General features: G+C 38.8%; 1 protein-coding gene across 3 annotated transcripts; it reads left to right on the top strand.

Moving 5' to 3' along the window:
• Positions 1 to 41,852: 41,852 nt before the first annotated feature.
• Positions 41,853 to 66,813, top strand: EDNRB (endothelin receptor type B). 3 transcript variants are annotated; one of them, XM_059995665.2, is made up of 8 exons: positions 41,853 to 41,981; positions 42,777 to 43,312; positions 57,787 to 57,899; positions 58,035 to 58,239; positions 59,817 to 59,966; positions 60,369 to 60,502; positions 61,330 to 61,438; positions 64,225 to 66,813. In XM_059995665.2, exons 2-8 carry the CDS (start codon positions 42,827 to 42,829, stop codon positions 64,357 to 64,359), a joined length of 1,332 nt encoding a protein of 443 aa, XP_059851648.1. In that variant the 5' UTR covers positions 41,853 to 41,981; positions 42,777 to 42,826; the 3' UTR covers positions 64,360 to 66,813. The 3 variants fall into 3 exon arrangements, with proteins under 3 accessions (XP_059851648.1, XP_059851650.1, XP_059851649.1); XM_059995667.1 differs by lacking the exon at positions 41,853 to 41,981 and adding an exon at positions 42,112 to 42,131; XM_059995666.1 differs by lacking the exon at positions 41,853 to 41,981 and adding an exon at positions 42,254 to 42,388.
• Positions 66,814 to 72,089: the final 5,276 nt, after the last annotated feature.

The raw sequence follows: 72,089 nt of genomic DNA, 5'->3' as shown, positions 1-72,089 counted from the left end.
TTGAACATAAACCTTCACATTTATATGAAGCTCTTCCTTCACAGCTCTCACCTGAGGATGGCTCATTGCTCAAAACCATTGTAGAGCTTCTTCAGATCTGGCTTAGTCTCACTGGTATAAAGCAAATGTTCTCAGTGTTAGTTGCAGCTTGGAATAAAAGGGAGATTTATAAACTACTGATGCCCAAATTCCCTGGTGGTCCAGTGGTTAGGACTATGAGCTCTCACTGCCAAAGGCCTGGGTTCGATCCCTGGTTGGAAACTAAGATCCCACAAGCTGCATGCCCAGGCCAATAAAAAGAAAAAGTAATTTAAAAAAATAATAAAAGATAAAAATTACTGATGCCAGAATCCCAACATGAAGATTCTGATTTAACTGGGCTAAAGCAATGGTTCTTACACTGGGCCATGCATAAAAGTCACCTGAGGATATTTTTAAAGATACATACAACTGTTCCCTAACTCCAGGCAACTGAATATGAATCTCTGGAAATAAGATCTACACAACTGTAGTTTTCAGAACTTCCCAGGCAATTCTGATATACAATAAGAGGTCGAGATTCATTGCTCTGCATTCACACTTCATCATTTGTTCAAAATATTAACAGCCTAAACCCTCCAGAAGGTAGGCATAGAAGGGACTTACCTCAACATAAAAAAGGCCATATATGACAAACCCACAGCCAACATAGTTCTCAATGGTGATAAACTGAAACCATTTCCACTAAGATCAGGAACAAGACAAGGTTGTCCACTCTCACCACTATTATTCAACATAGTTTTGGAAGTTTTAGCCAAAGCAATCAGAGAAGAAAAAGAAATAAAAGGAATCCAAATTGGAAAAGAAGTAGTAAAGCTGTCACTGTTTGCAGATGACTTGATACTATACATAGAGAACCCTAAAGATGCTACCTGAAAACTACTAGAGCTAATCAATGAATTTGGTAAAGTACCAGGATACAAAATTAGTGCAGAGAAATCTCTGGCATTCCTATACACTAATGATGAAAAATCTGAAAGAGAAATCAAGGAAACACTCCCATTTACCATTGCAACAAAAAGAGTAAAATACCTAGGAATAAACCTATCTAAGGAGACAAAAGACCTGTTTGCATAAAACTATAAGACACTGATGAAAGAAATTAAAGATGATACAAACAGATGGTGAGATATACCATGTTGTTGGATTGGAAGAATCAACATTGTGAAAATGGCTCTACTACCCAAAGCAATCTACAGATTCAATGCAATCCCTATCAAACTACTAATGGCATTTTTCACAGAACTAGAACAAAAAATTTCACAATTTGTATGGAGACACAAAAGACCCCAAATAGGCAAAGTAACCTTGGGAAAGAAAAGCGGAGCTGGAGGAATCAGGCACCCTGACCTCAGGCTATACTACAAAGCTACAGTACTCAAGACGTATGGTACTGGCACAAAAACAGAAATATAGATCAATGGAAGAGGATAGAAAGCCCAGAGATAAACCCATGCACATATGGTCACCTCATCTTTGATAAAGGAGGCAAGAATATACAATGGAGAAAAGACAGCCTCTTCAATAAGTGGTGCTGGGAAAACTGAACAGCTACATGTAAAAGAATGAAATTAGAATACTTCCCAACACCATACACAAAAATAAACCCAAAATGGATTAAAGACCTAAATGTAAGGCCAGACACTATCAAACTCTTAGAGGAAAACATAGGCAGAACATTCTATGACATAAATCACAGCAAGATCCTTTGTGACCCACCTCCTAGAGAAATGGAAATAAAAACAAAAATAAACAGCTGGGACCTAATGAAACTTAAAAGCTTTTGCACAGCTTTTAAAGGAAACCATAAACAAGACAAAAAGACAACCCTCAGAATGGGAGAAAATATTTGCAAACGAAGCAACTGACAAAGGATTAATCTCCAAAATATACAAGCAGCTCACGCAGCTCAATATCAGAAAAGCAAACAGCCCAATCCAAAAATGGGCAGAAGAGCTAAACAGACATTTCTCCATAGAAAATATACAGATTGCCAACAAACACATGAAAGAATGCTCAACATCACTAATCATTAGAGAAATGCAAATCAAAACTACAATGAGGTATCACCTCACACCAGTCAGAATGGCTGAAAAAATCTGTAAATAATAAATGCTGGAGAGGGTGTGGAGAAAAGGGAACCCCTCGGCACTGTTGGTGGGATTGTAAATTGATACAGCCACTATGGAGAACAGTATGGAGGTTCCTTAAAAAACTAAAAATAGAATTACCATATAACCCAACAATCCCATTACTGGGCATATATCCTGAGAAAACCATAATTCAAAAAGAGTCCCTAGGGCTTCCCTGGTGGCGCAGTGGTTGAGAGTCTGCCTGCCGATGCAGGGGACACGGGTTCGTGCTCCGGTCCAGGAAGATCCCACATGCCGTGGAGCAGCTAGGCCTGTGAGCCATGGCCGCTGAGCCTGCGTGTCTGGAGCCTGTGCTCCGCAACAGGAGAGGCCACAACAGTGAGAGGCCTGCGTACCGCCAAAAAAAAAAAAAAAAAAAAAAAAAAAAGTCCCTAGAGGAGTGGGATAGGGAGGGTGGGAGGGAGGGAGACCCAAGAGGGAAGAGATATGGGAACATATGTATATGTATAACTGATTCACTTTGTTATAAAGCAGAAACTAACACACCATTGTAAAGCAATTATACTCCAATAAAGATGTTAAAAAAAAAAAGTCATGTACCACCATGTTCATTGCAGCTCTATTTACAATAGCCAGGGCATGGAAGGAACCTAAGTGTCCATAGACAGATGAATGGATAAAGAAGATGTGGCACATATAGACAATAAAAAGAAATGAAATTGAACTGTTTGTAGTGAGGTGGATGGACCTAGAGTCTGTCATACAGAACGAAGTCAGAAAGAGAAAAACAAATACCGTATGCTAACACATATATATGGAAACTAAAAAAAGAAAAAAAAATGGTTATGAAGAACCTAAGGGCAGGACAGGAATAAAGACACAGACATAGAGAATGGACTTGATGACATGGAGAGTGGGACAGGTAAACTGTGACAAAGTGAGAGAGTGGCATGGACATATATACACTACCAAACGTAAAATAGATAGCTGGTGGGAAGCAGCCACATAGCACAGGGAGATCAGTTCAGTGCTTTGTGACCACCTAGAGGGGTGGGATAGGGAGGGTGGGAGGGAGACACAAGAGGGAGAAGATATGGGGATATATGTATATGTATAGCTGATTCACTTTGTTATAAAGCAGAAACTAACACACCATTGTAAAACAATTATACTCCGATAAAGATGTTAAAAATAAAAGATCCACATATAAGTTGACCCATGCAGTTCAAAAAAAACCAAGACAAAAACAAAAAGACACATGCACCCCAATGTTCATTGCAGCACTATTTACAATAGCCAGGTCATGGAAGCAACCTAAATGCCCATTGACAGACGAATTGATAAAGAAGATGTGGTGCATATATACAATGGAATATTACTCAGCCATAAAAAGGAACGAAATTGGGTCATTTGTAGAGGCGTGGATGGATCTAGAGACTGTCATACAGAGTGAAGTAAGTCAGAAAGTGAAAAACAAATATTGTATATTAGCGCACATATGTGGAACCTAGAAAAATGGTACAGATGAACTGGTTTGCAGGGCAGAAATAGAGACAGAGTTGTAGAGAACAAACTAATGGACACCGAGGGGGGAAAGTGGCGGGGGTGGTGGTGGTGGTGGGATAAATTGGGAGATTGGGATTGACATGTATACACTAATATGTATAAAATAGATAACTAATAAGAACCTGCTGTATAAAAAAATAAATAAAATAAAATTCAAAACAAACAAACAGTAATGTCAGTAGTTACATTGCCTTTTGCTTAAACTCAGCCACTACTTGAATTCCACTACTTTTTCGTTGTCATTTCAACAGTCAATTGAATAGATGTTTACTGAGAGCCTGCACTTACAAGGCAATTTCACTAGTTATAGATGGAAGTTTCTTACCTGTACTTAAGTATTCTTAAGTGTTTTGGATCCCAAAAAGGAGAAACTTAAGCCATTTTCTTGAATTATTCAAAGTTTTTCTGACTTAGCTAGATCTGACTTAGCAGGTTTATTAGTTTCTTCATTTCCAATCTTTATTTAAAATGTACCTATGCACCATGAATAAAATTAACTTATTTTATAGCATTAGTTCCAAAAAATAATAAAAATGCAACTGGATTTTGAAGTAAGCTGAATAAAATTTATCATGACCATTGTTGAATATTAGTATGACAAATGATATATAAATAAGGGGAAATAACTGGGGCTATAGATAGGGGCAGGGTTGGTTTCCTGTTGATTATTGGGTGATGGGTGCATTTGGGGCTTATTGTAATATTTTATCTATTTTTGTATAGGTGTGAAATTCTCCACAATATGAAGTTTAAAAAATACTACACATTGGAAAGGGTTACCATATATTTTTTACTTAATGCCAATTTAAAAGAAAGTCAGAAACAATTTTTTTTTTTTGAATTGATTCTTAAATTTGTCCTCTCCTCTTCATTTTCCTTGTCCCAGCTGCCCTAGTTCAGACATTCATTACATGGTCCCTGGATTCCTGCAATCAACTCCTACCTAATACCTCTTACCTCGACATCTCCCCAAATTCATCCCTCTTACCATCGTCATGCTATTCTTTATGCCATTCCAACATCCATAAACTATTCAATGCCATTCTGTATGTAAATTCCTCTGTCCTATTTTTAAATGTTTCCTACCCTTTGGCTCAAAATCTTTATTTCACTTCTGTCTAATCTGCTAGATTCTAGAAAATTCAGTCTCTTCATTCATCTAAAGATGCCATGTTCATTCTTGTTGTATACGGACAATACTTCTCTTCTCCATGTAGTCCGATTCTACAAATCTTTTTAAGATTGATTCATTTCCCTAAATAATTGTTTTATTTTGGGACCTTGAAATAAATAGATTTTGAAAGATACATAACTTTCATAATCTGAAAAAATACACATGTATCTTAAAATACATCTGATCTTTAAAAATACACATATAATATACATGTTTTTCATCTTAATAAGCCTATGGTGTTTACTTAATTGGACCAACTTGATAGTGTCAATTACAAAGGCAGTGATCGTTTGAATATTCACAATGAAAGTATCTAATAGAATTCTTTGCTTCCTCCAATCTAGTTTTTGGCTTTAAATCTAAACCAAATTTGATAAATTCTATCATTTTAAGGTATTACTTAGAGGTAATGTTTTACCTTTCGGTTGGTTCAAAGTATTGCTAAAGATAAACAGCCAAATGATAAAGATGATGAAAAATATACGATGGATGTTCTTTGTTTTTCTTACAGTTTGGAATCCAGTTTGAGATGCCTTTGCCTGCTGTGGACTAAGGCTGCCTGGAAACTGGTGAGCCAGCTGACTCCCTAAGCATTTCCTCTGGGGCCATTGTCCCCCATACAATGATTTCCATAAAGCCCTGTTTGGGTTAACCTCAAAGGAATGCTGTTTGCCTGGGGCCAAGACCTCTACAGAACATCCTTGAAAATCAGCAGTGCAGCAGGGGGTACAATATCAATCTACAGAGCAATACAAGGGCCTCTTGATAGGATAAAAGCATCTTAGGTCCAAGGCATCATGAGATTAGGGGTAAAATTGGATTTCTACTTTTAAAAAATGCAATCATATTATCTAATAGAGGGTCTCTGTTCTCATTTAAAAATTTTACTTTGCCCAGAATATTTCTACTCTAAAACACTGAATATTATAGTACTTTAATTTCTATCAGGTTAAATTAGATTTTTGCAGATGGACCTTACCACTCTTTTTGGTTTTCTTGAGGTCTCAGCTACTCAAATAAACAAATATCTAGCAAAATTTGTGGACAGCCTTCCCATTGATGTGTGAGTAGTCCGCTTTGAAAACCTCTATGTAGTCCTGGAGTGACTTCTACATGTAATTTAATGACCCCACCTTTCTTAGCCCCCCATTTGTTTGTAAACTCTTCCTTTAGCATCCTTGACACTACTCTCCTTGTTCTCCTACCTCTTCAACTTCACAATCCTTTCTCAGTCCACCTATTCATGTTGATTTTTTAAAAAATATAGTCTCGACACATGCACAACAAACTGTCTCTCTGCTCACTTTTAATTACTTTTCTACATCTTCCAGTCACCAGCACCTCATTTTCTCCCAACAAGCTCTCTCCTGGTTTCAATCCCTGCAGTGTTCTGTCTGGTCACGTCTGAGATATGCTCTCAGCCTCAACTCCTTTCTCAAAAAAACAACTCTTTCTTGACTGCTGGTGAAAATGCAAAATGATACAGCCTCTTCAAAGACAGTTTGGCATGAAAATCAACAGGTCAGATCTTGTCAACTTCCTTTCTCACTACCTATAAACGTATTGGCATCTGTTCCCACTCCACCCCCTTATTCCTTCCATCTACATGAAAGAGGGGCCCTTCCTTCTGTCCAAGGTCAGCCTCTCTATCGTACTTTAGGTCCCATCCTCTTTGTCTCCAGTGGCCCTACCCCATCACTCATACTTATTCTTCTAGTATGCCCTTAGTCTCTCCCTCTCTCAACTGGTTTCCCCTCTTAGCATAAACATGTTCAGATTGTTTCCCATCTTAAAGGAAAAAATCTCGTCCTTGACCCCATCACTCTTCCACTGATTGGCAAGCTATAAGCATCATTTGGCTGTAGTGGTCAGGACATTCTAATTGCAAGTGAAAGAAAACTCAAACTGAACTGGCTTAGACATAAAGGGGAATTTACTTACTCCCATAACACAAGAAAGTGGTGAAACACCAAAGTCTGAGAAGAGCAGAGATTGGCCAAGACTCAGGAATAATCAGAGACTCATTTGTTGCCTGGATTCTCTACCTTGGCCCTACATCTCTCTGCATTTGGCTTCATTTTCTCTTAATACAGTTGCACTTTCTTCACATTTTAGGACCTCGGGTCCCTGAATTTTACCATACACAGCTTCTATCGTCAGGGAGCGTCTAACCTCTATTGTCTGAATCTCACATTAAAATCCCTAGAAAAGGCACCAGTTGACTTAGTTGGGCCCCAGGACTCAACATGGACAAATCACCGTGGCAAGGGTAATGTCCAGGCAGTCAAGAGCCTGCCTCTAGGTCAATCAGCTGAGGTCAGGGAAGAGGTCATATGCTACTGTGGCAGCCCTATGGTAGCCATGTGAAAGGTGGCAATTCCAAGTAGGATAAGAGAAATGCCAGCAGACAGTATCACAGATATCCACCAGAGGAACCTGCCCTGAAATATAACCTTCCTTCCCACTCAACTGAAACACTTCTGATGAAACAACATTACCTCTATATTACTAGTTACAATGGAAAACTTCTCTTCCCTTAACATATAGCAGCTATCATTTACCATTTATTGCTGTTGACGGCCCCTCCCCCTTCCTCAAAGTCACTCATCCCTGATTTACGTGAAACCCTCTGGTCTCAGGAACCTCAGCTCTGGCAATTCCTCCACTCTGTATATTATAGACTTCCTTTCCTCTGCTTGTTCCTCTTTCCCCAATAGTCCCTGGGACATATAAGCCCTTTGGTTTATTGTAATAGCTTCATATGGTTTGCTCTGGTTGGATACTTATCTCCCTTAATTTATCTTAATCACTACTAATAGGGTGAATACTATAGAAATTGGGTCCAAATCTATGTACTCAGAGAGTGGTTCTCTATAGTTTTTCACATAGTACTCAAATTTCTGAGTTCAGCACACTTCATGGTCTGGACCCCGCTCACTGTCTCTTTCCCCCTTTTATTCCTGCCCTTTTTATCGTCACTGACTGCAGTTTTTACACCTCTCTCTTCTCTGGGAAAAGAACTTCTCTGCTTCTGCTTCTTTTTTAAAGATTTTCTTCTAACTCCCAGTTTTCCTTCAGAATTTAGTTCAACAGGAATGGGTTATTCAACATACGATTTTTTGGGGGAAGACTATATTTGAGGCTGAAAATTAAGTTACATCTTTACCTTTTAAAAATCACTACAATCAATCCCAGATGCACCTAGAAATATTTTAAAATTTTGAAAACAAAGGCAAATGAGAAAATTAAGAGTTTGCTAGTGAATAGTTACATTTATAAATGTAAAGATATATAAAGATTAATTATGTATAAAATTGATTTTTAAAATTTAAAAAGACTATTTAAAGATTTAATCGAGTAATAGTTTAGATTTTTGTTAGTTCAAACAAAAATATTAAAAGGCAAATGACAAACTAGAGAAATATATAAAACAGATCTTCTCTCATTATTCACAATATATAAATAGATTTTGAAAATTAAAGCACTATGACCTAGGAGAAAAAAACTTTCAAAAGATATAAATGAACATAGATATTTTTATTTTGAAAATGAAAATAAACAGACCAAAAATTTTGTTCTGTACTCATTTTTCCATAATTATATTTTACTGATAAAAATATAAATGTAAACTATGCATAAAATGGTTCTGACTGCAGTATTAAAAAATGGTGAAAAATTGGAAAAAAACAATGCCCAAGAAGAAGGACTAAGTCTTCTCAAAAAGGTTTCCGTCACATGCTGGAGTAGGTTCTAACTTCTCAGCGTGGCTGAAAAAGTACTTCCACTTGCATTAACTTTATCTCACCAACTATTTAGCTGTGGTTTTCTTTGTAGTAAAATGTACAGATGTGACTGCTACAAGTCCTAAGTTTAAATGAAAAAAACAGAGTATCAATATCCTTATAGTGAAGATATCAAGTTAATGTAGACAGGGCACAACAGCTACTCTAAACCTTCATTTCAATCTGCATCATTAGACAGTCTTGATAAGCTCCCACTTTAGTGAGAAAATAGAAGCCATCAGGTGTGAACTCCATCAGATTAGCTCATTATTTATCATCCATTTGATAAGCTCCTTAAAAACCACTATATGAAGGCATGGAGAATTGCAGAAGCAGGTTTTGAGCACCTTACCATGTACAAAGAACTGCCCTGTGCAATGATCCCCAAGATCCAAGAAGAACATGGACTTCAGGAGCTATCTGGGTGTGCAAAGCCAAGTTCAATCCTATTTTTAGAGCAGAGACTTGAAGCCAAATTTCTTTGACTCCCAAAACCCAAGTATGTTATTCCCACAACACCGTTGACTCTAGCTTTAAAAATTCTATTTGAAACCAAAAGAAATCTAGTTCAATCAAAGGCAAATGTCTCTTCTGCTTTTCTCAAAGATTTTTGTCTAGCACATCAGAGACTTTTGGGAGAATCAGACTAGTTGATCACTGAAAGCAAAATTGAATGTGTCTTGCAAGACACTATTAAGTAGTCTTGTTGAGGTTTAGATATTTTTGGACAAAAGCATTTATGTATTCTCTCACAACCAGTACCCGTTCCTTTCTAATGGCTATTAAGAAAGTTAAAATTCACCAGATGTATTTGACAGAGATATGTTTAAAAAGTTTTCTGGAGCTGAAAATGAATTTAATTGACCTTAAAATTTTTGAGGTGGTCATCCAATAGGAAATACAATAACTAAATTAAATTAAATCCATCCCTATTCTTAGATGAATGCAAAGACTGTATAAAATCTATGAAGTTATCATCAGTGTTATTATTACTATACATGTGGTTATTATAATAAAAGCCTCAAATAAATCCCCAGTTTAAATACACATTCTTTACACACATTACACATATTTGTTACACTCAGAGTTGTAAGCAATGTTGAAACTTTAATAAAATGTTTTTTTTTTAATTTAGAAAAGCTTATTTAGTTATGTTAAGGCTTTTGAAGAATGGTCTTAGATTGTATTCTCCATCCTGTAACCACATAGGACTTGTTTAAACATTTGCTCAAGTAAATGCTCGCTTTAAAGAACCATTTCTCACCCTTGCAAATGTGGAGCTAAATCATTTGTATAAACTTGAAACTGCCTAGTGTGATTTTTATGGAAATAACAATGGCAGTTCAACAATGGAGCGGAGGGTGGAGGTGCCGGCGGTTATAAATACATCACTAATAACGTCAGTGTGTTTCCCTTGTCTTCCCCACAGCTATCTCTGGGGAAATAAAAACTCTGCTCCATGCTCACTTGAATTCCTGTCATTGTACTCTACACATCAGTGTCTCTGGTCTCAGGCTTATGACCTGTGGCTGAGGTTATCACTTTGTGTGTCACACACAGCCCCTGACATAGAATTGAAATCAGTGGAGAAGGGATTTTTTTTTTTTCTTCTTCTATAGGAGAGGCAAATGATTCATGAGCTCAGCAATAAATCAGAGTGAACCAAAACAACTGAACAGTAGGACAAATCTTAGCTGGAAAAACTGGAGGTTTCCAGAGGAAACGATATTAAATATAAACCCTTTCCTATGTGTTGATAACTATATTTGCTTCAAGTTCCTAAACCATTGAAAGTGATGACACATCTAGCTTTACACCATGCCAAGTGGATCATTTCCTTCCTTCTCCCCTCTGCACCACACCCTCTCTCTGCCTAACATTTAAGAAAAAAGCTGAGGACAGCAAACTCTTCAAGATGATACCCTTGAACTTTAGTCTGACTTATCCTGGGAGATTTTTGCCCTTTTCTTTAGATAACACCTGTTCTACAGAGAAGCAGGTGTGCAATTTCTCTGCAGGGCTTCTGAGTTTGGTTTCTCTAATGTTTCTACATGGATATGATAGCTCAGATACTTGTGGCTTTTAAGAGAGTCTTATTTTGTAATTATTAGTGCTTCAGACCTGAGTCAGGATTTGTGGCACGGTAAATCTCAGGAGATGACTAATGGTATAAATCGTGGTAAAGCATGACTCTCTTTCTCAGATCGTTTCAACAGCTGTGTCATATCTGAGTCTGTTTCTGGTGCCTGCTTTGTCTCCTCAGATAGTGTTTTTTCTTGGCTTTTTGCATGACTCGTAGTAGTTTGTTAAAAGCTGGACATAATGTACCAGATAATAAGAACTGAGTGAAAAAGGTCTTTAATGTGAGGTTTTCAATTGAGCTGCTTTAGAAGTTGGGCTGTGTTTAATACTTGCTGTAGCTGTGGGTTCCAGAGATTTCAAATTCCTGTAGCATCCTTGATTTTTGTCTCCTCTATTGACTTGGTATTTCCTAAGTACTCTTCTTTAGAGAGTCTGAGCTTTGCAGCTTTCAGCTATAACCCACTGTTGGCATATGGGAGCCCAGTTTATGTGGCTTCTGTTCCAGGGAAGCAAGTATTGGCTGCTTCCTCTCTGGATTTGCCTGTCTCTCCAGATTTTGGTGTGATAGTTTGCCCTGTGATTTCAGTTCTCTGATGGGTCCAAGAAAAGGTGTTGGTTTTCAATTTGTTAGGCTTTTTCTTGTTTTAAGGAAGGCTTCTAAGCTCTTTACAATTGTTCGAGCTGAAAACAGGAGTCCACATTTCTGTCTTAGGAATCAGCAAGTAGGTGTATTTGTTTAATTTGTTTAATCAAAAAGAGCCCAAATGATTGTCCCAAGATCTTCCTGGGGTTTTTCCATTTTTCTTTTGTTTTTAGCAAGATCACAAGGATCTATATATATTTTTAAAGCTAAAAATTAAGTCAGTTATACAAAACACAAAATGCACACACACATCAATAAAGCCATCAATCCCTGAGATCCAAGATATCAACACAAGACAGTACTACCACAGCCCCCAGCAGGCTTCTAAGACAAAGAGCATTGAGTTCGCAGTAACCCTAAGGTATTCACTCAGTCATTCAATAGCTGCAACTTCTCCAAGATCTCACACTTGGAAATTTTCCTACCAAATCTCAACCTTCAGTTTACCAACTCCACTTATTTACCCAAGGCAGCTATAGCAAAAGTGGTTTATTCCTGGCTTTTTAAATCCAATCCCACAGCCTAGTAGTTCGGCCAAATTCATCCTAGCTTCTGGGATTGGCTCCCACCCAACTTGCAAGCACCAATCCTCTAAGATCTAGCTTAAGTGGATGACTTGCTGTTCACTAAAATATGGTTTGGCACCTTTATTCATACTGCTTCCACTGCCTGGGAATACTACTCCTTCCACTCTACCTTTTGAAATTCCGTTCATCTTTTAATTAATGAAAGCAACTTCATTAATCTATCAACTGTATGTGAGTTTCTGTCTTTGAAGAACACAGCCCTTTATTTATACCTCTATTATGCACTTACCATACTCTCTGCCTTTTATCTAAATTTAGGTTCACCTTCTTTATCTCCTCTGGTAAGTGAGCTCTAATTTCTTTTAAAATGTAATTTATATGTGGTGCCTTGTACATTGTAAAAAATTGTCCATCTAATGCATGAAGGGAGGAGATTAAGTTTGTGCCGGGAGCAGTGAGTTCTTAAAGCCCACTGAATGATATAATCTCAGAGTTGATGGGAATCTCACATGTCCGAGGCAGCGTGTTAGATGGATGCATTCAGAGAATGGATCCTACTGATAACCAGGCCCCTACTTTAGATTGACTCAACATCCAGGGCCAAGAATTCTTAACACTTTTTGAATAACACTCCCTTTGGAGCATCACAGCTTATGCTGCGGCTCATTAGACATCTTTCTGCCCACTCATACAACCTGGTAAATATTCCAAAAGTTTACTCCCATAAGATTGGTATTTTAGCCTCCAAAAGATCTGGGAGTTTGAAATTTTACAGATGTCACTTTGCAGTCTGTCTTCCTGACTGTTTAAGTGTGAAATGAGACAGATCGGTCCATGAGCTTCACTACTTAGATTCTAAGTGGTCATTTAGCCAGAGTTTGACCATCTCCAATGTTAGAGCTTCACTTTCTCAGGTTTTCTGAAATTTCCTGTCTCTCTCCCAAACTTGTTTCGATGTAAAAGAAAAGGACTGTATTACGGAAATTTAACAAAGTGCTGGTGGCTGTCTCTTTAGAAAACAATTTTCTTAAAATTTTCTAGAGACTTTCTAGAAAAATCTATTTACTTATTCAAAATTCTAGCGTCCTAACTCAGGATAGTGGATATATTTCTAATCGCTGAAGTCAATAAGTAAATAAATAATGAAACATAAAAATCCATGGAGGAGAAACTAAGATAATGAAGGGGAAGTTGAGGCTTCCATAAGGAAAGGTCAAAAATAATTAGAGTTCATAAAATCAGGAATGATATAGCCTGAGAGGAGGATGAGATAAAAATGTATAAAAGTGTAATACTTCCTGAACTAATATTATTCATATAATTAGTGTAAAATAATTTAAGAATAATCAAGTCTGTTAGGAAAATAATTTGTATAATTAGGAGAACAAATAATGTTTCCTTAAATAACATTAAGTTATTGAATAGAGAAAAAAAAAAACATGGCTGAGTGACTAAATTTTAGAACAATAAAACTAGGGACCATCCTTTAAAGTTTGATTAAAATCAAAAGCAGTACTATTTATAAAACACTTAAACTGGTAAAACTACGTCAGTACACCTCCATGAAAAATTAAATAGGCCAAAGAAAAGGAATAGATGAGTTCCATGGATTATGAAGAGAAAAATGAAATCCTTGAGTATGTAAGAAACTTCCATTGTCATGGAAATTACCCGAACAGTAAGACTTCTTTAATGCCATGAGTTTTAACAATAGTCAAGCCTCTACAGAAGATTTAATATGAGATATGTATAATCTAATATGTTCAAGTTTGTCTGTATATTAGAGATAATTTAGGTAAATCACTTTCTCAATTACCATATCTACACAACAAAATATTGCTCTACAGGACAGGGTTTTGTACATTTTCAGGCAGTTAAATCAAAGAAGAGCTTTTGTAAAAGAAAGAGGAATATTTAACTAGACTGTAAAACTACAATATGTAGCAGTTGCAGAATTCAGGAATTGATTTCTATTTTAGACTGACTGATGTTGCCTTAAATGGCAGGCAAACCATTTCCAGCAAAAAAAGAACTTTTACCCTAGCAAACTATTTAAGCAGATTTTTGCAAAAGCGTACTACTCCCTGAACTAATATTATTCATATAATTAGTGTAAAATAATTTAAGAATAATCAAGTCTGTTAGGAAAAAATTTGTATAATTAGGAGAACAAATAATGTTTCCTTAAATAACAATGTTTCTGAAAACACCTTGATTCTCAATTTCCTTTTTCCACTGATTTCTATTAATAGAAAAAAAACCTTACTGATATTTTTATTTTTACCCGCATGTTAGATGTGGGTAAACATAGTCATTACTAAGACTGGGTGCATTATTATTATTATTTTTTATTTATTTTTATTTTTATTTTTTTTGCGGTACGTGGGCCTCTCACTGCTGTGGCCTCTCCCGCTGCGGAGCACAGGCTCCAGGTGCGCAGGCTCAGCGGCCATGGCTCACGGGCCCAGCCGCTCCGCGGCATGTGGGATCTTCCCGGACCGGGGCATGAGCCCGTGTTCCCTGCATCGGCAGGCGGACCCTCAACCACTGCGCCACCAGGGAAGCCCTGGGTGCATTATTAATTCTTTGTATAGTGATGTCAGTTGGCCTTTATTTGCTGTAAACATTACTGAAAAATTATTCAAATTTTCACCCTTATTAATCAGTGCAATATGATCTAATCATAGAAAAGGAGAAATATTATGAAAAGCCTGTTTGACTTATCTGAAACATATGTATAACCTAGTGGCTAACGAGTAGGCACTGGACTCAGGTTTCTTGGGGTGTTTTTTGTTTGTTTGTTTAATTTTTATTGGGGTATAGTTGCTTTGCAATACTGTGTTAGTTTATACAGCACAGCAGAGTGAATCAGCTATAAGTATACATATATCCTCTCTCTTTTGGATTTCTTTCTCATTTAGGTCACCACAGAGCATTGAGTAGAGTTCCCTGTGCTATACAGTAGGTTCTCATTAGTTATCTACTTTATACATAGTATCAATAGTATATATATGTTAATTCCAATCTCCCACTTCATCCCACCCCACCCCACCCCACCCTTGGTATCCATACGTTTGTTCTCTACATCTGTGTCTCTATTTCTGCTTTGTAAATAAAATCGTCTATACCAATTTTTTCAGATTCCACATATATGCATTAATAAATGATATTTGTTTTTCTCTTTCTGACTTACTTCACTCTGCATGACAGTCTCTAGGTCCACCCATGTCTCTACAAATGACCCAATTTCGTTCGTTTTTATAGCTGAGTAATATTCCATTGTATATATGTACCACATCTTCTTTATCATTCCTCTGTTGATGGACATTTAGGTTGCTTCCATGTCCTGGCTATTGTAAATAGTGCTGCAGTGAATATTGGGATACATGTGTCTTTTTGAATTATGGTTTTCTCTGGGTATATGCCCAAGAGTGGGATTGCTGGGTCATATGGTAGTTCTATTTTTACTTTTTTGAGGAATCTCTGTACTGTTCTCCATAGGGGCTGTATCAATTTACATTCCCACCAACAATGCATGAGGGTTCCCTTTTCTCCACACCGTCTCCAGTATTTATTATTTGTAGATTTGTACATATGTATAATCTAGTGGCTAATGAGTAGGCACTGGACTCGGGTTTCTTCGGTTTTTGAAACCAGCTTTATCTCTGTCCAGCCTTGGGCAAGTTATTTAACCTCCTTTCCCCTGAACTTTCTCGTCTGGAATAAGCTATCTCTCAGAGTTGTTGTGAGGATTAAATGAGATAATACAGAACAACAGAAACAGGGCTTGGTTCATTATAAACACAGTAAACATAAGCTAGTATTATTATAGGCTTTTCCTGTCAATATTACCACACAGTAATGAAGCCCCTTTTACAGTAATCTTAAAATTGTGTCAAATTGTATCATAACATTGACAAAGTCTTTTATTTTTCAGTCTCTTTTCACAGATGTTCATGAAACCACAACTTAATACTTACCTGACCTTATAACTCTATACTCAAAATGGTATTGTACACAATGATGTTGTATTCCCAGCAAGGATTTTTGCTTTATTTGAGCATTAGTTCAACAAATATTGATTGAGCATTTACCATGTGCCAAATGGATTCCAGGGTGTAACACAATTGTCCCTGTCCCTACTGTACATACTTAGAAGGCTTCCAATAACCAACAACTCTTATCCCTTTAAAAAATTTTTAAACCATGATTCTTGTTGTGCACTGAATGTTTGTGCCCTCTCACCCCCAAAATTCATATTGAAGTCCCAACCCTAAGTGTGATGGCATTTGGAGATGGAGTCTTTGGTAGGTAATTAGGTTCAGATAAAGTCGTGAGGGTGAAGCCCCCATGATGGTATTAGTGCCCTTATAAGTAGAGGAGGAGACACCAGATCTCTCCCTCTCTCTCTCTCTCTCCTCTCTTCCCCCACCATGTGAGGATTTGGTAAGAAACTAGCCCTCTGCAAGCCAAAAAGAAAGCTCTTCTCTGAACCCAACCATGCTGGCACCCTGATCTCAGACTTCTAGGCTCTGAACTCTGAAAAACAAATGTCTGTGTTTAAGCCACCTGGCCTATGATATTTTGTTATAGCAGCCTGACCTGACTAAGACATTTCTGTTCCAGCTTTCCTAACCCAATTCTGGTAACTTTTGCACCCTCATTTAACCTGCTTAAGAGAAACATCCTCATCTATAAAATAGAAATGAGGTTGCTGGGAGAAAAATGAACTAGCAAATGTGAAAGAATCTTGTGAACATCATGCAAGTATTAGTTATTTGATATAACACTAAAAGAATTTTGACATTATATGAATTAAACATCAACCAATTAAGATAGTGCAGTTCAAACAGTTGTGTCTCCTCATGAATGCTGGTCGTTTCTAAATATTTATTTTCCTCAGAGAGAATAGACAAACCCACCATGGCACCTCTTTCTCCTAAGAAGTTTTTCTTCCAGAAATAGTGAGTGTCTATAGAGGCTGAAAACAAACAAAATTTTCTCCAATGGACTTTTCAATTACCATTACACTGTGCCTCGGGGCTGCTTCTTCAATGTCTTCCTTCCCTGGTCTTCTCTGACTACTCTCCTTCCTCTTGGGCCATCCCTTCTCAGTCTTTTTGTGGGCTGGCTTCAGCACTCACTTCTCATAGCCACCCTGGATGAGAGCATCCAAATTAAATGCTGATAAGTCTCAAACATTTATCTGCACCTAAGATGTGAGCTCCAGACTCACACCTCCAATTTTCACCCAGACATCACACCTGGGTATCTCCCAGACATCTTAAATTAAACTATTCCAAACCTGAACTTACCATCTTTCCCCCCAAAATTCCTGGGCTTCGTCTCTTAATGAATAATACTAAACACGCACCCAAGCCAGAATTACCTCCAGACTCCTCATTCCCTTCAACTCACATACAGAGACCACATCTTGTGAATTCTGAGTCATAAATGACTTCCTCAATTTCCATCAATCTCCTCTCCAAATATTTGAAGACAGTCTCTTCATCTTGCTCAGGGACTGTGATAATTTTAGCCGAAGTGCTTTCTGTGCATCCTCACTTACCCCCTCACATACACACATCCAGTCCATCCTTTACTTGGCTTGGAATGAGATTTTCTGATACTAATATGCTCATGACACCAACTGTGAGTTCACATGCTCCCCAAGTCTAAAAGGAGACTATTAACCATAGTCTTCTTAGGTTGGCGTATTGGAGCCTCCATGATCCTTCAAATCTCACCCTTACTGCCCTGAATGCCCCTCTTCCATTCTCTATTCCAGCCATACTGACATTGAAGCTCCCCAGGTACCTTTGGAAATTTTATATCTCTGAGAATTTTATCAAGAGTCTCCATTTTTCTGAAATTTCCTATCTTTCTTTTCTGCCTGGAACTCAGCTCCATTATGATCGTCCCTATTAAGAAAATTCTTAAACTTCTTTCTGTTAGAATTAACCATCTCCCTTTTCTGCCTTCTCTCTGACGTTTCACACCTTTATCACATGCCTACCATGAATCTTTTTTATGGCAATAATAACATCTGATCCCCCTCTGTATGTTCAACCTCTGGTGCCTAGCGTAGTACCCAGAACCTAGAGGTTAATCACTAAATGTTTGCTTATTCATTGCTGGAGTAAGTTAATGATGAGATAGCTGTAGTAATGGTGAATATCAACATGAAGTGCATTACATAAGAACATGAGTCTGTACACAATTTTAAGTCCAACGTGTTACCGTAATTTAAAAGAATGTCTAACAGAGAGAATCATGTATGTTTGTTGAGTGCTCACATTGTGCAAATCCTTTACCATCATCATCTCATTTAATTTGCACAGCAATCCTTTTTTTTTTTGCGATACGCGGACCTCTCACTGTTGTGGCCTCTCCCGTTGCGGAGCACAGGCTCCGGACGCGCAGGCTCAGCGGCCATGGCTCATGGGCCCAGCCGCTCCGCGGCATGTGGGATCTTCCCAGACCGGGGCACGAACCCGTGTCCCCTGCATCGGCAGGCGGACTCTCAAGCACTGCACCACCAGGGAAGCCCTGCACAGCAATTCTTTAAGACAGACATTTTAGAGCACCTAAAATATACAAAGCATTTTTTCTCATTCATGACTTCATTTAATCCTCCCAACAAAGTTGTGAAGAAGGTATTATTTTGACAAATATACAAATGATAACATTAAAGCTCAGAGAAATTAGAAAATTTGCTGAAGGTCATAGAAGTTAAAAGTCCCCAATACAGTATTCCATCCTACTTTTCTACCCACCAGAATAAATGTTCCACAAATTAAATTTTGAAGTTTATCTATCCACGATATCCACGGGTGTTTTGAAATGGGCACAGGAGCTGCTAGCATCTTAAGATCACCACAGAAAAAATATTTCCATGAAAGGACATTTGCAGAACATTTAAAACAGCCTTGTCACCAACACTTCTTAAATATATATAATGCCACTCAAGGGAAATTTGCATGTTTTAATACGTGGCAAAACATCAAAGTTTGCTTCTTTAATGTGATGTGTTCTTTAGTTGGTCATGACAGATTTATTACAACTGGATGTTTTCCAGATGTCATTATGCCTCCTGACTTATTCATTTGCTTTAATCTTGGAGAGATTTGAACTCTAAATTTGTGTTACTAAAACATTAAAGTTGAGTTCCACCTACAAAGGGATTAAAAGAAAAACTGCTTTGACCAACACCAATCATTGGAATGATTCGCTTAGTATTTTTGGTTTTGATTGTATATATTGTCTTTTTCTATAAGTATGTCTGTGGAATCTGTGAATAGACCTTAACATGCACTGTCAATATGAGCATGATCAAAACCTTTGGAGAAGAGTGTGGGATTGGAGTCAGATGGACTTAGTGTCAGATTCTCCATCCATCACTTACTTGCTCTATGTCCGTAGGCCCAGACTTACTTTCTCCTTGCATTAGTTTCCTCATTTTGAATGCTGGGAAATACCTACTTCACAGGGTTTTTAAATAAGATTTTAATAAATCATACACATAGAGAAATTAAGTAACTGATATGTCATTGAGATTTCACTCAATAAATGAAAACTATTGCCACTAGTATTGTTTTAAATAATAAACCTTGTTAAATAAGTAATAGAGATTGATGTTTCTCCTATCTTTTTCACATGTCACTATGTAGATATGTTCTGATAAATTAGATCCGAGGAGAGACACTGAAAAGATTAGGAAATAGCTGAAACTGTCTGTGATGTGCACTTTACTTCAGAGACTTTGAGCATCTTCAATCCTCGGAATCCTTGTTTCATCTGTTCATGTTTGTACGTTCTTCAGCCTTCCTTGCTGAGACAGTGTCAAAAATTCAGGACTTCTGTCTCCACCCTTGGGTCTATTCCTTCCCTGTTCTTAACTGACTCTTTCTTCACATTTTTCTGATAATCTACTTTGCCAAGATACTTATGTCTGTGTTATAACATTGGCATCTGATACTATTTTGTCTTGTTTTTATCTATACAAACAGAATTGAGTCTTTCAGGAAACAGTTGTATAAAAATTAGTCTGTGAGCTAATGCTTCTTATTAAAGAGAACTTTTATTGTATGATTTGACCTACTCTAGCCAATGTATTTAACCAGAGGTAACTATTATTAGATGAAAGGATATTTAACTCCTATGTAATAATAACACAGAGACTACTTCACTTCAAGTAGACATAACTAATCATCTTATATTTTCAGAACAGACAAGCCCCATGTGGTCGATTCATTTTTTTCCTTCAGCTCTTAGGAGAGGAATGGGCAGATAAGATACTGAGAAAGTAGTACAGATTTCCTAAAGATCAGAAACCTGGAAGTGCACACAAATATCATCCATTTAAATAACTCAGACAGTCCAAGAAGGAATATAAGCTGCTTAGAGTAGCTAAGGGAAGTAGTCTGAAAGTGTGATGCTAACTTGCTCCAGAGACTTGGCAGCTAAATTCTAATCATGACAAAGAGTTGGCTCAAAGACATGTTTCAGGGTGAGTTAACAAACAAACATCCTGATGGACAGAAAAAACTAAGACTATGGTTAAGTCTTATTACTAAGCTAGGAATTAGCGACCAAGTTCTAAATATTGCCTACATACTTACTACTTTAAATATTTGTTTTATAAGATGGTATTCTATGTTCTTTATTATTTTCTCTGTTCAGATTTTTAAATAAGTTTATTTTTCAATTTTATAAGCAGAAGACAATTTACAGTTGTATTTTGTATCTGGGAAAAATATCACACACCTTGTATTGTGGGTCACAGAACCTGTACAGTGTGTGTACTGAGAATTCAGAATAAAATTCTAAAATGATAAGGAAAATTTCCACCTGAAAATTACTTAATATAACACTTTGTAGGAATTTTCGCAAGAGCTCCCTGACAGTGGAATTCTCAACATTTCCCACGCAGACCAGAATTTTCCAAATGTCATTTATAATGCTAAAATTTTGTGACAGGTCAGGTCTCTGAACCCTCATCACACCCTAAGTATAGCTACCCACTCTTCAAGGTGGGCCCTGATCAAAGGCACCAAATTTGTGATTGGACAGAGTTTTCCACCACAAGTGAAAAGGAAAGATACAGATAGAACCTTCAAAATCAAAAAATCCAAAGGAAAATTTTCAAATATAGGACCTAACAAAGAAGCTCTCAAACACGAGGATATCTGGCATCACGTAAACTGATTACCTTGGAGATGAACTGACATTTTTCATCAGCATAGTTTAGTGAGTAATCAGAGAACACACTGAATTCAGGCCTGGAAGAAATTCTCATTTAACTCAACATGTACCCAAATTCCATAGCCAGCAGTAAGAGATAACTTGCAAGCTAGGTTTTCCCAGATAAGAAATGATTACTCCAAATGGCATGGCATATACTCTAACCTAGAGTAGGTAGAGAGAAAAAGATGTGAAAGGAAACAGGAAGTAGCGTTCAAAGAAGTACTATTCAATGAAGAACACTTGCATAAATATTTACAGTCTGAAAAGACATTCAGAATGTTGTGGGTTTTTTTAATATATATATAAATGAATGGATGAGTGAAATGAATGCATGAATTGTATTCAATTCAACAAGAATTTTATTAGGAATTTAAGCATCAAGGAAAAGAATTATTGTATGGAGGAAAAGTTATGAATAAAAAGTGTAGCAAACCATTCCTCCCTCAGATATTAGATGTATTTTAAAAACTAGTAACCAAGCACCATCGCTACTGCACTGCCTGCTGGCCCCGGCCCCAATCAGGGCAATCCAGCATCAAAACAAAAAATAAAAACATCTTAAGAAAATCTTTTCCCAAATAACAAAGTAACCTGAGCGTTCGTTTCTAAAGAGCAAAGTCAGTGTCTCATGACAGAAGTTTCCCTAAATCCTTGTAAAGCAAATTCTTTTCTGGTAATAGATATATTGCTGTTGTTTACTAAATGTCTCTTCCCCCTCACCCACGTCAGCATCACTGGCCAGTTAAGGTGGTCCTGTAAGCCGGCTGAAGAAGTTTACCCAAAGTACCCTGGTTTTCTATGTATCCAATAAGCGCTTAGCTGTAAATAGGTGGATTTTTCTGAATGTAACCACGTACCTCCTTAAGGAGAAAAACATTAATATATAATGTATTTTCACTGTTTACTATACTTTGGACTTCAGTTTACATTTGATTGTGAACAATCTAATTTCTATTAGCATGTCAATTATGTGTATGTCTGTTTGTTACACACACATATAGATATGCATATGAGTATATATGTTATAAATATTTATATATGGCTATGTAAAAAATAACTCACTTTACAAAAAGGGGTTGCTTTTCTTTGAATCTAAATCAGAATCACTTCAATTTTATAAACAATAGTCTACAACAGTATTTCTAACCCTTTCAAATATGATATTAATACTTACAATGTTAATATATGTCTTAAGCACTTCCTCCATATGACAGCAATTTTGCTTCTCATATCTGTGGATTGAGACCACACATAATGACATAGAACTGCCATGGATTCAATGGTTTTTAAAAGTGCTCTCTCATCCTTTGAATACAATTATATATTTTTTGAAATCAAAGTTAATTCAGGTATCCATTCAATAAGTACTTACTAACTGTATTAATTATCTATTTCTATGTAACAAATTACCCCAAAGTTTAATAGCTTAAAATATCAAACATTTATTATAGCAAATAGTCTCTGAGACCAAGAATCTAGGAGTAGTACAGCTAGATAGTTATGGCCCAGGGATTTCATCAGCCTGTAGTCAAGCTGTTGACTGGGAAGTTAGTCATCTGAAGCTTGACTAAGTTTGTGAGATCCACTCCCAAGCTCTGGCTCATGGCTGTTAATAGACCTCAGCTTCTCATTAGCTATTGGCCAGAGCCTTCAGTTTTTCTCTAAGAAGAGCATCTCTATATGAATGCTTGTAACATGACAACTGGCTTTCCTCAGATCAAGTGAGGAGTGAGACAAGAATATGTGTGTGTGTGTGTGTGTGTGTGTGTGTGTGTGTGAACACAGAGAGAGTGAAAGAGACATAGAAGAGAGAGAAGAGAGAAGATGCAGGGTCTTTTATAACCTAAACTTGGAAGTCACGTACTATGACTTCTCTCGCATTCTACTGAGAACACAGATCAACACATCAACCCTGGTACAATGTAGGAAAGGACTGCACACAGATTTAATACCAGGAAGCAGAGATCATGGTGGACCATCTTGGAGACTGGCTGCCACAGTAACTAACTGCGTACTAATTAAAATATATTCTAAACAGCACATACTTCTACAACAAAAAATAAGAGTCCTTCATAAGCTTTCTATACACTTCACACCCCCAATATAAATATTATAAATGATTTGTTGTCTACAGTTTTAAATATTTCTTTATGTTTTTACATATATGCATGTATGTGCATGTGTGCATGCACATGTGTGTATATAATTCATAAAAATATTCAGGAGCTGTACATTCTGTTCTGAAGCAGACTCTTCCATACAGCAATCTATTGTGAACATCTTTCCATATAGATCTATCGATACTTTATTCAATCATCAATGACTAAACAGTATTTCCTACTATGGATGTAATAAAATTATGTTGTAACCAATTTTTTAATGGTTGCATGTAAGTTGCTTCTAATTTTTTCTCCACTGCAGTTTACTTCAGTAAATTTTTGCATTCCATTAATCACAATAGCATTCACATACATTTAAAATAGAAAATCAGAAAATTCAAGTAATATTTTTTCCAAAAGAAAAAAAGCCTAGCATTCCATGAAGGGTTTTTTTCAGTTAAGTTTTAGAGACATTAGCCATATATTTCTATATTTGCAACCTCTGATACACACCTAAGCGTATTTGTTGAGAACCTCCCCTGTTTGTATGTATGCACATGGCCCCTGATCTCAAAGGACCTACGATCTTTGGTGGTGGTAGTGATGGTGGTGGTGATGACTTAGTGGTGTTGGTGATGGTGGTGGTGATAAGGGTGTGGTGATGGTGATTATGGTGGTGGCAGTATTAGAAGTAGAGAAAATTGTTGGATACATTGAGGCAGACAAGCAATCTCAATATAGTGTAATAATTGTTGTGATAAGAAAGCCCTTAGGAGGCCTAATCTATTGCAGCTTTGGAAAGTCTTCCTCATTAAAAATTTTCGTATTAACAAAGACATGAAGGAGGTAGGTTAGCCAGGTCATCTGAGTCAGCCATCATTCACTGAAAAACTAATTTCTGTTTCCAATCCTCCTACTATCAGTTCACACACACAAATTCATTCTTCAATTCCCTAATATTTGACAGAGATAAGCACCTCCTCTCTGCCACCAGGAAAGAGATATGCTGATGGCTAACCATCTTTAAATTTTGGTAATGTATTCACTTAGCAATATTCACTGAAAACCTACCATGTGTCTGTCACTGTTTAGGCACAGTGAACGTGGTAATGAATAAGAAAGAAAAAGTTCTTGTCTTTGTAGGCTTATATTCTAGGGGAGTGAGATAGACAACTGTCAAACAGAAATGTGTACAATCTGTCAGAATAAGAGGGGGCAAATCATGGAATAGAATTTACTTTTGTATCAGTCATAACTATTTTTGACTACTATGCTTCCTGAAAGATGCTCTACTGAACATAATTTGGCAAAAAGAGGAGTTTTTTCATGTTCCACTATTTTACCCCTAAGGAAAGGGAAGGTTATGGCTAGAACTCAAAAAAACAAACAAACAAACAAACAAAAAACTAGATGGAGGGATTCAAAGTCAGTAGAGCTCTTCTCCACCCTTTTTAGGTAGCTGGTGAAATTCTCCTAACTGTGCACTGACCCCTGCCATTTGAGAGACACCACTAACATCTGCTGTGAAAAAATGTTTCCCTGACACACTGTAAAACAAAAACAAAAAAACTATGAGAAGGGTATTGATAGGACGGTAGGACAGCTTGGGTCTGGTACCTCCCCACCGATCGGCTTTGGCCAGCAAGGCTGTCATTTGGTACAAACATTTGTCTCATTGCGGGTACAACGCTGCATAATTAAGACAGAGGAAGAAACCTCTATGGGTCAGGAGGCTTCTCCAAGAGTATCATTTATAAGCAGCTTGATTAAAAGTTGTTGTTGTTTAATATAACTTCTTATATAAAATCTGAAAAATTCCTCATCAATATAAGGAAAGGAAGATGTGGGGGCATGACTTTAAACATAAACTCTAATAAAACTGAGCCACTTCACCAATGGCCTTACAATACTTGAAGTTTCATTTGATTTTAGTGTCAATTATCCATGTAAGTATTTTAGATGTTGTATTAAAAAACAGAAATCTGGCTTTACATAATGGCTTTAGGAAAACAGGCTAGAATTATCTTAGTCAACAACAACATCATGACATTGGGCAGCAACTATTTAGATGCTGCTTTTCAAAAATAGCATCTGGAGACTGAATTTCTGTTTCTCTTTGGCTTGCAAAAATCAGTATTTTGCTGCTAAATATAGGCCTATGTATAATACACATTTAGAGTTTGGGTCTTTACCTTATAAGGTAAAAATAGGTGTAGAAATGTCGTAAAATACACAGTGCTCCAAATTCCACTGGCATCAATAACAAGACCCAGCTGTGCATGTTAAACTCCTCAAAGACTGCACTTTAAGCACTGCATGCGTTTAGCCAAGTCTCATTATTTCTGAGAACATCTCAGAACTGCTAAAATTTCTATTTTGACACATAACAGATGTATCAATAAATGCTGGATTTTTCTGAATAGCGTCCTGCATATACTTATGAAAAGTTAGTATGTTACAAACTATCAAAATTTCTGATACGATTTTGGTCTCAGATCTGCACTGATGGATAGTACATGTCCACCAACATGGAAATTTCTACCCGAAACCATTTCTCCATCACAATGCTACTGTCTTCCAGAGAACAGACAGCCAAAGAAAGTAGAAATCATTTATGCTAACCTGTGGTGCCATGTTACAGATGTTTAATAATATTAAATATAAAACGTTAAAGTATTCTGAAGTAAAAATTAGAACTGACAGCCCAATGAACCAGTTATTTTTACACTCCTCTCCAAAAGTAGCCTACTGGAGCACACTTCTTTTTTTTTTTGGAGCGCACTTCTTATATGAAAGTACATATTAAGAACTTACTGGAATAAACAAGGCAACTGAATCTATGTAGCTCTAACTCTGTAAGTGATGCAAAATCAGTATCTATATAACTAATTTTCACAGTCTTCAGTCTTCTTGGCCGGTTTTCAAGTGGTTATCATTGAATTGGTCATAAAGACAATGGCCATATCTTTGAAGACCAGTTAAACAGTTACTGAGATGGTCAGTCTTGCTCACTTCTGGTCATCATATAGTTGATCATCAAAAGAAAGCAATTCAGCACAACAACCAGGGATTGCATAAACTCAGCTGTCAATCAGTCATACATGCGTCAATTCTGATAGAAGCAAGCCTCGCCACCATCATACAGTGTCCCCACCTTAATACTTACCTTCAAGCAACCAGAAAATGTATTAATAATAAAAATGATCTCTGATATTTCTAGATGGTCAGTTTATCCCAAGCACTATTCTAAATGCTTTACAAACTGTAGAATTTAAATTTTACAGTGGAGTCACTATTCTTATTCTCCCTTTTACCCAGGAGATACATCGAGGTAAAATGATTCACGTAAGGCTTTTCAGCTAGGTAAATAACCAGGATTCAGAGTTGCCAAGGTCCATGCTCTTTTATCTTTTCCAGGCTACCTCCCTTGTAAGGGGACCTGAGTCTCTGCTTTTTCTAATCCAGAGGTTTAAAAAGAAGATTGTTATCAGGAAGGTATTGGAAAATTTGCCTGCCATGTGCAAATATGTCTTCAGGTCATTAAGAAACATCTAGCCCATATAAGAATTAAGAGAGTTGATATCTCATGGTTCTAAGATAGATAGGTCAATCTCAGCCAAAAAAATAATAGCAAATAAACCAAAGAAGGGGAAGTCTTCTAATGTACTTTTTAAAAAATAAAGGCCACCTAAAGAGAACAGGAGCTGTGTTATTAGACCAAGCTGAAGCCAATATAACATCACTAAGTATCAAAGAATATTCACGCATATGTATAGATGAAAGGCACACCTACCACGACCAGATCTTAGATATTTATCTTACCCTTTTCCCCTACATCATATTAGTGACTGTTTAGGGAGATCGAGTCCTGTATATTTTGGTCGTCTCACTCATATGCTCTGAGGATTTCTAGTAATCAAAACAATTCATGGTACTAGGCCCACATTTCATTTGGTCATACAAAACAAACAATCCCTTTGCATGATTATTTCCATTGTCAGTCACTTCCAGAAATCTGTTGTAACAAGCAGCATAATGACAAGTACAGGAAATGAGTCACTCACCTTTTGACCTTCATGAGTGTCTGCACCTAAAATTTCAACCTGATACATGTTTGAATACAACTGAAAATGCTTCAATCATTATTGCTTTGAATCTTCTGCTAATGGCCTGGGCTCGAAGTAAATTTGATACTTACAGAAATTAATTTAACAGTTGGGGATTGGAAGATGAATATTGTTAAATTAAGCATTAGAAATATTTTAGTTCTTCTTAAATAATTTGGTGAAAATGTTACCAAGACAATGACATTTTGCCTTTGCTTCTTATCCCTCAAGCAAATTCAGCTTATCCTTAGAGTAAAGGTAAGGATCGCATTGTTCTCAGACTTGATCTTCTCTTGACTTCCCAGAAGCTGTATTATGTCTGGAATTCCAAGGGAAGGGGCCATTTTTGTTTTTCAGGCAAATCCATTTGCATTTATATCTTTCAGATTGAATAACTTAAATATGTGTTTTTAGAGGTAGTTTTAAGCCAAACACGTTGTTGATGGCTTCAGTGGTAAACCTTTTCAGGAAAAGACATTCCTTTTGGAAACAAAGCTCCTTAAAATATCATGTACTTTAGCTAATTTTACACCAGAAAACACTGTCATGAAAAAAATATATAAAATATTTGGTAACAATACCACCCTGTGGTAAACAAAAGGGATGAAATATTTCCCCAGAATATTTCTTGGTGGTAAAGAAGGACCACCAAAGATCAGGTCATTTGGTTCTTGACATAAGACAGTGGTTAACATCACAGCTTTGAAAATATGATGAGATATTATAGTCATATATAATATTAAATCCACACATATATAATAAAAGTGGTATTTTATTTACCCCCCAAATTTTATAAGACAAAAGATTAATTTAACTGTTGTCTTCTTGCTTGCATATAAAAGATTAAGTATACCTGAGTAACAATAACCTTTTTCTACAAATACTTGACTCCCTCACAAGGTATGGATTATTCATTGTGACTATCTAGATGGATGGATGGATGGATAGGGGGATGAATGGTTGGATAGATGGATAAAGTTAGAAGAAGAGAAATTGTGAAAGTCTAAAGATGTTATAGCTCTTACTCAGGATAAATTTTATCCAAAGCACCCCAGTGATAATCATATACCTATTTTTTCAACTACCTTGGAATTGGAAAAATATCATGAAAACATTTCTATGAAGTTCCTGATTGTCTATTTCACCTAAATTCCATGGCTAGTCTCTTACCAAATGGTCAAAAAGGGGAAATTTGTATGAAATTTGTCTTGAGAACTCCCACCCTTGTTAACCCTTGACCTAGTTTCTAGACACAGACTTCCCCAATCCTCACATCCCCCCAGATGGGTCTGTTAATACCCTTCTTGTGCAATTTCAGGCCTGCCTAGTTTCTACAGGAATCCAGAACAAGTTCTAAGTCCAACCCTCAACCTACCTCAACTTGAAAATCTCTGAACTTACTCAAGCTCCCAGATCAAGGACCTGAGGGCTCAGTGCTCCCAAAGTGATCATTGAACCTCTGACTTCTACCACCAGGAATAGAGAACTAGGCAATTAAGAACATTTCTTATGAATGAAATAATGCCATTAGCAGCAACATGGATGGACCTAGAGATGATCACACTAAGCGAAGTAAGTCAGAAAGAGAAAGACGAATACCATATGATATCGTTTATATGTGGAATCTAAAATACGACACAAATGAACATATCTACAAAGCAAAAACAGACTCACAGATTTAGAGAACAGACTTGTGGTTGCCAGGGGGGAGAGGGTGTGGGGGAGGGAAGGACTGGGAGTTTGGGATTAGAAGATGCAAACTATTACATATAGGATGGATAAACAACAAGGTCCTACTGTATAGCATAGGGAACTATATTCAATATCTTGTGATAAACCATAATGGATGATTGGTTCAAGATGGCGGAGTAGAGGGATGTGTGCTTGCTCCCTCCTGTGAGAGCATTGGAATCACAACTAACTGCTGAACAATCATTGACAGAAAGACACTGGAACTCACCAAAAAAGATACGCCACATCCAAAGACAAAGGAGAAACCCCTATGAGATGGTAGGAGGGGCACAATCGAAATAAAATCAAATCCCAAAACCACTGGGTGGGTGACTCACAAACTGGAGAACAGTTATATCACAGAAGTCCACCCACTGGAGTAAAGGTTCTGAGCCCCATGTCTTCCTTCCTAACCTGGGGGTCTGGCAACGGGGGGAGGAATTCCCAGAGAATCAGACTTTGAAAGCCAGAGGGATTTGATTGCAGGACTTTGACAGGACTGGGGGAAACAGAGACTCCACTCTTGGAAGGCATACACAAGCTGGTGTGCTCATCAGGACCCAGGGGTAAAGAGCAGTGATCCCATAGGAGACTGAAGCAGACCTACCTGCTAGTGTTGGAGGGTCTCCTACAGAGGTGGGGGGTGGCTGTGGATCACACGGGGACAAGGACACTGGCAGCAAAAGTTCTGGGAAGTACTCCTTGGCATGAGCCCTCCTGGAGCCCACAATTAGCCCCTCCAAAGAGCCTATAGCCTCCAGTGCTGGGTCACCTCAGGCCAAACAACCAGCAGGGAGGGAACAAAGCCACACCCATCAGCAGACAAGTGGACTAAAGTTTTACTGAGTTCTGCCCACCAGAGCAACACCAAGCTCTACCCACCACCAGTCCCTCCCATCAGGAAACTTGCAAAAGCCTCTTAGATAGCCTCATCCACCAGAGGGCAGACAGCAGAAGCAAGAACTACAATCCTGCAGCCTGTGGAATGAAAACCACATTCACAGAAAGATAGAAAAAATGAAAAGGCAGAGGGCTACATACCAGATGAAGGAACAAGATAAAACCCCAGAAAAACAATTAAATCAAGTGGAGATAGGCAACCTTCTAGAGAAAGATTTCAGAATAATGATAGTGAGGATGATCCAGGACCTCAGAAAAAGAATGGAGGCAAAGATTGAGAAGATGAGAGAAATGTTTAACAAGACCTAGAAGAATTAAAGAACAAACAAACAGAGATGAACAATAAAATAACTGAAATGAAAACTACACTAGGAGGAATCAACAGCAGAATAACTGGGGCAGAAGAACAGATAAGTGAGCTGGAAGACAGAATGGTAGAATTAACTGCCATGGAACAGAATAAAGAAAAAAGAATGAAAAGAAATGAAGACAGTCTAAGGGACCTCTGGGACAACATTAAATGCACCAACATTTGCATTATAGGGGTACCAGAAGGAGAAGATAGAGAGAAAGGACCCAAGAAAATATTTGAAGAGACTATAGTCGAAAACTTACCTAACATGGGAAAAGAAATAGCCACCAAAGTCCAGGAAGCGCAGAGAGTCCCAGGAAGGATAAACCCAAGGATAAACACACCAAGACACATAGTAATCAAATTGACACAAATTAAAGATAAAGAAAAATTATTAAAAGTAAAAGGGGAAAAATGAGAAATAGCATACAAGGGAACTCCCGTAAGGTTAACAGCTGATTTCTCAGCAGAAATTTTACAAACCAGAAGGGAATGGCACAATATCTTTAAAGTGATGAAAGGGAAGAACCTACAACCAAGATTACTCTACTGGGCAAGGATCTCATTCAGATTCGACGGAGAAATCAAAAGCTTTACAGACAAACAAAAGCTAAGAAAATTCAGCATCACCAAACCAGCTCTACAACAAATGCTACAGGAACTTCTCTAAGTGGGAAACACAGGAGAAGAAAATAACCTACAAAAGCAAACCCATAGCAATTAAGAAAATGGCAATAGGAACATACATATCAATAATTACCTTAAACGTGAATGGATTAAATGCTCCAACCGAAAGACACAGGCTTGCTGAATGGATACAAAAACAAGACCCATATATATGCTGTCTACAAGAGACCCACTTCAGACCTAGGGACACATTCAGACTGAAAGTGAGAGGATGGAAAAAGAGATTCCATGCAAATGGAAATCAAAAGAAAGCTAGAGTACCAATACTCATATCAGATAAAATAGACTTTAAGATAAAGAATGTTACAAGAGACAAGTTAGGACACTACATAATGATCAAGGGATCAATACAGGAAGAAGATATAACAATTATAAATGTACATGCACCCAACATAGGAGCACCTCAATACATAAGGCAAATGCTAACAGCTATAAAAGAGGAAATTGACAGTAACACAGTAATAGTGGGGGACTTTAACACCTCACTTACACCAATGGACAGATCATCCAGACAAGAAATTAATATGGAAACACAAGCTTTAAATGACACAATAGACCAGATAGATTTAATTGATATTTATAGGGCATTCCATCCAAAAACAGCAGACTACACTTTCTTCTCAAGTGCACAGGGAACATTCTCCGGAATTGATCGCATCTTGCGTCACAAATCAAGCCTTGGTAAATTTAAGAAAATTAAAATCATATCAAGCATCTTTTCCAACCACAACGCTATGAGATTAGAAATCAATTACAGGGGAAAAAAACGTTAAAAACATAAACACATGGAGGCTAAACAATACATTATTAAATAACCAAGAGATCACTGAAGAAATCAAAGAGGAAATCAAAAAATACCTAGAGACAAATGACAATGAACACACGATGATCCAAAACCTATGGGATGCAGCAAAAGCAGTTCTAAGAGGGAAGTTTATAGCAATACAAGCCTACCTCAAGAAACAAGAAAAATCTCAAATAAACAATCTAACCTTACACCTAAAGGAACTAGAGAAAGAATAATCAAAAGTCAGAGTTAGTAGAAGGAAAGAAATCATAAAGATCAGAGCATAAATGAAATAGAAAGAAAATAATAGCAAAGATCAATAAAACTAAAAGCTGGTTCTTTGAGAAGATAAACAAAATTGATAAACCCTTAGCCAGACTCATCAAAAAAAAGAGGGAGAGGACAAATCAATAAAATTAGAAACAAAAAAGGAGAACTTACAACAAACACCACAGAATTACAAAGCATCATAAGAGACTACTACAAGCAACTCTATGCCAATAAAATGGACAACCTGGAAGAAATGGACAAATTCTTAGAAAAGTACAACCTTCCAAGACTGAACCAAGAAGAAATAGAAAATATGAACAGACCAATCACAAGTAATGAAATTGAAACTGTGATTAAAAATCTTCCAACAAACAAAAGTACAGGACCAGATGGCTTCACGGGTGAATTCTATCAAACATTTAGAGAAGAGCTAACACCCATTCTTCTCAAACTCTTCCCAAAAATTGCAGACGAAGGAGCACTCCCAAACTCATTCTATGAGGCCACCATCACCCTGATACCAAAACCAAAGATACTACAAAAAAAGAAAATGACACACCAATATCACTGATGAATGTACATGCAAAAATCCTCAACAAAATACGAGCAAACAGAATCCAATAACACATTAAAAGGATCATACACCATGATCAAGTGGGATTTATCCCAGGGATGCAAGGATTCTTCAATATATGCATATCAACAAATGTGATACACCATATTAACAAACTGAAGAATAAAAACCATATGATCATCTCAATAGATGCAGAAAAAGCTTTTGACAAAGTTCAGCACCCATTTATGATAAAAACTCTCCAGAAAGTGAACATATAGGGGACCTACCTCAACATAATAAATGCTGTATACAACAAACCCACAGCAAACATCATTCTCGATGAAAAACTGAAAGCATTTCCTCTAAGATCAGGAACAAGACAAGAATATCCACTCTCACCACTATTATTCAACATAGTTTTGGAAGTCCTAGCCACGGCAATGAGAGAAGAAAAAGAAATAAAAGGAATACAAATTGGAAAAGAGGAAGTAAAATTGTCACTGTTTGCAGATGACATGATACTATACATAGATAATCCTAAAGATGCCACCAGAAAACTACTAGAGCTAATCAATGAATTTGGTAAAGTTGCAGGATACAAAATTAATGCACAGAAACCTCTTGCATTCCTATACACTAACAATGAAAGATCAGAAAGAGAAATTAAGGAAACACTCCCATTCACCATTTCAACAAAAAGAATAAAATATCTAGGAATAAACCTACTTAAGGAGGTAAAAGACCTATACTCAGAAAACTATAAGACACTGATGAAAGAAATTAAAGTTGACACAAACAGATGGAGAGGTATACCATGTTCTTGGATTGGAAGAATCAATATCTTGAAAATGACTATACTACCCAAAGCAATCTATAGATTCAAGGCAATCCCTATCAAATTACCAATGGCATTTTTTACAGAACTAGAACAAAAAATCTTTAAATTTGTATGGAGAAACAAAAGACCCCAAATAGCCAAAGCAATCTTGAGAAAGAAAAACGGAGCTGGAGGAATCAGACTCCCTGACTTCAGACCATACTATAAAGCTACAGTAATCAAGACAATATGATACTGGCACAAAAACAGAAATATAGATCAATGGAACAGGATAGAAATCCCAGAGATAAACGCACACACATATGGTCACCTTATTTTTGATAAAGGGGGCAAGAATGTACAATGGAGAAAAGACAGCCTCTTCAATAAGTGGTGCTGGGAAAACAGGACAGCTACATGTAAAAGAATGAAATTAGAACGCTCCCTACACCATACACAAAAATAAACTCAAAATGGAATAGAGACCTAAACATAAGACTGGACACTATAAAACTCTTAGAGGAAAACATAGGCAGAACATTCTTTGACATAAATCACAGCAAAATCTTTTTTGACCCACCTCCTAGAGTAATGTAAATAAAATCAAAAATAAACAAATGGGAGCTAATGAAACTTAAAAGCTTTTGCACAGCAAAGCCAACTGTAAACAAGATGAAAAGACAACCCTCAGGATGGGAGAAAATATTTGCAAACGAATCACCAGACAAAGGATTAATCTCCAAAATATATAAACAGCTCACACAGCTCAATATTAAAAAAACAACCCAATCCAAAAATGGGCGGAAGACCTAAATAGACATTTCTCCAAAGAAGACATACAGATGGCAAAGAGGCACATGAAAAGCTGCTCAACATCACTAATTATTAGATAAATGCAAATCAAAACCACAATGAGGTATCACCTCACACCGGTTAGAGTGGGCATCATCAGAAAATCTACAAACAACAAATGCTGGAGAGAGTGTGGAGAAAAGGGAACCCTCTTGCACTGTTGGTGGGAATGTAAATTGATACAGCCACTATGGAGAACAGTATAGAGGTTCCTTAAAAAACTAAAAATAGAACTACCATACAACCCAGCAATCCCACTACTGGGCATATACCCTGAGAAAACCATAATTCAAAAAGACACATGCACCCCAATGTTCATTGCAACACTATTTACAATAGCCAGGTCATGGAAGCAACCTAAATGCCCATTGACAGATGAATGGATAAAGAAGATGTGGTACATATATACAATGGAATATTACTCAGCCATAAAAAGGAATGAAATTGGGTCATTTGTTGAGACGTGGATGGATCTAGAGACTGTCATACAGAGTGAAGTAACTCAGAAAGAGAAAAACAAATATCGTATATTAACGCATATATGTGGAATCTAGAAAAATGGTACAGATGAACCAGTTTGCAAGGCAGAAATCGAGACACATATGTAGAGAACAAATGTATGGACACCAAGGAGAAAAGCGGTGTGGGTGGTGGTGGTGGGATGAATTGGGATTGACATACACACATTAATATGTATAAAACAGATAACTAATAAGAACCTGCTGTATAAAAAATAAAATAAAATTTTAAAAAAATGGAAAAAAAAAGAACAACCTTTCTTTTGAAGATGAGAAATGGATATATATCTTATAGTGTATGTGTGTGTGTGTGTGTGTGTGTGTGTGTGTGTGCATTTTAACTAGCTTGAAGACATCAAAGATTTAACAAGGTAATGATTATTGGGCCAAGTTCCCAGAGAAATGGGAAACCCAGAGAAGTAAGCCTGTCATTTGAGCCTGCTTTTGCTGCCCCCAGGCATTGACCAATCCAGCTGTGGGAAGAGGCAGCTTCTTTCCAGCCTTGCAGAGGTAGGAAGACAACAGTTTGAGTCCAGGACACCATGAGTGTGGGCCCTCGTAAATGTCCCCCATTCGGGGTTGCAACTCAAAGGTGTTGCCTGTTTTTCAAATTTATTTATTTATTTTTGGCTGCATTCAGTCTTTGTTGCTGTGCGCGTGCTTTCTCTAGTTGCGGTGAGTGGGGGCTGTTAGGCATGCGGGCTTCAGTAGTTGTGGCACGTGGGCTCAGTAGTTGTGGCTCACGGGCTCTAGAGCACAGGCTCAGTTGTTGTGGTGCACGGGCTTAGTTGCTCCATGGCATGTGGTATCTTCCAGGACCGGGGCTCGAACCCGTGTCCCCTGCATTGGCAGGCGGATTCTTAACCACTGCGCCACCAGGGAAGCCCAAAGGTATTGCCTCATAAGGGTAAAGGTGGAAGCTTTCACATGGACTGAAACTCAGCTTCAAGTTGTGTGCCCAGCAGCATGTGTGCAGAACACCAGGGGCTCTCACCCTCAGGAAAGTTTTGCTAAAACCCCAGCATATGGTTCCTGCTCACCAGTTTTGGCCCAAGGCTTTCTGCTCATCAGTCCCAGCCTGTGTTTTCCCACTTGCCATCACACTGAGGATTAGGTTTCTACATACGAATTTCGGAGGCACACATTCAGTCCACAACACATATTCATTGCAACGTTATTCACAATAGCCAAGAGGTAGAAGCAACCCAATGTCCATGGACAGAAGAAGGGATATGCAAAATGTGGTATATATATATATATGCCTCCCTGCCTATATATATACAGTGGAACATTATTATTATTATTATTCAGCCTGATAAGGAGAGGATATCTTGCCACCTGCTACAACATGGATGAACCTTGAGGACATTATGCTAAGGGAAATGAGTCAGTCACAAAAAGGCAATTACTGTGTGGCATCTAAAGTAGTCAAATTCACAGAAACACTAGAATGGTGGCTACCAGGGCCTGGGAGGAGAGGGAAAAGGGACAGAGTTTCAATTTTGCAAGATGAAAACTGGAGATCTGTAACAAGGCCTAACACCAGTGAACTGTACACTTACAAATGATTAAGATGGTAAATTTTATGTTATGTGTTTTTTATCACAATAAAAAATAAACTATGTAGATTTTCAAAGGATGAACCACTTTGGTTTTTTTTTTTTGCGGTACGCGGGCCTCTCACTGTTGTGACCTCTCCCGTTGCGGAGCACACGTTCCGGACACGTAGGCTCAGCGGCCATGGCTCACGGGCCCAGCCGCTCCGCGGCCTGTGGGATCTTCGCGGACCGGGGCACGAACCCATGTCCCCTGCATCGGCAGGCGGACTCTCAACCACTGTGCCACCAGGGAAGCCCAAAGGAAGAACAGCTTTGGATTCCTTATTGCTCTATCCTGCCTGCCTCCCTGCCTATTACTTGGTATCCACTGCCTCTGCAGTGGCCCCTCGAATGCCAGCCTTGCATCTGGACCAGCAGCCCCTGAAGGAATGTCTTTTGTGCATTTCCTATGAAAGCATGTGAGCAATTTCAATAATCCATAGCTGATAAAACCATTTCAGAATCCCTATTTCCACAGGTAGAAATAACTGTTCTTCCACCAAGGCCTGAAAGAGAAGAGGCAACTCTCTGCACATCCATCTCTAAGGGAGATGACCAAAAACAGCCTGTGAAATCGGGCACCGCTCTGAAAGCCCCTGATGATCCCTCACCTTAACAAAGATGCCATAATTCTGAGGTATTTATTTTAGTTTGGACTGGAGATAAAATTATTCATCTTATGTAAGGTAAATGAACTTTCAGGAAATTCACTCTTTCCCTTTACATTTTAGTTCAAGCAGTTCTATTCTTCTACTACTAGATCTCAACAGATAGGAAACTTTTTAAAGATGTCAACAGAATTTGATTGAAAAGATTTTCATTAAAATCCAGACCTTAATTATTAGCAGAAGTGAAATAAAAGTATCTCATTGATGAAATACAATTTTTTTAAAAAGCCTGCTGTGGAAATTTTTTCTCATCTCCTAACACACTCTATTCTCTACTGCAAAGAACTTTTCCTTTCTTTAAGAAAATAGCAATTCTCCTTTATTCAACAGGGTATTGTTAAATCCCCAAGTTTCTCTCTCTCCTTTCTTTCTAACTTCCTTTGACTATTTCACATCCTTTTGGACACACCATTAGGATATTAAAAGAATGGAAATCAGGAAAGGTGAAAATTAAAGAGAATAGAGGAAATGATCCATAAATTCATCATAAATTTTATATCATTGAAATAACAGCCCCCAAAGGAGTTCCTTACACATGATGGGATTATTCTAATATCAAAGAATGGGAGTGTTTTGTCCATGATTGAATGGCCTAAGAATAATTTCCATAAATGTCAAGTGTGCACTGGCAAACTGAGTGAGCCAGGTTGGACTGCCTACTTAAAAGGAATTTCTAATATATTTTTAAGTTGTGCTAAATAGTTCTGGTGAACAGTTTTAAGGATTTTGTAGACCAGGTTATACTCATTTTTTCTTTTACTGACACTGGCGTTGAAAAAAAATACATCAAAGAAAGGAATATAAAAATTACTTAAGCCATAAGCAGGAGAGTAAATCCTTTACTTAAATCCTTTAATTAAAGTAGACTGTAGCCTAAGGTAGCTGAACTACACTGCTTTTCTCAAACAGAAAAAAAAAAGGAAGTGTGGCGTTGTTATTTCTCATATTTTCTATAAGCAGAAAAGAACTAATTACGTCTTATTTCTAGTGACTATAAGCCTATCAAATTTTTATTATTTTAGGGGCATTATTAAGCAATCATCACTAAAGTTTCAAATCTTAGATTCTTTCAATTACAAGCACACCTCTAATTTATGAATCACGTTTCAGTTACAGAAACTGATAATATGTATAAAATAAGCTAATAGAGCAGAAATAATGTCTAAATAAAAATTTTAATAGAATAGTATCCAAATCCAAAATATTCACATGTTGCTACTTTAGAAGAATAAATGCATTTTCAAAAATCCCTGTTAAGTCTGGGTCATAGGGAGGCATTCATTTGTCAAAACTCTTCCAAAAGTGCAAACTGTGCAGTTAAGCCCTGTCCATTTAGCTATGTACGAATCATACCTTAACTTTAAAAGACTTAACAAAGCATCCTTAGCCAGAAGGCCCAAATAGCTACAGTCACTTAATATATGAGAAAAATCCCAAAATAGAAAGGCTCAGGCTGTTTGCTGTTGATTTGTACAGTCACTTTAAATCTCTGTCTGCTCTTCCTTCAACCACTATTTGATCATCATTTGTGGAGAAGCAATTGAACCAATGCTTTCTGTTTTTCACACACCGTGTTCCCCAGCATTCATGATTTAGAGACTGCCAGGTAGATTTCGAAAGGTACATTCATATTAAGGGGATCACATGAAAGTATTAGTTCTTTTTTATGACTAAAAGAGCTTTTCTTTGTTCTCTTACCCGGGGAAAAGGTTTGCTTTGGGCAAGCTCCCCATGGCAAACTTCTCTGAGAAATGAATTCTGAAGTGCATTGTTGAATGTGCATGGCCTCAAGACCTTCTAGTTAGAGCATTTAAAAGGATTGTGGGACATTGTTCTTCACCACCTTTTCTGTCTTTGATGGGTGATCTTAGCCAATCTAGGATTTTTTTTTTTACATCTTTATTGGAGTATAATTGCTTTACAATGGTGTGTTAGTTTCTGCTTTATAACAAAGTGAATCAGTTATACATATACCTATGTTCCCATATCTCTTCCCTCTTGCGTCTCCCTCCCTCCCACCCTCCCTCTCCCACCCCTCTATCTAGGATTTTGATATACTTCCTAGGACACTTCAAAAAGTGTCTTCGTAAAAGCAACTTTGTAAAAGTTTCCACGTTTACGAAGTCAAAAAAAATATCCTTCATCAGTGCTAACAGCAAAATTAGTTCAAACCCAAAAGTTTTCAGGAAAGGGTTATTAAAACTTGATCCAACTTTTTACTCCTATTTACAAATGCCATTTACACACACTTTAACGACTGGTGAATTTACACATAAAGTTTATCAATAAAGGCTTTTAAGTCATCAGGTGAAAAAAACCTCTTGTATCTGTAGTAGTGGCGCTCAAAGTATGAGTAGAGAAAGTACAAAGAAGCAAACTAAGGGCTGGCATAAGATCTCGCCTTGCTTTTTTGCTTTTCAGGCCACTTTTACAGGATCAGTTAGCTTATCTGTTAAACTGATGTATTAGAGTGAGACAGCTTTAAAGATCATCTAATCCTTTCCCTCCACTTTACAAAAGGGGAAATTGAGACTCAATTTCTTGTGACTCGATTAAGGTCATTCATAAGGATCAAATAATAAATCTTTCACATGGTTACTTTTACGTTTTCACTCAATTTAAGGTTAAACTTCAGTTAAATATTCTGATGTCTAAAATACTGCCTTCTCAAGTTAGGGAAAAAAAAATCTGTTTAGACTCTATGTAATTAATCAAAAGCACAGTCTATGTAACCAGATAGGCTCGGATTCAAATCCTAGCTCCAAATCATAGTCCCACAACTAACCAGCTATGTGACCTTACATGCATTTCTAAAGCTCCATTTCACTATCTATAAAGTCATGAAAAACAATTCCTAACCTAAAGACTACTGTGAGAGAGTAAATGAGATCCTGTGGATGAGGTGCTTAGTAGGTCCTGTAATAGGTAGCCAATACTGTATTTAAATTCCAGTTGAGGAATGTGTATGTTTACCTTAAAATTATTTGCCTTCGACCCTGAGACTTATGACTAGAGTTACCAAAATATAATTCAATTGAGTAACCTAAATGTAATTATCACATCTATAAAAATTATTCCTTGAGCTCAACTTGTGGCAGGTACATTGTGGTGGTCCAGAAAGAACCTATCGTTCTGTCCCTGTCCTGAAAAAGAAGTGAATACACATGAAATCAGTATTGAGCCAAAAAAGCCTCCATGTGATCAAGTGCTCAGTTGTATTTAACAGTCTTAAAGTGCTAAGAGAAAAGAGGAGAGTGAGATCTCAGTGAGGCTTAGAATAGACATCCAGGACTGGATGGGAGAAATATGAATGGAGGTAGTAGTGAAGATGGGAGAGCACCTGGGAGGGAAGAGAAAATGGCCCTATCTTTAGGGCTGTATGGGAAGAAGGGCAGGTTCAAAACAGGGCAGAATATTCATACTCCAAATGCATGCATGTAATTCCTCATTCACATAACACTCTATATTGTTACTCGGCTCAGCTTTGAAGCGACTGAATGTTGACCTTGTTTTTACCAAGACAAGGAGGATGAGTACTGGGTTCAAAATAGCCAGCACTGGAATTAGCACTGGAACTAACACTCATAACCCTAAACCATATTTCTCATTCCTTTAGCATTATTCCTTAATCATATACTTTAGATCACATTTCAAACTTAAAGTTCACCTTTTTAAAATAGAAATTGATTTTCTACTTCGACTTTCCCAGAAAGCATTGCATAGAACACAAAAAATCCAAGATGCTTGTCCCACCTACGCCTTTAACCAGCTGTGAAGCCAAGAATGAGCCACCTGGACTCTACTGTGAATTGCTACAATGAGTGGCTCCTCCTGGCTCTGAAATTTCACAGATCCAACAGGGACTTAGCAGACTGGGGGACAGCAGAGTAATTTCCAGTGTACATGGCGCAGCCTGGATTTCTGACTTCTGTTTTATACAATCTCTGGCCAAAACTGTCAGTCATTATTATTCTTTCTACCCCTTAAAAATTGAGTTCAAGTATGCATAGGAGGAGTTTATGGCTCTGCCTCATAAATAAATATTCTAAATTTGAATGGCAGCTCTCTGATGATTTTCATGCCCCCTATAGGTATCGGGTCCTTCGACAGTAATAAAATCCAGAGATAGGCTGACAATAACACTTCAAGAGATGGCAGGAAGAGAGAAGAGCCTCTGCTAGAGAAAATGAAGGAGGAATTTTAGTTCTCTCCTAGGGCAGTGACAGGGCTTGAAAAGAAAGGATCGTGCTCTTCCGTGTGGGTGGGGACCCATGCGGACTTGAAACTGAAGGGCAAAACAAAAGCAGCCTCTCCCCCACCCTTCCAACGACTAATCAAGGTTTAGGTCTCACGGCGGGATACTTAACTTTTCTCTGAAAAGTCCTAGCGGGCTTGAAACACGTTTAATTCAGAGCCCGGTTCTAGTCTGAAGCCTCGAGCGTCGCGGGGTGTGTGAAAACCTGCCCTTGGTTTAGGCTCATCATCTGAAGAACTGAGAACCATGACAACTCCACAGCCTCCCAGGACGCGTCGCGGGCCGAGGACTGCCCTCTGCGGCCGCGGGCAGGTCCTGCTGATGCAGTGCAGGCGTCGCTCAAGGGGAAAGGTTGCCGCGCGGTCGCAAGAGGCGGGAGGAGTCTGGCGGTGATTGATGGGGAAGGGACGAATGAATAAAGGTACTTGTCTAGGGACAGCAAGGATCCCGAGCAAGCTGCGGAGGCTACACGGTCAGGCATTCCCTCAGCGTTTCGTCAGAGCCAGATCCGCCCGCAGCTGAAGGGAGGCGCGCTCCGCTCCAGGGTAGCCTGGAACCCAGCTGCGAGCCAAGTGCGTCCCGGGAAGGAGGTCCCCGCTGGTCCCTCTGCGCCTGGCGCGTCCGGTCCGCGAGGTAAAAGTTCTGGCTTGGTGTTGAATTAAAATCAGTGATTGAACCTTATCCTGGGGCTTCAGCTTGGATTACTTGTTTGGGGATTTTTTTTTTTTTTTTTTAATGTATGGATACAGCGAATTTCAATGGGGTTGGAGCGAAGGAGAGCGCGTGAGTGTTTGAAGCCACTTGGAGGGCACAGAAGCTTCCGCGTTAATGCAGATACTCCCCCAATCAGAACTTAGATGTCCCAGAGATTTTCCGAGTCAGCCGGCACACTCGTGGGGGGTCCGGGGGAGCCCGAGCGCAGGCAGCCGGGAAGTAGCTGCTTTCACCCGCGGGGAGGAAGGAGTCTTGGCGTCCACACACAGGGTATCCGGGTTCCTGAGGAGTCAAATGCAGAGACTGGCACATCCCTTGGCCTCTAGGTGCCTTGATTTCCCCCGTCCCCACGCGCCCTTAGCCAGAACGAACACACACGTCTCCCTCTGGGCACAACAGGAGCTCAAAGCTTTGCTCTAGACACCCATCCTTTCCTCCCTGTCATTCCCCTTCCAGAATACCCCACCCCACTGCGAGTCATTTACCCCTCGGGAAACGCAGGGGAGAAAAACCAGCGAAAACTGGCTCTGGAAGGGCAGGAGACGGGCTCGGGCGGGTCACACGCGCCAGAGTCTCCCCACTGACGCGCAAACTTGAGTTACTTTTGCGCGCGGATACTGCGGGCGCGGCTGCGCTCTGCGCTAGCCGCTTGCAGGGGCGTGGCTGGGGTAGCTGACCCGGGTGTCCCGTCTTCCTTCCCTTGCTGATCTCCAGACTGAAAGCTGAAGAGTGGCCACCCGACTCCCCCTGGAGCAGGCAGCAGCATGCAGCCGCTGCCCAGCCTGTGCGGACGCGCCCTGCTGGCGCTGATCCTTGCCTGCGGCGTGGTGGGGGTCCAGGCTGAAGAGAGGGGATTCCCGCCGGCCGGGGCCACTCCGCCACTTCTGGGGGCCGGAGAGATAATGGCGCCCCCAACTAAGACCTCCTGGCCCAGGGGCTCCAACGCCAGCGTGCAGCGGTCGTCCGCATCTCCGCAGATGCCGAAAGGAGCGAGAATGGCGGGAATCCCACCGCGCACCCTTCCCCCGCCCCCGTGCGAAAGACCCATCGAGATCAAGGAGACTTTCAAGTACATCAACACGGTGGTGTCCTGCCTAGTGTTCGTGCTGGGCATCATCGGAAACTCCACACTGCTGAGAATCATTTACAAGAACAAGTGCATGCGAAACGGCCCTAATATCTTGATAGCCAGCCTGGCCCTGGGAGACCTGCTGCACATCGTCATTGATATCCCCATCAATGTCTACAAGGTAAAGGGTGCCTGCTAATATCGCAATGGGAGGGCACACCGTTAGGAAGGGGGAGATGCCAGAGCCTTTGCAGGAAGCTTAGTCACGAAGATCCGTCCCTTCCTAGAAGTCAGTAATCATTGGAACCAAATAGCCTTCTGGTTTCAGTAGCCCACTGCTAAGCCTGGAAAAAGCATAGTCCCCAGACCAGCAGCATAAACATAACTTGGAAACTTGTTAGAAATGACATCTTATAGCCCCACCTCAAACCCTACTAATCCAGAAACTCTGGGTGAAGCACAGTAGTTTGTATTTTAACAAGCCCTGCACGTAAGGTTTGAGAACCACTGGTCCTGAAGGACCTTGTCCCTAAATCCAGCTCACAAGGTACATTCTCTCTACTCAGAAACTGATGATTCATGGACTGGCAGGATTGTTATCACCTGAGAACTTGTTAGAACTGCAAGTCCAACCCAGACTTATTAAATCAGAATCTGCATCTTAAAATACCTAGGTGATTCAAATGCATACTAACCTTGGGAAGCATTTTCTTAAAGGACCCTAACAGTAGAAGGGCTCGAATAGGTTTTTAGGAGACAAACGGTCTAGAAGAAAGAGACCCAGACAGGAGAGTAGGAAAACACCTGCTGTGTTAGTTCACCTGCTGTGAATGACCATACTGTACCTACCCTTTACTGAATGCCTACGATGGGCCAAGCGCTGAGATAGATGTGTTACTTTCCTTTACTCCTTCTGACAACCCATGAGTAGACATTACTCCATTTGACAGATGACAGGATGTTCAAGGTCTCACAGTGAGTAAGTGATGGAGGTGAGGAGGATCAGGCTCAATCTGTCAGGTTCCAAAGTGCAAACTGCACCCCATCAATGACTTTGTGGACAAGACCAAGGACACTGAACACAAAGTCTCTAACAGTTTCAGTAGCTAACATCATTATGTGATTACTGCAGGCATCAGAGGGAATGGGCTTGAAGAGCTAGGGCAGGACGCAAACCCCTACACTCTGACTCCCGCTTTGAAGCTCTGGACACTTCCCAACATCTCTGGGCCTCAGCGTCCTCAACTCTACAATAAAGTTTCTAGTGCCCACCGACTGGGGTTTTGTGGTGTTAAGAAAAATAGCCTAAGTGAAAGAGCTGGAAAATTTTAAAGGGCGATGCAAATTTGTAAAACTCTGTTTCCCCATCGTAACCAGCAATAGGAAGTCATGCATAAAAACAGAATCAAAAGTGTAAGGGACCGGGAATGTACTTTGGGGATTTGCCTAAAGCTAGTCCTGGGCTCAGTACAAGGGAAAGAAAAGGCATGTTGGTTTAGGAAAGGATTGTGGGAGATACTTTGATCTTTGTGGCAGGAGAAGTCACCAGATGGCATGCCTTTAAATTGCCTTTTATGAATCTCTGGAAATCCTAATCCAATAAGGCATACATTAAGGAATTCTAGAGATTTCTGAGGTTTAGAGACAGGATTTGGATTAGGATCCAGGTCCTAGAAGGCAACACTCCCAGAAATGAGGGATTAATAGATGAAATCTTAAATTCCTGCATGGGTACCAGCCCTTGTGAACTCTGAGGGTTTCCCGGGAGAAGCACAGGCTGAAATGGGTCCCTTAAATGCAGTCACAGCTCCATTAGGGCCAGAAGGAACCCATTTTAGGAGTCCTACAGACTAAGTCTTACCACTCCAATGTGGCAGGAGAATTTCAATTCAATTCCTCAAAACTGACTTGAGAAATTTTAGAGTACAAGGTGTTGTGAGAAGTTTTAAATAAGTAATAAGATCCTTCTGAAAAGGGAGATTACATCTAGTTTTGCTAGGCTTGCACAGAGTTTTGTGAAAGATTGTTTAGGAAGGTCCCAGGAAACCCCACATGGTCAGCCCATTTAGAAACCCTCCTAAGTCAGCCAGCAGACGAAGTGCTGTATGGAAGGTTGGATTGAGGGCATTTTGCCTCCAGATCAGATGTAAATCACAGCTCTTCCAGGACCATCTTTCTCTGTCTGGCTAAATTATTGCATTCGATAAGCCAGAGACTATCCTACTCCCAAAGGACACACAGCTTTTCCTTTCCTTTCAAATTCCTTTATGATTTCCCTAGGAAGTTACAACGTTTTGCCTGAAACCATTCAGTCTGTTAAAGCTGTGTTTCTATTTCTGAAATAAACAAACTGAGTCATTACAAATCTGGCCATGTAATCATCCTTTTTGGTCATGAACAAATCCATCACATAGAATTAGGTCCCACCACTAGGTTTGCCATCAGTGAATCCTACATAGTGGCTTTTGGTTTATTTTTATATTGTGCATAAATATGTGTCACTTGAGATACAACAGTAATGGCTACCATTTATTATGTACTCAGTACTTGGTTTAGTTCATTAAATCACTGCAGCAAACCCTATGGAAGAAATATTGTTATCACCCCTGTTTTATGGGGAAACTACATTTTGGAGAGGTAAAGAAGTAAATTGTTCGATGTCACACCACTAGAAGGTCGATGTCACACCACTAGAAAGTGATGAGACTAGGGCTTGAACCCAGGCCTTCTGGCCCTAGAACCCGTGGTCCTCCTGGCCCCCTGCATAGAGTGAGATGAGCATAGATTGCCCTTCTCCAACCTGGAGTATTGTTAGGACCTCATTTCAGTGCAGTGCTGCAATTATGGGACACACTACTACATAGTAGGATACTTGGTAAGCATTTTCAGTTTTAATTTGAGTCATCTGAAGATTTCTATCTCCTGAAATCCCTTTCAGATGATCCGTAATGTATAATACTGATATCACTGTTTGTTATTCTAAAGGCTTTATTTACAAAAACACCTAATCCAGGGCTAGTTAAAAGCCATTTTCCCTTAAATAATTGTGACACCATATAAGTTACAAAAAATGCATTTATAATTTCAGAGTAGTCAAGTATTATACTTCATACAAAGCAATTGAAGTGAATTATGAGTGCCATTTAAATTTATCCTAAAGTGGGGGACTTGAATCTCTAAACTAGCAATTTCTAATTTTGTTTTTGTGGGATGTTATTATTCTCTTGAGAATCCAGTTAATTATCCATCTTATATGTTATATATAATTAACATATAAATAGATAATTTATATATACATTATAATTAATAGATACTATAATGTACATTCACAATTTCTGAGGGTTCATAGAATCCCGCACCTCCTCTGTTGGTTTACCCACAGGCCCAGAAACATCAACGTGAACCTATTACATTAATCTGGACTTCAGTAAATCTAGAGTTCAGTAAAGTTGACAAACCACAAAATGTCATAGATCTGGCTGGAAGCCATGTTCCTTGATGCAGCTGTAGAACGGGATGGGACTTCACAGGGAGAGGCTGCTGTGAGGGCTGACAAAGCCCAGGAAATGTGTCTACTCTGCTCTGACTCCCTCAGGGAACTGTTTCTCTGGAAACTTCTAGACAGTCTTTTCACCAGGGCTCCTGTGTCAAGGAGGCAATCCTGATAGATCGATGTTGTGGGAGACTCAGCAAATCGAAGCTCTAAAAGAGCTTCAGATAATCATGAGAACCTGCTGGAAATAAAAGCCTCGTTTCTCCTTCTCAGCAGCGCACACTAGGGCTGTCACTGCATTACGTAAGAGCATCCAGATGAAAAATGAAAAAGCAAGCGTCCAAAAAGGATGTTTAAAAGTATAGATGTATACATATGTAAATATATTAAATGTTATAAAGAATGTATAGATGCATAAGTACATAGGTGAATATCATTGGTCGCAGTGCCTGGCACAAAGTAAGCCAGTAATAAATGTTATTAGGATGCGTGTGAGTGTGTGTGTGTGAATAAGAATGGAAACTTGGGGTTTCTTTTTTCAGCTTTTGCCATTATGAACATGACTACAAATAACATCTTTGCCCATATGGCTTTGCACACATGTGTGACTATATCTGAAGGGTAAATTTCTAGAATTAGAATGATTGAATCAAAGGATATGTACATTTGTAATTTTGATAGATATTGCCATACTGTACCCCAAAATTATTGTTGTACTCTTAGTTTGAATCACTATTTTATGTAACATCTCCATATACATATATAGGTATCAATGTCTATCTTTAATACATACATGGGTCACTATGCCAGTATTTACATGGTCCATGTATGTACCTGACCCCAAAACCAGTGTTTAAGCATCTGATGTGAGGATGAATATCTCCTTATTCACAAGCTACTTATTGTGCCATTCCTGTGTAGACTAAAATGAATGGAATAATCTAGACATTTGTTGCCTATAGGAGCCTAGAGTAAGTTGGAGTAGCACCAATGTCAAAGCTGTATAGGAAGAGCTGGGTATACTTGTAGATGCTGTGAAGTTGTTTATGTTGTTGTTGGTGGTTGGTTGGTTAGTTGGTTTAGTTTAGCTGTGATTTTTAACAAGCCTTGATTGCAGGTTGAAGTTAAAATTTCTTTAACTTCTCTTAACATCTTAAGAAGTTAAAAATGCTTGCGCAAACAATGAGTTTTTAAATTATAACAAGTTCATTCTCTTTGTACTATATTTGCATGGAATAACTGACTCAATATATATATAGTTAACATAAATATAATGTAATATAAATATAATAAATAGCATAAATATAGCTTCCTTTATGTGTAAGCAAATTGAGTTTGAAAACAAATCTCCTTGGAAACTGATGACAGATATCTATGTGGGCAGACTTTGACAAGGATCCAAGTATAATCAGATGTCTAGTGGTGATGGAGAGCTTTCTAAAAATTGAGCTGGTGACCCGTTGGAGTGCCTCTAGATGGTCTTCTTGTTAAGACTTCGTAGGCTACTATTGGAGTCAGAGAGGCTGCCTTCATAGCTCTGAGAAGCATAGCTACTGACCTTTAACGTTTAACTACTTAAGGTGGGGTACGTGTAACATTAAAGTGCTGGTATGTCAAAATGGGAATTGCTTCACTGAACCCTCAAGTGAGTTTCGAGCGAAGTGACCTTGTCACGTAGTCAGACATTCCTGCTTGTAACACAATCAAAGCTGTCTTTCTGAACAAAATCACCTTTCTCACTATCCAGTCTTAGACTACTTCTAGTACTTAATAAGTCTGCATATAATTAACTAATTTCATAGTTAGAAGTAAAAGTGAATGAAGGACCAGCAAACTTAACTTTCAAAGTTATACTTTTCTGATTAGTAAATGCAGTTTATGCATATAGAGCAATAGAAGTAAAGGTATCATTGGGGAGGGGAGTCTAATTTTGCCCAAGATAATAACACTGTGCATATTTCCAGTTAAGTAACTGAGATATTTTAGTGACATTTTTGTGATGTCTAGAGACATCTTAGTAGCAGAAGCATTTTGTACCCAAAACAGAACCTAGATACCTTTGAGGTTCATTTATTTAAAGCAACAAAATTTTTAAGGAGTGTTAATTAAGCACATTTGAAGGATTAACATTTTAAAAGTGTTAATAAAGAGTAAGACTATTAGCTTTGCATGACCTTGGGTCAATTAATAAATAAAGCTAACCCCCCAACACCCACGTAGCATAGCGCCTGCAACAATCAATTCCAGACAAACGCTTGTTGACAAAAGATGTTATACTCATATTTTTATAACTGTCCAAAAAAAGGGGGGGAGATTTTGTTCTTTTTTCTATGTGTATGAGGATATTGGCCATAACAGAATAATAGGTCAATAGCAGATGTCAAATAGCCCAGACACTCAAGACTTCCTATTTCTGATTCACCGCTTCACATGTTGGCTGTGAATGCCTGTGACAAAATGGTGGGCAAAGTCTTGGCCTTGGGCAATGAAATGTTCCCCAGGTTAACTCGAGGGTGCTTCCTGTATTTGCCTTTGATCTGCCACTCAGTCATTCCATAAATCCAAGGCTCTTGAAATGTCAAGGCAATGTTTCTTTCAATGTGGTAAGGCTTATCTATCAAAGGCTTTACATTTTTTTCTTTGCTCATTTTTAAATGATCGTTCAAGATTGAAGGCATTTCCATAGTTGTACAAGAGGATGACACAGCCGAGACCATGTTGTTTCAAGGCCAGGGAGCCAGGGTCTTCATTTTCCAAAGAAAACCATATAAGGTATGGCTAATACGCTATAGTTGATGATTTTTAGAGAAACATGCCAAATGCTAATCAATGATTAAGTGCTCTCAGGGGTGTTGACAGATAAAGCCTGAGCTGAAATAAGATTCTAGAGGTAATTTATGATGTGAAACATTCTCTTCCAGGACTTTGCAAAGTTAAAAAGAGGTTGGTTATGTTTGGGAGATAGCTGAGCACGGTGTATGGATACACCTTAGCTGGCAACTGCTCTAATTTCAGACTTTTTTCCTTTCCAGTGCTTTTACTTTAGAGATTGATTATTTCTCTTTCCCTATAGATTCTCTGGTGAAAATGTAAAGGAACAAGAAAACGGCCAAACTGGGATGGTAGGAGAGAGAGAGAAAGAGGATTGTTCTTGAGTCAGAAGTTTATTAGCAAAGTTGACAGAAGCATTTATCAAGCAGTGTTCTGTCCCTGAGTCTCCCAGCCATATTCTCACCACCTAACTCGCATCCCCTCTCTATTTCTCTCCTCCTTAGCTTCATCATGGTTTCCAGAAAGGAGGAAGCCTATTCTCTGGATGTTTACTTTGTACATATCTTCTTCCCCCTCACACAGTGTTTTCAAATTATATTAACGGGCTTTTGAATTCCATGGTAATCAAACGCTTTCTCACCATAGCTTATCCCATAAGCCATTTTCTGGATAGAATTAGGTTTAAGTAAGACATGAAAATACTTAATAAGATTTGTTGAATTCTTTAAGTTTGAGAGTCACTTTCTGAGCCATGAGGCCATCAGGTTATAATTCTTTAGTTTCTTCAGGTGTCACAGCGATCTTAGAAGATCCAGCTCAGCTAAGTGAATCTGACCATAAAGCTAGGTTTGTGAATAGCATGTCTTAATGCTCTTAGTTGAATCTTTTCAAAACATGTGACATGTCAATGAAAGGTTTTAAGCACAAACTGTGGATAAGTTTTTAAGTTCAGGTAATAGGAGAGTAGCAATCCATTTATTTATTGGCCTGTTACAGACTTCGAAATAAATTTCACTGTAACAAAAGTAGGGATATATATTTAAGGTGAACTTAAGTTTCTCTAAGACATATTTATTTTTTATCTTTTTTCTATCTCTTTGCTTCTCTTAAAGATTTTGTTTCCAGAAACTTAATTCATTTTAATGGAGTCATTCTTCTATTTCAGCAAGTGATAGGAATCTTTCCAGAGCAGTGGAAAGCCCTCCCTTTGCCAGTGTGCACACAACAGATTCCTAGGACGGGGCCTCTGCCTTGAACAACTCCAGGGGGCACTGTTCATATTGTGGTATTTAAATGGTACCCCTGGGGGATAAGCTGACATTATTCCTCACCCACATATTCTAACCCACATGGCCTAATCTTTAAGTGATTAAGTACATTTTAATGGACCCAGGATGGAACCGGTAACTGATATTCGTCCCCAAGGGCACGGGTGCAATGTATGTCAAGAAAATATTGTCTATGCACTTGACCAGCAGCTTAAATTCTCACTGTATGTTTGAATAAGAAAAAAGAAAGGGAGATCCGACATGGGAAATCCTTGAATGAGGGTGTACTATCTTATTAAGACGCCAGTTCAATCGCAGAAAAACTCTTATCTGCTACAGGAAACAGAGATAAAAGCAGCAGAATACACCCTTCCCCAAACTTGTGAAACACAACCACTCCATTATTTCCTTCTTTTGACTCTGACTGTAAAAACATTTCTATAATGCCAGTCATTTGAAAGAAATGTTCACAGTTCATCACCAGATGGAAGAGACAGCAATCCGGCAAAGCAACCTTAGTTGTCATTTTTAATGTGTTGCTCACCTACCTTCTTAAATGACCGTCTCTTATAGCGTCTCTATGCTTCCAGAGTCCATCTCCACCAAATTTACAACTAAAGCACCTCACTGAATCCCATCAGATAGTGAGAAACAGTAGGTTCTGTTTTTTTAAAAGTCATTTCCCTGATAGGTTTGAGTAGGGGAGAGAGGGGAGGGGAGGAATTTTGCTTTCCACCTTTTCCGGCCTGCTTGGAAGGCAGAAGTCCAAGAGAAGAGCTAACGCCTCAATCCCAGAGGCCCTGGCTCTATGTGTCAAGAAGACCTGATCATCTGGAAAGGAGGAGGGCATGCACTAGACAATACAAAAATCAATCAATATATAAAATGCATAGTCATCCCAATTCTCTAAAGAAATTGTTTCAAATATGAGAACTGAAAAGTTCATGACAAAAGTTTTATCACAAGATTTTTGCCTTATGATCAAATTCATTTATTTGTCCATGAACTCATTCATTCACTGTTGTTCAACAACATTTAATGAGCAGCCACTGTGTGCCAGGCACTGTGCTAGGCACTAAAAATGTTGTAGAATATTCTGAAACAAAGAAACAGTTAAAGTTCAGTGTATACTGTTAATTTAAAGAAAAAATAGGAAAGGAAAATGGTATATACGGTTAATGAGGCTATTGAACATTTGTTAGTGCAAAATGGTTAACTTTGGCATTTCCCGACTCTACGGGGCTAGATGCCTTTGGGCATTAAGAGTGGTGTGTATTAATAGGATTTTCTCCATTTAATTTCTCTAGAATGTAATTTTTAATTACAAAAAGAATTGAAAAATATAAATCCCCCAGTTGAAGAGATTTTGTAGGACTCACTTAATCATACTTGTACAGAAAGGATATTTATTTTCTGTTCATGTTATTTATCCTTTTAGAAGTTTTTAAAAAATTATATAATATATATTTAATATAAAAATAATTTTTAAATATGATATAAAATAATTTTTTGGATTCTCTTGACGTTTTCCTTTCTCAAACAGCTGTTTCAACACAAAGTTATGAAATCATAGCCATCCTTGTGTAGAAACCTTGTAGTCAGTATGACCAAGTCTTTTTTCAATCTAGTGTTTATTTATTTATTTGTGTTTACTTTACTCATACAAAAGAAATGTGCTAGGGAAGCAGTAGAAGCCTTAGGCGAAAGGGGCCAGCATGAGGACAGGCTACCATTTGTCAAATGGACACCACATTGCTCCCAGGACCAACACTAACAAAAGCTCTTCCTTGGATGAACCATCACCATGTGAAAACCAGTGTCAGCTATGGGAGTATTTTCTGACTGGCTCACGTTTGATAAATGGTAGGTAATATATATTCAAACTTAGTTTTAAACAGGACCTAAAAATTTAATTCACGGGACCTAGAAACAATATGGACCTCTAACATTCTTTTTGCGATCAGAGAGATTTGATTACGTGCATGATTTGTCTTCAGTATTCAGATCGTGCCCTTAAATTATCTAATTGAATGGGGAAAACTGCAGATAAGGAATAAGAATGTATTATTGCTGGGTTTAAAGTTAGAGTTGCCTCCTCTTGCAATAAAGGAGAATCAAATTTCCTCTACCAAGAAGAAAGCTGTATTGTCGGACTTCAAATGATAGATGTTGGACGTCATTATTTTTGTCAAGAAACAGTGAAATAGTTAATTCCCAGGAATTATAAAAATCTCTAAGAACATTCTTTCACCAAATTTTAAAGGTGGCATCTTGGTTGAGAGTGATTTTATTTTTTTTTAAGTTCACAGCTTTTCCCCTATCCAGGGCTTTGTTTATTATTAAACAAGAGGTTGACATCTTTTGCATTTTAAATAAGCTCCAAGCCTAAATTGCCAAGGCATTGAGGCTGGAGGCCATGCAGACAGAGGTGAGCATCAGCAGTGGGTGTGGTCTCTGTCACAGGGTGTCAGGCTTCTTGGTGTCCCCACAAAGCCTTCTGATCAGAGAAGCAGAGGTTGCCAAAGTCATCCTTCTGACAGACTACAAAATAAGAGAAGTGGGCACTCCGTCCCCCCACCTTCTGTGGCCTCTCAGGACTGGGAGCATTCAGGTCTGAGCTGAAATGATGAAGAGGTTTTTTTCAGTCTCTTTCCCTTCGGAAGGGTAGATTAGAAAACGGTAATCTCTCAGCTGTGATTAGGTTTCTGACTATCTCTGTGTTGAACTTGAAGAGAACTGCTACAATTTTCAGTTTGTGTTTCCCTGTCCTCTGTGATAACTTGGGTCAGAGGTTGGGCTGCAGGCCTCCAACTGGTATGAAGAGCAATCATCCAATTTCTAGGCTGAGCCAAAAACAATAGTAACCTCAAAACAGGGCCTGGATTCAGTGCAGAGCTCATTTTCATTGGCCAGACTTCTCTCCCTTCAGTGACCGGACACTCATTCATCTTGATTCATCTGATGGCTGTACCTATGTGATACTAATATTTGCATATTTGGAAATCATTGAAGACAAGAGAACACTTGACACTATCTGAATTTTTGGACAGTAGATGAATAAAATAGCAGGGGGGTTAGAAGAAAGTTTTACTCTACATCTAGATACTTTACCGTTGTTTGACACATAGCTATGGGTTTTAAAATACTAATATTGATTTAATTCTAAACACTTTTCATCTAAGATCAGCTTCTTCAAAACATTACAGATTCTAGAATCAGACCACGTGGGTTCAAATGTGGATCTATTACTTACTTAAGTGAGTGACCAAGGACAAATATGTTAGTTATCTAATGCCGGGAAGCGAATTACCCCCAAACTTAGCAACTTGAAGAATAGCATTTATTACTGTCTCTGTGGGTCAGGAATTCAGGAGCTGCTTAGCTGGTGGTTCTGGCTCAGGGTCTCTTATGAGGGTCAAGATGTTGGCGGGGCAGCAGTCATCAGAAGGTTTGCCTGAGGCTGGAGGATCTTTTCATTCGCACACTTGGCAAATTAGTGCCAGCCGTTTTTAGGTGGCCTCAGTTCCTTGTCACCTGTTGGGAGTCTTCATAGGGGTGCTTGAGTCTTCTCCTGACACGGCAGCTCCCCCAGAATGAGTGATCCAAGAGAGAGCAAGCCATAATGCCTTCTATGAACTAGTCTCAGATGTCACACATCATCACACCCACCACATTCTATTCACTAAAAGCAAATCATTAGGTCCAACCCGTGTTCAAGGGCAGGAAAATGAGGATTCACCTTTTGAAGGGAGGAGTATCAAAGAATTTGTGGGCATATTTAAAATCAACACAGCAAGTTAATAAACTTCTAAGTGCCCCTAAGTTTTTTTACCTATAAAATGGGGGTAATAGTAACACTACCTCATAGGATTGCTTTGGGAATTCAATGATATATCATGTGTAAAGGGCCTAGAATAGTGCCTAGTCCCTTGTAAGTACCATATATGTGTTAGTTTTGCTTCCCACCCCCCACCCCAATACATATAAAGGCAATCAGATGATTAGACAGAATATTACCTGGATAGTTTGTACCAAACTGGGTCTGGCAGGGTTCTTTTAACTGTTTGGAATCTTTTTATTATGTTTCCAAGGGTAATTGGCAAGTCTTTTAAAGCACCTTGAGTTCATAGCTGGTTCAGACTTGCAGGACCCTGGCTCTTTCCCATTTCAGCCAATGTCTCCACCATTCACATGATCAACCTCCTTGAGTTTCCTGAGTCCTCATATCTTATATCCAACCCATCAACAAGTCCTGCTAGCTCTGCTTTCAATACATATCCAGTCTATATAACCCATTCTTTTCAGCCCCAGGGCATCACAAGTTTCAGCCCACAATCTCTCATCAAAGCTTCCTTTCTTGACTCTACCTTCTAGTCTACATTGAGCTTCCAGAGTGATCTTTTTCTATTTTTTAATTAATTAATTATTTGTTTATTTGGCTGCGCAGGTCTTAGTTGCAGCATGCTGGTTTCCCTAGTTGTGGTATGCAGGCTCCAAAGCACGCAAGCTCTGTAGATGCAGCGTGCCGGGCTTAGTTGCCCCACGGCACGTGGGATCTTAGCCCCCCAACCAGGGATTGAACCTGCGTCCTCTGCATTGGAAGGCTGATTCCCTGGACCACCAGGGAAGTCCCCAGAGTGACGTTTTAAAAAACATAAATAAGATGATGCCATTTTCCATTTCCCTGTTCAAAATCTTGCAATGGATTTCCTAAAATAAAAACAAAAACAAAAAAAACCATTCAGACTCCTCCCTGTGCAACTACATCTCCTAGACACTTGGCCTGGACCACTCGACCCCAGCCTTGAGAGCCTTCTTGCTGTCCCTTCCTCTCACTAAGCTTCTTTTGACCTCAGGGCCTTTGCATTTGCTCTTTCTTCTGCCTAGAATGCTCTTTGCATGGCTTACATTTTTTAGTCAGGTCCCTACTGCAGGTTGCCTCTTCAGAGAGACCTTGCTGAGAAGCCTATCAAGAAAGCTCCCTAAATTCCACCATAATCTTTCAATATGGTGACACCGCCTGTGTGACACCATATTAAGTATTTATGTGTTTTGTGTTTGCCTCCCTCACTAGACTGTAAGCTCCATGAGAGCAGGGAGTTTGCCTTGTTCACTGATAGGCACTCTGTACTCCGAATGGTGTATGGCACATAGTGGGTACTCAATAAATGTTTGTTGAATGAATGAATGAACAAGCAGAGTTATAAGTCAGCTCATTAATCCAGAGGTCCCAAGTTAGAGGCTGGTATGACACATAAAAATATTTTGTTAATACAATGTTATCTGACAGTGGTTTTTTTAAAAAATATGAATTAGTTGACAATTTTTATAAATTGTGAGATTTCATACAGAAATTCCAATTTGGGGCTAAAAATCAAGATACTTTTGTATTGGGGATCTCTTGGCAAAAATCACATCAAGTTTATTAGCAGCAGCTCCATTTAGACAGGATTTACCCCAGACCCCTCTGTTCCCTATTATTCCTGACACCAATGACTTTCTTACACCTGGCTTCCTCCACTCTTCTGTTGCCTGCCTGGCCTTGCAGGCTTTCAGACCCTAGAAAAAGCATATTTGCTGTAAGTATGCCAACATTTGTTCTACATGTCGGTGTAACTTTTCATGTCTACCTTAGAAATGAAATTGGTTCCACGTTGGAGCTCCGAGTCATGTTCGTACCGAAACACACATTTCAGCTTTGGGTGCCACTCTAGTTACAGAACAATCACCCAGCATGACAAACTCCACAAAGAACCTTCACGAGTGAAAGAACGGAAAGACTCAATTGTGTTTCAAAATAGTTTTCACTTTTGGAAGGTTATTTTTTAAAACATTAAAACACACACAGAGACACGTAGATTTGAAATACTTTTCTTTATTTTCAAAACCTCATGAACGTTCGACCCAGATGTTTACCTAAAGTGATTCATTTACCAGGGTGGGGCACACCCAGTTGTCCTAAAAAAGAAAATCACTGAGTTTAACAATAGATGGTTGCATAGTCTGAAGTCAGATAAACGGAAATATATATACAGTACCAAGAACTAGGTCTTTTGCTCGCTGGATAGCCACTGCCTATATATTTTAGGGGGCTGAATATTTAAGCATCTGCTGTGTGTCAGGAACTGTACTAGGCAATTGCAGAAGTTCTTTTCTTTTTGATGGGCTAGGGGTTCCAGACAGCAAAAACTTAACCAAACAAACAAGTATGGTATAATATATACAATAGGAGTTGATAAGTGCTCTGGATGAAACGGGCAGTGGGGTAGGATGAGGGAGATGGGGAGGCCTGACCAGTTCCTATACTTAATAGTGTGGTCAGGGTAGGTCATGTTGAAAAGATGAGATCTGAGTAAGACGTGAAGGAGGTCAAGGAGTTAGCCAAGTGGATCTGTGGGAGAAAAGCCTTCCAGGATAAGGAAGAACCTCAAGTGAAGCCCTAAGGAAGGAGTGTGCCTGCTGGATTCAAGGAGCTGTGTGCCGAGTTACAGACCAGTCAAGTTGACTAGAGTGAAGAATAAGTACACGAACACACACACTGTTCTCCATAGGAGTCGTCTAGTCTCTCTGGCTAAGAAACATTTGTCTTTTTTTGTTGGTTTTTTTTTTGGCCATGCCACATGGCATGTGAGATCTTAGTTCCCCGACCAGGGATGGAACCCTGCATTGGAAGCGTGGAGTCGTAACCAATGGACCACCAGGGAAGTCCCACGTCACCTATTTTTAGTTAACCTTATTTTGATTTGGCCACCAGCTGAGTATTTGAGACTCTATAACAGTATGAGAGGCATTTTCAGCACTGCAGGCCCAATCTTGTAAGGGGAACTTAAGCAACTGGCCCCAGTTGGCCCTGCAGTGGAGGAGACCTTGACCCTAAGCTACTGTCTGCGTATAGCTAATTCTCCTGAACTGGCTGCCCTTTCATTATTCCCAATCCACTTCCTTGTTCCAGATATCAAACACAAGTGCTTTTCAGAGGAGTAGTCTATGAGAAAAAGAATAAGAACTGGAATTTGTTATTTTAACTCTACATGTTCATTTGTCTCCACTAAGTGATACATACAGTTCAGAGGGCGCCCTGTGAAAATCTCCCTAACAGAGCTTCGTGTCTCCTCAACGCAGCTACTTGCCGAGGACTGGCCCTTTGGAGTTGAGATGTGTAAGCTGGTGCCTTTCATACAGAAGGCCTCTGTGGGAATCACTGTGCTGAGTCTATGTGCTCTAAGTATTGACAGGTAAGAGCATATATCTAAGCCAGGTATATCCTGACTGCTATCCTAGTGATTGCTATGCTACTTAGAAAATAAACTGTTTAATTCAATAAAACTGGGCTCTGCCAGCTTGGCAAATGATTATGTTTTACTCTTCAGATATCGAGCTGTTGCTTCTTGGAGTCGAATTAAAGGAATCGGGGTTCCAAAATGGACAGCAGTAGAAATTGTTTTAATTTGGGTGGTCTCCGTGGTCCTGGCTGTCCCTGAAGCCGTGGGTTTTGATATGATTACCACTGACTACAAAGGCAGTTATCTGAGAATCTGTTTGCTCCATCCCACTCAGAAAACAGCCTTCATGCAGGTAAATTTTACTCTTTTGTCCCCCTTTCTGTTGTTGCCTTATAAATATTTAGCTGTTTTTCCCCTGATCTCCTCTTCTTGGGAAGCTACTGATTTATGACTGTCCTTGGCATGAATTAAGAGTGTAGGTCCTAGAGCTGTGGGGTTAACGGTGACTAATGACCCAGGCTGCAAGAAGCTGGGTCACTACTTCTCCAAGAATCTCCTGGTGCTCAGGAATACAGATAAACCAAGTTTACATGAGAGAATCGATTTGAATTTATAGCTTTTCTACTCAAATTCCCATAAGGACTGGCAGCTACTACATATTCCGTATGAAGCAGCACAGCAGTCATCAGAGCGAGCGTGTGGCTCAGGGAACGATCAAGTAGAAGTCGCCCTGGTATGGATGGATTGATCCGTGAAGCTCGGGATGAATAACAAGCTTGTCCTCTCTCTAGAGGGAAAGCTGCCGTTGCAAAGAACTTCATCTTGGCCATTTATTCAAGAGCTTTTAATCAGGAAATAGGAGAAGAATGGTAATACTGGTCATCAGAAGATAGACCCTAAGTGTAAAAGGCTCTTCCCAACAGAATGGGTTAAGAGGAGTTAACGCAAAGGGGGCTGGTCCAAATGTCACCAATGATTATTTTCTATTTTACACATAAGACGAGATAAAGCTTTATGAATATATGTATAGATCATGGTAAACAAAAGAATAAAGAGGGGCATTAATGTGAAATTGAGAATGAGACTGCTGTTTTCTTGTTTCTTTTTTTTTTTTTTTTTTCGGTACGCGGGCCTCTCACTGTTGTGGCCTCTCCTGTTGCGGAGCGCGGGCTCAGTGGCCATGGCTCACGGGCCCAGCCGCTCCGCGGCATGTGGGATCTTCCCGGACTGGGGCACGAACCCATGTCCCCTGCATCAGGCGGACTCTCAACCACTGCGCCACCAGGGAAGCCCTCTTGTTTCTTACTAGTTAAAATGGGAAAAGTACTGCACAGATTACATAAATTCTACTCCAACACAGACATATCTGGAACAACAATTTTAAGAAAAAAGGAAAAAAAAAGCAGAAAAAGAATAAGAGAAAAAGCATGCTACAAGCAGCTTTGATTTTTAGTTGATAGGTTAGATGTATACATCCATTAGGTAAATGATTAATATAGACCTCTTCCTACCTGCTTTTCCCATAAACAAACTTGTTAAAAAATGAAAAACTCCCATAAACACTAGGATATCTTTACCCATTCAGATGTGGTATTTCACACAAAGAATTCCTTAAGGATAACTTGCCTATGTGAAGACAAAAATATTTGAATTACCAAATATTTAAAATTTTGCCCAATTACTTACATTTTTATGTGTAATGATAGCACACTTCCTTAGAGAATTGAAATGCTTTTTAGGAAAAGTTTGTTTCATTTAATTTAATTATTTGTTCAGCAGATGTGGCCTGAAAGATTCTACATAGTATTTATAAAATGGATCGACTTTAGAAGATAATTTCTCCTTGATGAATATTTTTTAGTTTAACGTTTGATATGTAAGATTTTCTTACAGAGGAATATTAAGTATAACATTCTCTCTTCCCCATAGTTTTACAAGACAGCTAAAGATTGGTGGCTATTCAGTTTCTATTTCTGCTTGCCATTGGCCATCACTGCATTGTTTTATACCCTGATGACCTGTGAAATGTTGAGAAAGAAGAGTGGCATGCAAATTGCTTTAAATGATCACTTAAAGCAGGTAAGAAAATAGAAATATTTGCTGACTCATGATTACAATCCTGATTATGAATATGAAAATTATCATGGTGATAAGAAACTAAAATTATCATACACCACAGCATACTTCCTTTTTCTTGTGCTGGTATTTTTTAATATACAAAGAATATTTTTTATATTATCTATCTGGAGATATTCTACATAGTCTAAAAAGACGTAAAAAGAGCCATTACTTTTTAAAGATGAATCTCTAATCATTTTCTGTCTAATTCACATTAGCTATTCAGTTTAAAGCTCAGTGTCCTGAATTTTTACAAATGCCACTGATTTTTTGTAAACAATATTAAATATTTTGTTTGGAAAGCGAGAACGCTGTGATTATAATGAGGCGTCTATTCAGTGTCTGACTGTGGTTTTATTTCAGAGACGGGAAGTGGCCAAAACAGTATTTTGCCTGGTCCTTGTCTTTGCCCTGTGTTGGCTTCCTCTTCACCTCAGCAGGATTTTGAAGCGCACTCTTTATGATCGGAATGATCCCAATAGATGTGAACTATTGAGGTAAGAAAGGTAAAATAGAAATAATTGTGTAAATAAATGCCATTCAGAAGTTTGTCCACTGATTCCTTTCACTGGCAAGAGAGAGAGTACCATTTTTCTAATCCTTAGGGAGCAAATAAGATGGCCATCTTTTTACCTTTACTCCTATTTCCAAAGGAGAAGTAAAGGGACTTAGGAGAACACTAGGAATGGAGAGCCAGGGTTGTCCAAATGAGCGAGTAGCACAATTGAAAACGTTAGGTCTGATTCTCCTTTGCACTTTGTAAATCCTTTCTTTTCATCCAGCCTCAGCGCTTCCAAAAGAGATTTCATGTTTTAAAATTATTAATTAATTAATTAATTTTTGGCTGCGTTGGATCTTCATTGCTGCACGCGGGCTTTCTCTAGTTGCGGCGAGTGGGGGCTACTCTTTGTTGCAGTGCACGGGCTTCTCATTGCAGTGGCTTTTCTCGTTGCAGAGCACAGGCTCTAGGTGCACAGGCTCAGTAGTTGTGGTGCATGGGCTTAGCTGCTCTGCGGTATATGGGATCTTCCCGGACCAGGGCTCGAACCTGTGTCCCCTGCCTTGACAGGTGGATTCTTAACCACTGCACCACCAGGGAAGTCCTGAGATTTCATTTTAAATGAGAGAATTGGGCATGGGGGGTGAGGCGATGACAGGGACAGAGAATGAGAGAGAGAGATCATAATTGGCAAAGACTAGTGATAAAGTCAAAACCATTGTAAATGGCTAATTTTTTTATTCACAAAAACACAAAAGTCTGTAAAGAATATATGTTCATAGCAGCATATTTTTTTACAGACATGTCTTGTATTATTTTTTGCAGCTTTTTGTTGGTATTGGACTACATTGGCATCAACATGGCCTCCCTGAATTCCTGTATTAACCCAATAGCTCTGTATTTGGTGAGCAAAAGATTCAAAAACTGCTTTAAGGTAAGAGAGTATTTGAAAATCAAAAGCCCTTTTTAATCTGGCATCAAATATAACCCTTCCAAACTATTAATATTTCTATCCAAAGAGATCTAGTCAATTGTTTTGCAGTTTCCCCTAGTATTACATGATAGACATTTCTTTCTTATTTATTTATTTATTTTATTTTTGGCTGCGTTGGGTCTTCGTTGCTGCGCATGGGCTTTCTATAGTTGCGGTGAGCGGGGACTGCTCTTCGTTGCGGTGTGCGAGCTTCTCATTGTAGTGGCTTCTCTTGTTGCGGAGCACCGGCGCTAGGCACACTCAGTAGTTGTGGTGCACGGGCTTAGTTGCTCTGCGGCATGTGGGATCTTCCCGGACCAGGGCTCGAACCTGTGTCCCCGGCCTTGACAGGCGGATTCTTAACCACTGCGCCACCAGGGAAGCCCTAGACGTTTCTTTTTAAATGTGAATTTTGCTCATAAATCACTATAATTGATTTCTGCCTACAAATCCCAGTCAACCATTCCCTACTGCCTCAACCAATCAATTTTACTCATAGAGTTACACAGAAAATGAATAAACATTGCATGCATTGATGTCTGACAAATATCACATGATAAAATAAGAGCTACACATGATTAAAGGCACTGTTCCCATTTTTGGAAGATTTTGGACCATGCAGCACACTGTAGATCATAACTAAGTTAGTTTCTTTTTCATACAGAGGTGACAATAACGAGTCAAACAAAGCAGTTTAATTCAGGTTTTACCTCCACTTTTCTGCCTTCATTCTATAGCAGAGAAGTGCTCCTTGATGTGGAATATGTGCAATTATTCCTCATTTGCCTGCTTGCATTTGTGTGTAACATCTATCCATCCATTCATTCGCTCCTTCAACAATCTAGCATAAATAAAATATTCCCTTCCCTTATGTGGGAATGATTCACTTGTCCCTGGTGTAACAGAACCCAGATTCAGCTGCTCACCACTCATGTGCCAATAATTCGAGAGGCAAGTGTCAGTAAAAAAGAAAGGTGCTTTAATCAGAAAAGCCAGCAGTCTGGGGAGATGGTGGACTCGTGTCCAGACACCAACACCAAAGATTCTGCTCAGCCATGAGTTTTTAAAGGGAAAAATGGAGGGGGAAGAATCTCAATGAATCATCAAGGCAGGAGGTTGGGTTCTGCCTCTCCCCTGCGGACAGACTGGCTGGCTCTCTCTTCAGATGTTATCTTGCCTGAGTGGTCTGCATGCAGGATTGCTTTGGGGGGGGGCTACTGTGGGTAGAGAGCTAGTCTTACTTGTTTTTATCTAGGAAGAGAATCGACAGGTTAGGCAAGGCATGGTGTGCATTCAGGAGAGCATAAGTCAGGAATTAGTTTCAATTGCTTAGTGATCACATTCCTATAATTAGGTTCTTTCAAGGTTAGAGGGGAACAGAAATGGGCAAACAGGAAAGGGGCAAAAGAGCTGCTTTCAGTTCCCCACTGTCAAACACCATTCCATTTCTATGGGATTAGGGGCAAAGGTCTATCTTCTGTAACTTCTTCATGCTGACATGGGACGCCATATTCTCAGAGTGGAAGATGTCAACATGGGTCTGTAACATCTCTTTGCCGACAATTTTATTGTAGTTGTGTGCTTACATATACGGGCAGAACAAGCTACAATTATTCTGCTGCCCACCAAGATACAGATTATTATGAGCAATAATGTTAATCCCATTCTCCTGAGGCTCGTTCTGGGACTTGTGCTGGCCACAGATTCAGTACTGCTCAGGATGATGCAGCTTGTGTCATGGTTACAGTCTGGTCGTCATGGAGTTAGCTTTTTCCCTCTGGTGGCAGTTACCGTACCTGTACAACAACTGGGGAATGTGCATCAGACACTGAGTCTGTGGCTCTATTGTCCTAATTATTAACTGCTGGGTTTTGTACTGGAGGGCGTGGTGCCTTGGTTCTGCTTGGTTCCACTGGAAGTTCATTATTGGAAAACCGAGAACTTAGCTTCCTTGTAAGATCAAAGGCAGTCTATAAAATTCTTCACTTACTCATAAACTCATAGATTTTAGAGCTAGAAGAGAACGTCACCAGATCATGTCCCTCATTTTACAGAACAGAAAGCAATGGAACTCACATTTTCTTATACATATAAATTCTCAGAAAACAAACAGAATTAACAGGATTTTTAAAAATCCAAGAAAAAATCTGGATGACTAAAACTGAGACACATATACTTCATAACCTTATTGTGTAACAGTATTGAAAAGTCACATGAGATTAAACACGTGGCTGAAAAAAATGGTGATGTAATATTAAGTTTATTGACATGGAAAGATGTTTATGTCACTGTCAAGGCCATGGAGTAGTATGTATAGTCCAGTTTTATTAACATAATTATACACACACTTCCACAAACATGCACAAATACAGTCATGTTGTAGATATGTGTGGTAATATTTCCATTTGCATAGGAAAAAGTCTTGAGTTATGTATTTATCAAATATTAAAAGTATTTCTCAAGTAATCAAGAGTAAGTATCAAGAATTAAGAGTGGCTTTCTCTTTCAATTTGAATTAAAAGATGAGGAAGTTTAATTATGTACATTTTTCTTCTCTGTATTTTCTAGTTTAAAAGAATTATCATATACTACTCATGTAGTTATATGTTTTTAAGGGGAAAATAAGAGGGCATGGAGAGAAATTGGCAGAATTGCATATCATGCAAAGAAAGCCAGAATTCTGGAGAGTAGGAAGGGTTGTGATAGTGTAACTGATGTGAACTTATGAGTTACTTTGTTTTGTACAGTCATGCTTATGCTGCTGGTGCCAGTCATTTGAAGAAAAGCAGTCCTTGGAGGAAAAGCAGTCGTGCTTAAAGTTCAAAGCTAATGATCACGGATATGACAACTTCCGTTCCAGTAATAAATACAGCTCATCTTGAAAGAAGGAATATTCATTTTCTTTACTTTGGACAGAAATCATTAAAACAATGAGGCATCCGCCAAACAAAACAAAACAACTGTGTGTTTGCACAAAACGATGTAAAAATGTAAGAGTGATTATTTTCTTAACACTCAGAGTTACTCATGACATTTTATGAGCTGTTTACAGCATGAGAAGAAAAGCGATGAGAATTAAGAAAGCCTCATTGTGAAAGCACTTAATCCTTTACAGTCAGCACTTCAATGTGGCTCTTCTGAACTTCTGGTATATTCATACACCACTTACGTTTAAATTGAGCTCACTCAGAATTCCTATTGAAGATGTTTATTTTTTATAGTAAGGTGAATCGGATGCAAAGGATAAGTGTGTTGCTGCGAAACAGAATTTTTAAATGAAATTTAAATTGCTCAATTTAAAATTTTAAAAATCTTTTAAAGGACCTTTTCTATTAATAGTCTCACACCATTGGTTGGACTGTAATTGGAGACAAAATATGAAAGCAGTTCAGCTGGTGTATTTTTTTTGATGTTAGAGACATATTTAAATGATCAGGAGGGAGTATCAGAGAGATTGAGGTTTTTGAAAATATTCAACTTTACATTCAGATAAGATCAAATGTCACAAAGGGACACAGAGAGAAGGTTTGGAATGCCATCCCAAAACACTGCTTTAAAATCTCCTATTCGTGTACTCTGCAAAGAAAATACTACCTACAGTTTTTTTGAGGATTATTAAAACATTCTTCTTCTTTCACTATTGTAGTTTAAATGCTATTTGTTCAGTTTTGTCATCTGTAAATACTTAGCTACAATACACAACGTGTAGATGATTAAACGAAGGGCAGGCCCCAGTGTTCATACCTTTACAATGGAGAGATGCCAGGAACCCCATAATGGACAGAATGTGAGTTGCCTGGAGCAGTGTCCACATGGCAAAGGAGAAAGCAGCATCTTCTCTCACCCCTGCTGCAGTTAAGATCGTCTCTGGCAATGCATCATACGATAGTTAAAACACTATTTTTAAGATCACAGATATTAGAGTCAATGTAACAGTTACCTGTAAAGCTTATTACTAATTTTTATATTATTTGTGTAAATAACTAATAGAAAAGAATTCTGGATGTGGTGCTTTCCTACCACTTACAGGCAAAACTGCTTTTTGAGACTGTTAAGAACCTCTTACTTTGTGCATTCTTGCCTAATTCTTTCATCTCCCCAGCAAAGCGCCTCAGGTTAACTTGGATGAGATGTGTGTGAAAGTATGTACAAGAGAAAACGGAAGACAGAGGAAATGAGATGGGGCGGGAGGAAACCCATGGGGACAGATTCCGTTTCTTAGCCTGATGTTCGTCACTGCCCGTCATATCAATGCAAAAGGTCCTGATTCTGTTCCAGCAAAACAGTGCAATGTTCTCACAGTGGCTTCAGGAACAAATTGGGCCCAAGAGCTTTAACTCTGTCTTAAAATATAACAGAGTTTCTACCCTTGTTTTTTGGTTTTTTTTGTGTGTGTGTGGTTTTTTTTTTTTTTTTTTTTGGTAACCCAGGGCCACAGCCACATGTTGAGAATAAGCGAGCAATGTTGTTTTCTGCCAGCATCTAAGGTGATGCTACCAAAACCCCAATAATGGGACCAGAATTAAAGGACAGTAATTAATTCACATGCCACATGGAATCTATTTACAAATCCCAGGCTTATTTATTAATTTCTTCCCAATCACTTTTTCAGATGCTTGTCATCAAGAAAGACATTTCAAACTTCGGATTTTAAATTAACTTTGGGTTACTACTGTTTTCAGTTTGTTAATATATTTTTTATTCCTATTTAAATTTGAGCTCATTTTATTACCATTCATTTTGTTTCTCATCTGCATCATAATGCCCCTTCCTTCTCCCTGTCAGAGTTGTGGTCTGTGATCATCTTGCCAAATTTTAAACTGCACACAAATAGCATATACATGCATTATTTATAATGAAATTGTGTTCAGTAGCTTTTCTAAAAATGTTTGATTCAAAATTTTAACATACTGACAAAGGTTGGTAAGAAACAAGCATGATTTCTTAGCATGAATAAAATCAATATGGGAAAAGGTGCTACTGTTTAACTTTAAAACGTATTTTCTAGTATTAAGGACTGTATAATATAACAATGGACAAAAATAATGTTAACATGGATGTAAAACTTAAAAGATTTATAAGCGATTTTAGACTGTTTTCTCCTTTATATTTGCTAACATGGGTGCGTGTTAGTATTGACAGCTTACAACATATGGCCAAAGGAATACAGTTTATAACAAAGCATGGGTATGCTGTAGCTAACTTTATAAAATTGTAATATAACCATGTAAAATAATTATATATTTTGTTTTTCTGAGGTCACTTAAAGTGGCAACTAATGTAGTTGCTAATTCTATGTTATGTAAACAAAATCAATAAAAATTTAAATTGCTTTAAAAAAAGACCAGCTTGTTTTTCACTGTGCAGGCAATAACTAATACTAATTTATTAGTAAGTGTTTAAAGGAAATATAAATGTTACAAATGGACATTATTTATGTTAAACACACAATTATCAAGGAAATATGAAAGCTGTTACATTAAAATGCCAAATTTCTGTTCTGTTTTATTGAGGTGAGTAACCAGATATATACACATTCAGTTTTCTGAGGTTGGTTATCTGACTGATTGTTTCCAATGGCACCTTGTGTCTTTCCATCTCTGGTTTCCTGCCTTTGGAGCATTTCATTGTTTAATCATTATTGTACCACAGGTGAAAGTTGAAAGGCTGAAATGAGATTTTGGAATCACTCATTTCAGTTCATAAGCTCTGAGTGCAAGATGGGATGAAATTAATAAGAAGAAAGGTTCCTACTTGACAGGAGATAGAAATGATAACAAAATTTAATACAAGGCAAAATGAAGTGACCACTAAATAACTGTGTACTGACTGCTCTTGAGGTTCACGTATCTGTATCTCTTAGCACATAATCCCTTTCTTTCCCTGACAAAAATCATCTAGAATTAGCATTTACTCTTTTCCCATATCATTATCTTAAACTCAGCCTAGTGTTTCAGAGGTTTCTATGAGTCATCCCTCACCTTTGCTGGATTTCACCTGCCTAATCTGAGCTGGGTATTTTGAGATATAGGTGTTGTGAATTCAGGAGCTATATGAGAAGTACAAGAGAGCAAAACCCAGGCAGAACCCTCTCTCTTGAACTGTTAGTTGTCAAGTTACAATAATAATAATAATGCCCACATAATTCATTATAGTAAATGCAGGCAGAATAAATACAATGTAGATTCTTGGAAGAATACCAAAAGATGTGGCAGCTCTAAGATGGAAATGTCCCGAAATCCAAAGAGTGCAGAGGCCAAGCTTGTGAAGAACAATGTATCTGGCTGGACTGACTTGCTTTCAGTCGTTAGTAAGCCTCAGAAGTGACAACGTTAAATCATCAACTGGGCTTCCCTGGTGGCGCAGTGGTTAAGAGTCCGACTGCCGATGCAGGGGACACGGGTTCGTGCCCGGTTCCGGGAGGATCCCACATGCCGCGGAGCGGCTGGGTCCGTGAGCCATGGCCGCTGAGCCTGCACGTCTGGAGCCTGTGCTCCGCAACGGGAGAGGCCACAACAGTGAGAGGCCCGCGTACTGCAAACAATAATAATAATCAACTGATCGAATGTGTATACCCAAATCAGAAAATCTCACTGAACACTTTCAAGATTCAAGGCTCGCTTAAGCACAGGGAATAACTCCATCATGGTAGGAAGGCTGCACGCGTAATGGAAAAAGCATAAAAGTCAAAAAACAATATGATATCCTTGATTGTTTCATCAATATGGTTGACCTCAAACAAGTCAGTTAATATCTTAGAGTTCCAATTGAATTATCTATAAAATATATATATTAATATTCCCAACCTAATTCTTACATGGAATCAACAAATTTTTGGCGTACTTACTATATAATTTTATTTTCCCCTCTAAAACATAGGTATACTCAAATGCAGAAGACATAGTTCCTGCCCTCCAGCAACTCACAATCACAAGAGACAAATAAATTAAAGCAATTAATTTGTTATAGTTACTAGAATACAGATACAAACAGTAAGAATCAAGAGTTCAGGTAAACTCATCAGAGGGATTGGGCCTTAAAGGAAGTTTTTTTTGTTTTGTTTTGCGGTACGTGGGCCTCTCACTGTTGCGGCCTCTCCCGTTGCAGAGCACAGGCTCCGGGCGCGCAGGCTCAGCGGCCATGGCTCACGGGCCCAGCCGCTCCGCGGCACGTGGGACCCTCTCCGACCGGGGCGCAAACCTGCGTCCCCTACCATCGGCAGGCAGACTCTCAACCGCTGCGCCACCAGGGAAGCCCCTTAAAGGAAGTTTTGAATTGAGCTTTAAAGGAAGTTTTCCCAGCAGACCAGGAGTTACTGACATTACTGGCAAAATGACCATCTAATAGGGAAACTGAAGGGGTGAACCAGCACCGCCAGTTCAGGAAAAGGGCTGATCCACAACACGTTAAAGGAGGGGCTGTGAGAGGTGGGGCTGGAGAGGTCACAGGGCCTGTGTTCCACACAGAAGGGTTTGCCCTTTTCCATGGCCAGTGTTTCTCAAGTGTCTGAGGACTGCATGCTGCAGACTCATCTGGATGTTTGTTTAAAATGCAGATTCCTGACCTTCAACTCTGATTCATATCATCAGAACCTCTGGGTGGGACCCAGAAGTCTTTAACAAAGACTTCAAGTAGCTCTTATACATCTAAAATTGGGGAAGCCCTGCAGTGTAGAGATTTGAAGAACACTGAGTATTTTAAACAAGAAGTAACAGGATAAATTCTGTTCTCATAAGACACTGCTTTGGAAGCAATGTGTAGCATGACTACGAGATGGAAAGTAAGGGGATGGGTTAAACAGCTACTGCAACTGACAGGTGAGAGAGATGAGGGTCTGAGGGAGGAAAGTGGGTGAAGATGGTGAAGGGCAGATCTGGAAAGACACAGTCACCGTAACCCACGAAGCAGATAGATGTGTAAGGTAAAGTTCTTATGAGGTTTCTGGCTGGATGGCCATTAATCTGGATCAGGGATCAGCATACTATAGGCCAAGCCAAAGCCAGCCTACTGGCCAACTTTGTAAATAAAGTCTTGGGAAGACAACCACATTGACTTGTTTACATGTTGACTATAGCTGCCCTTCACTACAGCAGCACAATTGTGACAGAAACTGCATGGCCCGCAAAGCCTGAAGTGTTTACTATCTGGCCTTTGCAGAAAACATTTGCCAGCCCCTGACTTAGATAAACAGCATTAAGGGAAAAAAGAGGTAGCAATTGAATTGGAGGAGAAAAAAAGAATTGTGGCGATGATATGAAGTCTGTTTGGGGTAGGATGAGCTTATGGTACCATTATGGAGCAACCGCGGAGAAACGTAGGAGCTCTATCGGAATGCAAGACGAAAACGTGTGTATCGTGGTTTAGAGATGCTAATTAAAGGGAGGAAATGTTCAAGGAGAATCAGAAAAAGTAGAAAAAAAGAATAAAATAATGGGAGTCACAAATGCATGAGGAGTGAACAGAGAAGAGAAATTCAGAAGACACTGTAAGAAACAAGGAAGCCTGGTGTCCCCAGAGTCATGGGAAGGTAATGCAAAAACAAAGAAGTAGGCTGTCAAACAGAGTAAAATGAGAATGTTCAAAGCAACCTTTGAAATTGGCAATTTGAGAAACATCGGAGAACTCATCTGCAGCTGTGTGTGTGTGTGTGTGTGTGTGTGTGTGTGTGTGTGTGTGTGAGAGAGAGAGAGAGAGAGACAGAAAGAGAGAGAGATGATGATGATAACGTGTCTCTATTTTCTCATCTCCTATTAACTCATTATTACACATTTTATATATATATATATCATATAGCATGTCACCTTAGCAACAGAGAAGGATTAAGCATTTGGTTAAAGATAGCGTATTAAAAATATATGCTTTTTTCCTCATGCTCCTTCCAAAACTCCTCTAAAATGACAGGAAAAAAATGTTTAAAGGTATAAACCCACAAAGACAGAGATGAAAGAGGAGATAGCAGCTGACTAGAAATGTTAACGATATTGTGTAAGATGGAAACCAGAGAGATGAGGGACAACAGAGTCAGATTTGGGCTTTTTCTCTACACAGTGGCTGCCAGGGAGGCAAGCCGACCTGTTTCACAGCCCAGAAGAGGCTCAGGAGTTGGAAGAACAGGTGTCTTTGAAGACAAGGGACGGAAGTGAAGTGAGAAACAAAAGATTCTATTAAAATTCTAAGAGATCAGACTCAAGCATCCATCTCCAGCCCGTACGACGTGTGATTGCTCCGAGTCAGCGGAAGACATGTAGCTTATTTTCCAGAGAGGCTGTGCCTGTTACCCGTGGACTTGGTCACACAATGAGGACAGCTGAAGGTGGGAAGGGACGGAGGCCCCTTACTGGAATCAGAAGGATTAAGCAAAGACCTGCCTTATAGACAGTGAGAGCTTCAGCCCTTATCCCCCACTAGACACACCAGAAGAGTGATGACAGCCTTCTACATCCGGCAAGAGACTGAAGATTCTGTTCTGGGGAAATAACCAGCTCAACTCAAGGAAAAGAATACCTACAGATATCAACATTGAGGGTGAGGAAGGTTCTCACTGAAATGGGTTTTCTGCCCCACCACACACATAGAATTTCCAATCTGCCCCTTGGTCCCACAGTTTGAAATATGAACAAGCAGGCAAAGACCAGCAGACATTTTAGGAAAATGTCTGAAATGAAAGAACCTGAAACAAAGAGAAAAAAACCTGGAGAGACTGAGGAAACAAAAGTGCAGGGAGCACAAGAAAAAAAATACAACAAAATTGTAACTGATTTTCCCAGAGCAATAAACACCAAACAGCAAAACCTGGATGCTGTATAAATAAAAGGGACATTCAAAGATGGAAAAAAATGCTCCTGGAAAATGAAAATATGATGGGAGAAATAAAATTAAATTAAAGGATTTCAGAGATGAAGTTGAGGGAAAGTAGAATGTAAAGCTATTCTTCCAAAATGTGCTTAAGCTCAACTGAGGAAGGAAATTAAGGAATCCAGGAAACAGGTGAATCCAACACAGGAAAGACTCAAAAACTATTCCCAAGATGATTGAGGGGGAAAAAGTACTGTTTAACCTGTCTACAGTGCAATTAATCTAGTTAGGAGCTGAAGAGTAGAGGAAGTATCTCTCCAAGAAAAAGTAGAACAGAGAGATTGCCTTTTATGTTTGACTATATTTACAGGAGTTTATAAGTCTATGAAAGCATCTAAGGATAAATGGATAATAGTTACATAGAATGTAAGCAAACAAAAAAATTAATTATATAATTATTCATCTCCAAACTTTTTTCTTGCAGAGAAAAATAATCATAATAGGTACATGACTTGCATATAAGTTCATTTATGTTGTCAATATGAACACCGAAGACTGTTTTAAATAGTCTTGTGACACAAATAAAATTGTGATATGAATAAACTGGAAGAAAAGGGGAAGAAAAGTTTGTATGATGGTTATGGTGCAACAAAGGTAAATCTTAATTTTCTATGGTAAAAACCTAACACCCAACTTGGGAAAACAATTGCAGACCATCTAGAAAAGTTGAAGATATGCTTATCCTATGACCAAAATTTCTACTTGTAGAGAAACTGCTTATGTGACCAGGATACAGATATCAGAATGTTCATAGAAG

This window comes from Delphinus delphis, chromosome 18 (assembly GCF_949987515.2).
Source record: "Delphinus delphis chromosome 18, mDelDel1.2, whole genome shotgun sequence".
Taxonomy (NCBI): Eukaryota; Metazoa; Chordata; class Mammalia; order Artiodactyla; family Delphinidae; genus Delphinus; species Delphinus delphis.
The sequence above is the reverse complement of the archived record's forward strand: the minus strand, read 5'-3'. Positions and strand labels throughout refer to the sequence as shown.

Coding starts and splice junctions, on each gene's coding strand:
- EDNRB (XM_059995665.2), top strand. CDS start 42,827: ATGCAGCCGCTGCCCAGCCTGTGCGGACGCGCCCTGCTGGCGCTGATC. Junction 43,313..57,786: donor TCCCCATCAATGTCTACAAG/GTAAAGGGTGCC, acceptor TCCTCAACGCAG/CTACTTGCCGAGGACTGGCC. Junction 60,503..61,329: donor AATAGATGTGAACTATTGAG/GTAAGAAAGGTA, acceptor TATTTTTTGCAG/CTTTTTGTTGGTATTGGACT.